The following is a 72,089-nucleotide window of genomic DNA, read 5'->3' on the forward strand; positions in this document are numbered from 1 at the left end:
TAGTCAGCGTCCCTGAGACTACTGCGCAATAGCGTTTTCATGCATCTTGCCACGCAACGCAACTGCATAGTAGTCATGGGCTACTGCACAGTAGGTGTCTCACGTAGATGCAGCCAGTAAGTATAAATAATAACAGAGAAAACAGAGGATGGAAGTCTGTAAGTATTTGGGACCTGATTCTGCATATGCTTAACTGTAAGTACTTAAATCCAAGTGAAATCAATAAGACTTATGTACAAGCTTAAAGTTTAGCAAATCTTAAGAGTCTTAGCTGAATCAGCCTGAAAAATTACAAGTGGATTCAGAGGGAGCCAAGTTCTCCCTCTCACAGTATATAACTCCCCTTGGGTGGTGTACACCTAAGAACAAATGTTGACCCACAGACTCCAGGTTTATAACATATTTAGAGTGAAAATATAATGTTGAAGTGCATTATAGTTCTTCCAATAACTCCCAACTGAGTCAAAGTGATCCCAGACCACCTTGGTTTTTTTCAATGCCACCTTAGGAAAACTTTGAAAGATAATATTCATGGCAGCACTGTCTTTTGGAATATGTCCCACGTGAATCAGCATCTTCCAGAGTATTTTATGCTAGGCTTCGCTTTTGTAAATGAAATCAATGTAAACTTAGATCCATCTTCTGGCAGTTCACATCAGGGTTACTTATTGCAAGCCAAACAAGTTGCTTACAAAATATCATCACATTCTTAGGTAATACATCCAGCCTGGTAGGGAATATCATTTTATCTTAACAATTTAGGAGATGAAGGGGAGAAACTTTAATGCTTTGCATATATTTACTTTTACAACATGCCATAAAGATTAAAAATACATTGTACACAAGTGCAGTATTTAATGTAGCACTTTAATTACATTCAAGTGTGTTACTAAATAGTCTTGAGAAAACCTTAATGACCAGCTGTTCTACCCTCTTCCCATATGTCAGAAATGGTTTCAGAAATCACATTCTGGGACAGTAAGGTTGTATAATTAGACAGCGTATAGTTAACACTTCGAGATTTTCCTCTTAAACTGTGGACCCTTTTCACTAACATATTGTGATTTGGTGCCAGCTTGGCACAATACAATTATGCTATGTGCCAAACTGCAACTGAGATGTACAAACTCTCTGAGACATGTTATGATTGCACCATTATCTTTTTATATCTTTTTCATCATTAGGACTGGATGCTTTTTATGTTATGTAAGATTTGGCCTTTTATGGCTGACAAATAAACTTAGTAAATAGGACAATAAATTTTTAATACTCCTTTCATAATGCAATTTGTCTAATCAGAATTAGATGTTTCTGTAACTTTGCATCACTTTTAACCAAAAAAAGGGCATCTTTCCAACATCATCAAGTGCAGACAAAGGGAGATACTTCTTGTTCCTAATTCAGGACTATGCTTAAATGCACGCCGAAGTTGAAGCATATGAAGAATCAACAAGGCTGTTCCCATGCTTAAGTTTAGACACATGTTGAATTAATCACTTAAAATGCTGATGCAAAGCAAATACAAGAAATTTCAGCATAAGCAAGTGTGTGGACACTTTGTTCCTTCAAACACTTATCATTCTCTTCCTCCTAATACTGAGAAAAGAATGTTTGTCCTTCTAGGATGTTTATAATTTTACTAGACAAAATACATCCACAGTTTCCAAAGGGGATGAGCTTGTGTGAATATATTAAGATCAAACTACAACCAGAGCTGTTAGTATACATGGGCAGCATATTCATTTTAGAAAAGTGGGGGGAGGGTGAAGCTCCACTCTTCTGATAAGAGAGATTTACGACAGTTTTTCTCCTAAGCTTGAATTTCCAATGACTTATTTAGATGTAAGCAATGACAGCTGTAATCATGTTTTAAATCTTGCTTTGTATCCTTAGTTATAATGTTGTTCAATTAATATTCAGAATAATGGAAGTGATGTGCCCCTTTGAAAAAGACTTGAATGCAGGCCAAAGCTTTGGGAAACTGATTCTCAAGAGGATTAATCAGCATTTAAAACTTGCATTAATAAAAATCTGATCTTCTACTGTGTGGCATGCATAATACTTTTCATTTTTAAGCATTTTATTTTAATAGTGTGGTATCCTTTGTCCTGATTTTTAAAGGGATTTAAAAATCTAACTCCTTAAAATCAATCCTGCTTTGACCCCTGTACATTCTTTTGCTAAATATGAAAATGTTAAAGAAAACCTTACTTCTCTATAAAATAGTACCAGTACAAGGGATAAAGAAAGTACACTGTAGGTGTATACTTGGCAATAGACATGATCTATTTGCGTATCGGTTTGACTTTACATGAGGTATTATTTAAAAAAAAAACAAATCTAGACCACTTGTTTTTAAAAATGGGGTTAAAACATATCATGAAAATACATGAAACCATAACTGGAACATTTTTGCCAAGACCTTTTACTATATTATAAGGAATATTATTGAATTCTCTACCCAGCAGGATTGATTCAATTACTGAAAGACAAACCTAATCTATGCTTTGTTTTGTTTTTCTGATCTTATTAATGGGCTAGAGAAACTAAAGGGTTCTGTATGCAGTTTTGCATATAAATTCAATTCCAGTACACCAGCTAATTTATCAAATTTATCATGCTAAAGAGTCAGTTATTAGTCAAATAGTTTTGTTTCATGTCAAATGCAGAAACTAAATGCATTTTTAAACTCTTGAATTTTTTTTTCTTGTAAAGAGCTTTTTTGGGGGGAGGGGATAAGAAAAAGGCTCACTCAAGTCCTCCTATGAGTGGAATAAATCTATTGGAGAAATTCTTGTAGCCCTACTTATTTTATAAAAAAAGCAACAGCTTGTGCTTGGTGTATGCATCACCTGCTTTTACTTTATTCCAGACCCAATCTGATGCTTCACTTCATCATAACAGTGACAAGTTCCCAAAGTGGTGCCAAAAGTTTTTGTAAGACATTTTTAAATCCTCACTGCTTTTTACTAAAATAAATACTTGGATTGTAATAAACAATGACAATGAAATACATATTATCAGCTCAAATGTTGGGAATTTTAACCTTTTATACACAGAACATCCTCAGTTGGAGGTATCTGAAAGAAAAACAAATCACAGAAATATGTATCCTTCACATACATTGAGCATGTACCCAAAATGAGGTCTGAAGCATAACTAATTAGGACCTTATTGTGTGTGTGTACATGCGCGCGTGCGCACGTGTGTGCGCGTGCATGTTTGCACCAGGGTTTAGACCAGATCTCAGCTGTACTGGTTTAAATTGGGAATGGTTTCATTTAACTCAATATATAGTTTATATCAATGTGACTGTTCGCTTGAGTAATGCTTACAGGATGCAGCACCAATTTTCAATGCTCATTAAATAGACGGGAGTAATAATCATTACATCACTATACATGAAACCAAAAAGTGCTTTTGTTGTAAAACCCTTTTGCTAGGGAGACTTATTCTACCATACTTACATAAGGGTAAATTCTCAGCTGGTGTAAATTGTCAGAGGTTCGCTAAAGTCAACAAAATCCACTTATACCTCACCTGAGGAGCTGCTAAGTATTAACACACAGTGAATTGTTGCAGGGAAATTGGTTGGACTGCTCCTTACAGTGTCAAGTGTTACTGCATGGGAGAAATCATGGCTTCATTGACGTCAACAGTGAAAAATGCATTGGCTTCAGTCAAGTGAAGATTTCACCCTTTGTGACCAAAGCTATGGCAAAATAAAGCGTGGAGTTTGTGGAACTCTGCTTTGAAAGCTAAGTCTGGAATGAAACTTAGCAATCAGTAAGCTGGAAGCAATTTTCTTTTATCAAAGTATGAAAAAAGAGTAAGCTCTGTTGCGAGAGACCTGTTTTCAAGCAACTGAAGCAGGTATTTTTTAGACTTTCAGGTTTATAAATATCCCTATAACTCAAAAACTTCTAGCCTTCTAAGATACTTTTTTTGACACTGTAGTTTCTGAGCACTTCACAGTCCTCATTGCCTTTAATGCCCTCACACCAGGCCTCTATGGCCAAAATTTGTCAGGAAGTTTCTGGCACAGCAGGAAATGGAATCCATATCTCTCAAGTCCTAGGTAAGCTCTAGTACCATGGGCTCACCCTCCCCTTCTTTAAGGATCCATGGCCTTTATCATTTTGACAAGGCTTGTTGTCCTGCCTCAATAAATTTTAAACACATGCGTTTTCACAAACCTGGTATGGGTCCAGGGACAGAACAGATTCAGTCCCTCCTCCAGTAATTGAAAGCACCTAAATGAATTGTTGCAATAGTGAGGTTCCATATAGACAAAGCTCTCCTGGGTACTTGCAGGATCCATAGCCTCAGGCCCAAACCTTAGAGGTATTTATGTATCTAACTCCCATCTGTTTCAATTGCTTATTGGATCTCTCAAAACCAGAGAGATTGAGTCCATAGCACAGTGCTTCTTTATACAATGTATATGTCATTTATTGTATACGAAGTGGAGCATCTCCCACATGAGAGACTGAGAACCCAACAGCTGAAATTACTCAATAGCTCAGTGGTTAGCATGCTGCCCTGGAATGAGTATCATCTTCCTGCTGAAGCTAGGCCACTGGGTAGGCAACAGGCAAAGTTTAATGGTGCCAGAGGGATAACAGGCAAGGAGAAGCTTAACTCTAAAGCCCAAGGAGGTGACTGATACCTTGCCAGGAAAGGTACAATCCTTTGTTTCCAACGTTGGCATTTTGTATTACTTAGGCCCCAGGCAGACATTACATTTGGTGTGTGATTCATTAATTACACAATAAATGGCAACATGTCACACATGCAAGATACTTAAGATACAATAACATGCCAAACCAGCCACAAACCTGTTCCACATTTGGTGTGGAACAATTTTGTGGCTGATTTGTACCATGCTTAATTAAGACGTGGCAAGTAGGCTTCCAGAAGTGGAACATGCAGACCAGATGCATGTGTACCTCTTGACTATGCCAGCCTATGGACAACCAGCATGTTCTAAGGGCAGTGGTGCCACTGGGCTGCACCAAGCCCTTTAAAAATCTCAGGCCTACAGAACTTGACACTGGGGGACCTGTCCTTAATGTCTGGATCCTAGTGTCCCAGGACTCTAAAAGCAGGTATGCAGCAGGATGTCAGGTTCACGGTGGAAGCTGTGGCTCACACTTCCCCGGGACCTTAAAAAAGCAAGTGCGCAGTGGAGTGGCACAAACCTGAGATCAGGGAAAGCTTTCCCGATGTCAGAGTCATGGCATCCCAGGACATTAACTGGCCGGGCTTCACCACACTCCTTTCAAGTTGCCAGCAGGTGCAAAGCCTGGCATTGGGGACTGAGTCCTGATACTAGGTTCCCTGTGCCAGCAGTCATGCAATTGGGATAAGAAAAAATATATCCCTGATCCCCAAAATTGCATGTCCTGCTATGCATGACTTTTGGGATTGGGCATACAACAGTTCCTCTGATCCCACTGCATGATGATATTAATGTCTGCCAGGGGGAAAGACTGCATAACAGCTCAAGGAGTAGGAAGCAGGGTGCTCTACCAGTTTGAAACTAATCTCAGTGGAACTGGAAAGGCCTTCTAGTGGGGAACTGCATTGCAAGCACTACTTCTTCCGGCAGGAAAAGCCTATTAGAATACATTACCAAGAATCCTTAGTGGGAAGGGATCCTGATCCACACCTGCTTTGTAAAAGTCCTGGAGTAAAAGTTCCAGGAGTCAGACATCGCGGAGAGGCTCCCCAGATTTATGATCTCCAAGCTTTAGACTTTTAAAAGGCTCTGTGCAGTCCAGTGGCATCACTGCCCTTTGCACATGCTGACAGGAGGAAACCTAAATCCTATTCCAATGTGACTTAGGGTATGTCTACATATTTTAATGAATACAGGTCAAGTAGACACACCCAAGCTAACTTTAAAGTAGGCAGCTCATGTCCTGCTAGCAATATAGCTACAGCAGTATAGAGCTCAGTGTGAGCTGAAAAAACCCACCCACACAGCTAATTAAATATTTGGGTAGTTAACCTGTGCTGAACCCTGCTTGCTGTGCCAAGCGAGCTAGTTTAAATATAGATCATAGATATCTACATTACTAATGGCTGGAGTATAGACTAGTGGCCCCCACGCTATGGCTGATAGGTTACATATTGCCTGGGATAGGTCTATGGTTATAGGAAATTTTGCTTTCCACAAACATATGATCCTTCAGTGTGACAGGTAAAGTAGTATGTGAGGTTTACTGCAGCATGTTGCTTGCTCAGAATTGTTTTGCAGGGACCACCAAAGGTTGAAGACTATTGGTACAAGTAGACTGTTAGTCATGCAGCTAAGTTTTAGTGTCACTTAGGTGTTTCCCCTTACTTAAATGATTTTGAAAATTTGCTTTGTTTTAAAAATACATGCACATCTAATTATATATTATTATTACATATGATTTTAGAAGGCTTTTAGAGAACACAACATACTCAAGACTGGGCTTGGAAAAGGAAAAATAAATAAAACCATTTATTTGAATCCTTCAGCTAGCTGTTGAACATGAATAAAATGAAACCTAAATCTGACCCTCTCCTGCCTTTGGTTTTGCAAAAAAACACCAGCAAAGGGATACAAAACCTAGATCACTTCAGCTTTTACTGGTGTCACTGAGGTGCTTTGGAAAAATGTAGCCCATATAATTCTTAGGTAATGTCCATATTTTTATTAGCAGCAAGCATGATGCATCCAACTATTCATGTTTCACAAACGCATTTCAAACCACTACTCAGGCATTACTGATAAAAATGACAAAGTACAACTACACAATGTATCTCCTCTTAAGCCTAAAGAGAATGTAGTTTTGACAGACAGACTATACAGTCACTACTCATATTTCCACAGTAAAAGCAGCTAATCATCACCTATTGAGTAAAAGATACTCATTATGATTCATTATGTAATGTTAACAATTAAACTGTATGTACGTCTATTCTGTTCTGTTCCAGGTAGGTCTTTATCCATCCACCCACCCACTTACCTATCCAATTTATTTTTGTGGATCTATTTTCAACTTTTCCAAAGATAGACTTCATACAAGTGACTTCCATCTATTTATGTGGAAGACGGTGACTGTGAAAGAGAGTTTTAACAGTTCTGTCAAGGTGTCTTGCTACCAGCTTCAAACATACAAAGTCAGTGCCGAAGGTTGTTCCCAGCAAATGGGTATCTGGTCATTTGGATTAGGGGGCTGAGAGTAGACAGATGTAATGCTAGCCACAATCATACCCTTTTGTGCTATTAGCACAGAATCTAGTGTGCCTGAATTATGCTTGTCTGTTGGGCCAATAGGCTTGGGTGGCTCTCTGGTTAACCCTAGAGGCTGCTGGCAGTCAAAAAAGATTAGAAGCAAGTGCCCACAGGTGTGAAAGAGCACTTGACTACTGACATTTTTAGGCTTAAAAAAAAACTTTTGGATGTTTAATCCTTCCCAAAGCTTCTTGTGCGTGTGATGCAGATATAGCATAGCATTAGTGAACAAGCTATTCTGTTGTATTTGCTCTGGGTTAGTAGGAGCACTGTTACCCTCTTGGTTGCTAGTTCTGCTCTTCCCTGGATTCTATTTTAACCAGACCAAGTCTAGCTTGGCTAGAGCTCATTGAAAGGTTATGATGTAGACCCTTTATCATGTTCTGTAGTGAGACTGTACTTTAAATAAAGGAGATTTGCAAGTAGAGCAACCAATGAAAATAAAAGTTATCAAGAAAGCAGGCATATCTAATCTGGTATTCACAGAGGCTGAGCACCTGTAGCTCCCATTAGAGTTTATGCTGATCAGTGTTTATTAATATTATTTATTTTTTGTATTATAGTAGCACTTAAAGGCCCCACTGGAAATGAGCCATCATTGTGCTAGGCACTGTACAAACAGTCAGAGATAGCTCCTGCTCCAAAGAGCATTTGATTTAGATAGAGAAGAAAAATAAAGCATGAAAGAAAGGAAATATTATTAGCCCCATTTCACAAATTAGAAATGGATTATTAGTCCTGATTCTATATGGTACAGCAGCAGAACTGCTCACAGGCTTACAATTAGGCATATGTTTTCACTATGCTTCCTCTTCTAATATGTCCATCCAGCCAGTGAAGGTGTGACTGTTGTAAACATCCAGTGACAGAAACTTCATCACAGGCCAGCAACCCAAATACTTATCCAAATTTCCTACTAGATTGTTCAACCCATGACATACACCATGTTTTCTTTGCATTATTATTGTCCCTATGTATGTTAGCTAGATTAAAAATGGTTTGGGCCTACCTACCTACACTACAGTCACACCTTCATGAGCTACATAGGCATACCTTAAGAGGATACCTGGCAATTTGTCAGGATTAATAAAAATTGAAAATGTTAGTGGTACCAGGTATTTTCAGCGAGTTAAATTCTGTTTGCTAAATTGAATTCTAAGGCTCCTAATGAACAATATAAAATGGAGATTGTAATAAGTATTAAAAATACCATAAATATTTATTCTTCTGCTTGTTTGGGAACACAGATGACTTTCTTCATAAAGCAGATTGTTAGAATTCAACCCCCACAATACATTTATTGTTAATTCTCTAATTAGTTGGGAACTGATCCTTTTGGGGATGACATGGTACTTTTGTGCTGTACAGCTCTTCATTGTTCCTGGCTGGTTGGCTTCTCTTTAGATTAACACTTTTGACTATATGGTGCTTATATGTGACAAGAAAGAGACTCTATAAATGGATTAACTAAATCAATAAAGAAATCTGACTCAAAACCCCTAAGGTGCCAGTAATATATACTTCACTTATACTCTGTGACTTACTGTATCTCTTAAGAACATCTGTATAGGTTAGATTTGTTGTAGTTACTTTGTCTCTCCCAAGTAACAGACTTTTAACATGTTACAATAATACCTTGAGGTATAGTTTGACATAAACTAGGTAAAATTGATGTCCTATATTTTGGAAACACATTAATTTCATTATTTTCTTCCCCTTAGCATTTTTCTTTTGCTATTTTCAATTATCTTTATGTACGCACTCTAGAAAGAACACATCCACATTGAAATGATTAATCAAAGGAAACTAACAAAAATAATCACTTTCAAGTACTTCAAAATATTCTAATTTTTTAATGGAGAATATGCATTCTTAAATTAAATATGCATAATAAGTAACATCAATAATAAGAATAAAGTGGGATATGTGAGAATGAATGTACTGTTTTAAGCAAAATGCATTTGATTTGCAGGGTATAAAGGCTGGTTTGAATCGGTAAGAATCAGTGCGAAAAAAAAGGAGAGAGAGAAAGCCTCATAATGCTTATAAATTGTCCATAATTGTATGGATTTTAAATATAAAAGTTGGCAGTGGCAAAAGCTAAAAGCCATTAGGAGAGATATTATTGTGCAACGCATCAGTAACAGTAACTCATAATCTTAGAGAAAAAAACCTAACTGGAGTTTTCTAAAATTTTGATAACTATACTTGAGTCTTGTCTTCATGTTTACTACAATGATGGCATTGTTCAAAATGACATGGCCTAATGCATATATGAATCCTGTTTGAAAAGAGCTACTAATTAACATGAATAGTCTTCTTCTCTGAAGGTCGTTTATTACAAAGTTCATTTTTCAGCTGAGCATTGCTAAAGTAGTCACTCTTGGTAACAGCCATTAGATTAAGAGACTTAGGCCCATTCTTTTCCTGACATCAGGCCAGGGTTTTCACAGAAAGAGTCACTTCTATGCCAAGAAGCTCTTAAAAATACTATTTGAAGAGAAAAAGTACTGATGTAATTACACTGTAAATATTTCTGGAGTTATTTATTTAATGAAGATAATTCTATTCATTTAAAAGTAAGTTTTCCTTATCCGATATTGTAGCTCAACTCATCCCTGTGGGATCCTGGATTTCTTCAATCATAATGATTCATTAAAATAGAGAGATACTGACTATTTAGCTTTAGATGTGCTAGTAGGCCGACCTACTGCAAAGTATTAGATATGAAAGGCCATGGCAACATTACTTCCTCCTTCAGTGGCCCCAAGATCACCTTCATCATTTCAAGATCACACACCTTTCAGAGAGCTGTGAAGAAATCTTTCTTAGGGAATAATCCTGCAAGATTCAACAAATCATGTCTGAGTATTAGTACTCATTTGCCCGTATGTTTAAATGCTTTGCCAGACTGGGCTCTGAGTGCATAGCCCTTGCAAAATTAATCCCTTTTACTGACCACATAATTACCTCCCTTTTTGTCACACTGGAATAATAAATCCAATGGTTGCCTGTCCAATAAGAGCCAAAATAAGGAGAAGCTGTGCCTCTGTAGAAGGTCAAGTTACCACATCTGAGCAGGGGATGAGCTCATTTCCTGTCTTGTTGGACACCAACTCAGCTGTGCAGTACTACAATTTTTGGACTTGGAAGGCGATCTTTCCAAGGCAACCTAGAACATGCTGCTAGCATCCACACTATGCAGAATTCACTTAATGAATCTATTTACATTTATACGTATTAGTGGATGAAAAAAATAAGTTAAGACACTTCAAGACAGGACAGGGTCATATCTCCCTCTCTATGGGCACATCTACACAATGATGCTACATCGCCATAGGAATGTGCTATGGTGATGTAGTGTCCACGGGCATCTACACATGACCAGCAGCTATTTCACCATAGCAACCCACTGCTCCAGTACAGTGCACCACTATGGCAAAGTAGCTGCTAAAAATACCGGTGTGCCATGTGTTCAGTGCAGTATGGACTGTTACTATGTCGTGATTTCGTACTTCCAAAAGGAAGTACTAAATCATGGCGGAGTAACAATGTCATCATAGCGACACATATAGACGTGCCCTATATTCACAGGAAATGGAGACTTAGTCTTATTAGGAACTCTGCGTACCATGCTGAAGATAACAACAATAACAAGGATGAGTAGAAGGAGAGTATTCTTTCCTGGGAATTTATTGAATGTGTACAGCTCAATAACAGTGTTTTGGGGAGCAAAATTCAGAACCAATAAATGTATGTGGCTTCTTCGCTAAAAATATATGTTCAACCTTCACAATAGTAAGTTCCTGTGTCAGTGATACTTTAGATTATACCATTTTGTCTGTTTATATCAATCTAATATTAAAAATGCTTTGGAACATTTTATAGGTTGGGACTTTATGGCCAGGTACAGACATTACACTTTTACCAATGCAAGTGATCAGAAACTGGTCTATACCCATAACAGAAGTTCAGTACACAAAACTGGTGTATACCTATAACAGAACAGAAATTCAGCACACAGAGACAGGTTTAAAAATGGCAGATCACAGTCTAAGATTTTCCCCCCACCCCTCTCTTTAAAGGGCAAATGTATATTCTGTTCACTATCAATCTAACCTACAACACTTACAGAAAACAGCATAACTTAGATCAATTCCACCTCAGACTTCTTGAATGTTTCTAACTAGCCTATAATTGCCATTATTCTGGCAGTTACTTGATTCCAGGTGTAGCAAGATCAGTAACAAACATTTTCTTTTATAGTTATGATACCTTTTGCAATATATTTGTTCCACTTTTATTATTTCTGCCTAATGTTCAAGCATCCTAAGGACTGGAGTGTTGCGAGGTAAATAGAATCAAAGAAGTTCCAAAATATTTTCTTCTCTGAGGCCTAATAAATGAAAAAAACATTCTCAAAATGAGTTATGAAACTGAATTAATAGAGTTCCATTCAATTCATTCTGTCTGGAGGCAAAGATTTCCCCTTCTCTGCTGCTCAGTAAGCTTATAGAGAAGCACAAGGAGATCAACCAAAACTGTTGATGTTCTACAAATCTAATCCCATAGATCTTGGGGCACCCACAAAGAACAGGCATGTTTGTAAAGAGGCCCCACCCCTCTGGCAGGGTTAGTCCTTCAGAATCCTGTCCCCATGGGTTTTTTGCCCACTGCTGCCTGGATTTGGGTATATTTAAAAATGCTGAAGGGTTAGGGTTATCTCCTATAAACACATCCTCCAGATCTGAAAAGAAGCTGGGCCCCTAAAAGTACTAATTTTCCTATTTTCCCTTTCCTTCTCCCTTACCCTTTATATCTGCACAATCCAGTCCTAACACACTTGGGCAAGAAGGTTTTCCACCAGGTTATGAAGAATGAGACCATGTGCAGTGGAGCTTCCCCCTCCCTTTGCTGAGTTCCACTGGGTTTTTGCTCCTCTCCTCTTGCGTTAGCAGAGGGGAGCATATGGGCCTTGGAGATTTAACGTTTCATGGCTTGCTTGGCTGTCAAAATGGTTTACATTTTTGTTCGCTGTAACATACATAGTGATCATCTTTAAGAAAAAAAATTGTACGGCAGGTCCCTAGATGCCTTTGCTGGGAGCAGATGTCTGAACAAGAGCATTGTTAAACCCCTCTTGGATTTTCATTTCCCACCCTTTGGTAAATTCTAAATTGTACAACTTCGCATACACTGAACCTTTCTCACTTCCCAGCAGAACTTATTAAGATGGTTTAGGGTGGTGAAAGGTTGAGACAGGGAAACTTAGAGATTTATAGGACACTGAGACGGATTCATAATCTGTATTGATGCCATCATCCCTGACCATGTGACAACCAAAGCAGATAAGCCTATGACTGAACTGAAAAGATTTCTTAAAGCTGGTAATCGATATTGAGCAGCTCAGTCTGTTGAACTATCAAGTTCAGCAATATTCATGTGATGGTGCTGGGGGAGGGGAGATTCAGAAGGGAACCTAGAAAAGCTGACAGAAAGACTTGTAAAACTGGAGACACAAAATCATCAGTCAAGCCTTCAGCTTGCTTATGGCCTTGCGTAGAATGGAGCAGTAGATGACACAGTCCAAGGGGTGGGCAGCCTGAAGCACATGTGCCACAAGAAGCATGGATAGCTTTTGCATGTGGTATGCAGCAAGTCAGTGAGGGGGCAGGCAGCACGGCAGCACATAGGGCAGGAAGAAGAAGGCAGAGCAGCATCAGCCAGGGAGAGCACAGAGGAGGAGGCAGAGCAGCAGGCTGGGCAGAGGGAAGGGATCAGAGCGGCACTTGGGAAGGATGCAGGGTTAATTTGTGACATGCCTGCTAAAAGGTTTGGCCCCCACTGATGTGGTGGGTGGATGGCCTCAGCTGAGGAAAGAACAGGAAAAAACAAAAGGAATGAATTGATTTGGAAAGTATTAGAAGTAAAATGTGGGGGTCCTTATCTTGAAAAGGATGGGTCAGTTTTTGAGCTCGAAGGGCTTGATTTTCAGCAAGTGCTGAGCACTGACCTGTCCTCTGAAAATGAGGTCTGTTTCAGCTGTCTCACAGGGCATCCAAAATCAGTCCTCAGTATTGCAAATTTGCATAGTGAGCTTCTTGTTCAATCCGTCTATTTTCAGTTCAGTTCAGGGTCAAATTCTGAAGTTCTCACTCAATCCCACCTTATCTTCTCTCTCTCCTTTCCCCCAGAGGCAGCCACCTTCTCACTACTGCAGGGCTGAGGATCCTGGTGCAGGGAAAATACAGATCCTGGCTGGGGTTAGAGAGGATGTTTTTCATTCTCCACCAACCTAATAGGTGCTCCATAGCAAAGTTAGTACTGAAAGAGCAAATGTTTGCTTTTTTTGCAGAATCTGTGTGGAACCCCACCCCCACCTATTGTTTATGAATGTCTACAAATCCATGGATTTCATAGGGCAGATTTCGCCTGTGTGTCCCAAACCTCGGTATAATAATACAGCAAAAACTCTGTCAAAAGGACTTTCTGAGTCTTCCTGCTCGTGTGGGCTTCATCCATTAGTTTCCCCATTGATTTCTTTGGAAGAGGGGAGGGGTTTTTAAAAATAAATAATACTGTCAAGCTTTTAGTAAAGGCTTAATGAGCCAAAGAGCTCTATGTAAGGATTTAGACATATAGGACTGGAATAGGACTCTTTGGCTATTAAGTCCAATCCTCTGCATTCACAGGCAATCATTTACTCAAGGGATCCTCAAAATTGCCACTTGACACCTTCACATACAACTAGAAGGTACAAAACCAGAAACTTTAAGACCACACTAAGAACAACATGCCATAGGTAAAAGCAGAAGGAAAAGGCCATTGGCAATGCCCTGCTGGTGCAACAACAGAGAAATAATAGTTAATGTGTGTTCAGAAGACCTTAGGCAGATGGCAATGCCCCATGCTACAGAAGAAGGCAAAAACCCACCACAGTCCTCGCCAATCTGACCTAGGAAAAAAAATTCCTTCTTGACCCCAAATTTAATGATCATTATGAGCTCCAGTTAGAGAATATACTACATAAGTTACTATATTCTGTAGTTCAAAATAGAACAGGTGAGGATAAATTTGCAGTCTGCCAAAGGACACACAGCACAATCCTATGCCCAACCACATTTTTTTTCTGATGATTTTAATGTAGAAAGATTGAAAACTTTTGCTAGTCAAAATAAAGGTTGAAGTGTAATGACAATATTTCTTAAATAGCTGCGTTGCTCAGAAAATGAAGAAACCACTTCCAGAAATAATCAACCAGTATGTTTGTTTCCACACGAGGGCTGTGTTCAATGGAACTAACACTGATCAGATGAAAACCTAATAAAAAGGTGAAAGTTAGGTTATATTTTTTGTCTTAGAGTGTTATGGTTCAAAAAAATTCTGTACTATGAATTTTCTGTTAAAATAGCTTTCCTGCTAAAGAATAGATTGTTTTTTTCTTTTTTAAAAATGTTTAATTAATGGGTTGGGTGTTGTGTCTTCACATCAATAAATTGTTAAAGATTTCTGGGCCACATGTGAATGAATACTTATCTTGAAAGACAGAGCAAAAAGATATTAATAATCATGTTTCCCTTGTCATATTTACTGTTTTGCTTCTAAAGGGAATATTAGTCCACTAAGAGGTTCATAATTAGGAGTATGCCAGATGGGTTATCAATGTGGTTTTAAATTTTTATACGTAGAGTGCTTGTTTTGCAAGAGATGCGTTGGTTCCATGTACAGTAGTTAAATATAAATATCTTTTAGGACAGGGTTACTAACTGCTCTATGATTTTGAATCGGCTGTTTGTTTATTCCTTTTCCTTTTTTTTTTAAACAGGTCTGGAGGGATAGATGAACTGAATGGACATACCAGATGGAAGAATAAAACTTGAAAGCAGAATAGAGATCCAGAACTCTAAGCCTGGAAAGCTGAGAGCTTTAGCTAGTAAAAGGAAAGGAAGGCAAATTAATTATTTTGGGATTTTAGACACCTTTCCTATAACATTATGGAAGATGTGCTCTTGTGCGGAGAAACGATCTAAAAAAGGAAATGTGTGTGTTCTCCAGTCACGTTATAGCCAAACAGTAAAGTTGCCATGTCTTGGATCTCTCTCTGGTACAGATGCAATATGTGAAATTGCTAGACTGAAAGCAGAAATGTTAAAAAAATGCCTAGATCTTTAAAGAGATTGTGGTATAATGCATTTGCAAAAGAGAACAGAAAACTGCCATCGCTGAGTTTTTAAGAGTGCAATTGATTTAAGAGGACAAAGCTCATTGGAGGTCATGTCATTTGTGCTCCTAAGTCACTAAGCGCTTCTGCCTGGTCATCATATCTATATGTGTGTGTGGTCCCCATGATTATATCTGCATGCCTCACACTCTTTTAATGTACTTATCTATACAATGTCCTGTGTGGCAGGGAAATATTGTCTTCATTTTGCAACTGAAACAGATATCTTCAAAGCCAGATGTATAAAAGCATGTAGGTACCTGATTTTAGTGAGCAATACAATCCTAAACAACTTTAAAATATGGGACAAACTGACGGACAAGGCAACAGTGGAGTGTGTGGCAGACTACAGACTTGAGTCTCCAGTGACTATACTGATCAGTTAATCACAGGACCATCATTCTTTTCTGTGTGATGAGTACCTGGCAATATTTAAATGATAATAAGTAGTACAATATCTAAAGAGCAACTTATGAGACTTCATTTAAATAGACTGGAAAAAAGGTCATTTAAGAAAATAGGATAACATTGTTCAAATATTTGAGAGGTACTGGCTTGAAGAAGGGCAAGGGACTAGTTTTTGTAAATGTTTGTACTAATGGTGTAAAATTAAGCATGAAAATATTCATGTTAGCTATAAGAAAACAATGCTCAATGATAAGGGCAATTAGCCAGTGGAATAAACTGCTTACAGTGCTTACTGAGGTAGTTGAGTCATGATAATTAGAGGTGTTTAAAAATAGTTTTGATAAAATGCAAGTGAGAATATGAAGTTCTTGCATGATAGAGAGTTTAGTCCAAGAAAGCTTTTCTGATTTTATGTGGAAAAAAACAGAATTTAACATGAGATATTAATTAGGGCTTTATTTAGCTGAAATTCAAGACCCACAGCTGCTGGTCATATAGCGCCCTATGTCTTGCAACCAACACAACCTGGACTCATATTTTCAAATTTCTCAACAGTGACCTCACAGAATTAGAGTGAGGGCTAATCCTTTATATCTATCGCTTCTTGGGAGAGATAAGAAGATTTTATTTACATCTGTAAAGGTTCTTTTTTTCATCATAATAGATAGAATGTCTGCTTTTGCAGATGTTTGCATTACAAGAAGGGTCATCCCTTTTTTTAAGCCAACTAAGATGTCATGAGAACAAGCACTGGGTGGTTGCTCTAAAAACTCACATTTTTTATCATTTCAGGGGCAATGTTCGAACTGCAGGTGAGGTAAGGTGAGATTGGTATATCAACTAAAAAAAAGGTAGAAACATTAGGTGTAACATCCCCTTTTCATATTCTGAGTGCTGCTTCAGGATGTGTTTTAGTGGTTTCATCAGAGATAATAAAAATAAATAATACCCACCATACTTCTTATATAGCTCTTTACATCTGTAGATTTCAAAGTGGTGGAGATGTGCCCAGCAGCGCAAGTCAATGATGAGTTTTCACCAGACATTTTTCATGAAATGATTCACCCCTCAACTTCTTTTCTAGGTATCCCCCCTCAGATCTTCTGGGAGAGTACCCTCCTAGGGAGAGACCCATGATAAAGTTCAGTATTATCTTGACCTACAATGGCACCAGAACCATGAGGCTTTCAATAATGATGTTGGCAACCTTTGTAAAGAAACGAAGGTTTGTACAATAGAGTCTCATTTAACCTGGTAGAATGTAACATATTGCATTAAGAAACATGAATGGTTTAATGCTACAGAATGGGAAATACAACCAAATGTCAGATAAAGTGAATGCCTGGTTGCTCTAGTTTGTTTTAAGGGCTATGCATCTTAAGCAAGCTCAGGCAGGACCTGTCTGCCTCTAGCCTTTACACCAGAGAAAAAGGAAGCAGTTCACAGTCACACTTGCCTTTCTGTCCCCTCTGGCAGAAGTACCAGAGGACAGGCATATCACACTAGGCAAATCATATGGCTGAGCCTATTGAACAGTCTCATGCATTACAATAATGGATCTATGGCCTTAGTTTTCCTAAGGACTGATTAAAATCATTTTTAGCTTCAGGGTGTGGAAGCAAAAGGAGTACTAGGGGGATATTTATAGCCAAATAGGTATCCTACTGTACTAACATAGTCTAATGTGGTTTTATACTTAACAATGTCAGTCACTTTCGGTTAACCTGCACAGTGAAAAAGTTTTCTGATGCCCCCAGAAGTGAAATACTGTTTCTGTCTTTGTATTCCTACTTGTGCTAATAACATGTTACAGTACTGATAAAAATATTCAGGGTACCGTGTTAAGTCTGTTTCTTAAACTGTGATCATTATGTGACTAATCATAATAATAATACGATATTAGGGGAAAAAATGTTGGATGATATTCCCTAGAGGGAAATGAATTTCTTTTTATCATCTACAGTAGTTTATTTCACATATTCATGACCCTCCTGGTATTTTTTTTATGATGAGCCATAAAAATGACAAAATACATTAGCAAAGTTCTCGGTTTATGCTAAAATGACCATATTCAAAAATAATAACAGAGACTTGTATCAGCAATGCAAAAGATGCATGAAGTAATTGGTGCTTAATTTGTACACAAACTGTCAAGGCAGTTTTCCTCACGGCCTGCATCTTCTGAATTCATTAGTCTCTAATTAAGGCCAGTTGGGACCAGCAGTTAGAAGGTTAAAGAGGTTCTGACAGCCCTAATCATTGCTCAGGAAGCTGAAAATGTATGCAAAGTCTCGGCAGATGGGGTGAGATCTGCCTCTGCCAAGTGATAACTGTTATTCCTTTGCACCTCCAAAGCTGTCATCCTAATAGGCACATTTTAAATTTATTAATGCTCTAGTTACAATGCATACACAGTCTCTAATGGTATGTCATTCAGAGTATATAAACTGAGCAATTAACACATATTACCTGGTAATGGTAAAATTATTTGTTGCCTGTTTGATTTTTTTTTGTTTCCTAATCCAGCAAGAATACTTATAAGCAAAGACTTTTTAATTTGTTCCAAAATAATAAAAAGGGAAAAGAAAGATTCTGAGCCACATGTTTATTTGACTGGCATTAATTCTTTGTTTCTACACATATAAAGCTTGAACTAACTTTACTTTGATTTCTTCCCATAGTCTTAGAACCCAGTGACTTTATTTTTTTTCTAATACAGTTTCTAAAATTGAATATTTTCAAGCATTCCTATAACATGTTGACATGCAAATGTTCCACATTGCCATTATTTTTGTGTATGAATTGATTTGAATTCCTCAGAAAAAATATCCCTCTTTTTTCTTTCCAGTCACTTCAATGGGATACCCATGTCTTGTTCCTCAGTGTGATGGTATCACCCTCTTTAATCCTATTTTGTTTAAAGCTCCCTAACCAACAGAAAGGCATTTTCTCAGGTCTCTCTTGTCTATGCTAAGGCTTCAGCCACAAGAGGTCTTTAATTAAATGTAGCATTTGTGCAACAATTGTTTGTGATACAGGAGCCCACGGAAATAGAATAATATACAATGAATGGCTTCTAAACTGCAGGCTTCATCAGGACTGCAGGATTCAAAACAGTCCTAATAATGTGATATGGTGTTAATCTAAGCAACAGAGCAATTATGTATTCAATGACTTATAGTCAGGCCAGGAACCTATTCCTCTGTTAGAACTAATTGATTTACACTCTGCAAAGCTAACATAAAAAATATGAAAGAGAATTTAGGATAATTAAGCTATGGGCCTGATTCTTTTCTCACTGGTGTAAAACTTACAAGCACATCCATTTAAATTAATGGAATGACACGGGTACAAAATCAGAGAAGGAAAAGACCTTCTGATTACTTTCCTCTGCTAAGATCTCAGTTGGAAACATTTCTTATCTTAGTGTTTCGTAACAAGTCATTTAAGGTCAGAACCAAAACACCCCAGTTGCCTAGTAACCCAGAACTGCTGTCAAAATGTCCCAGGTGAGGGCACAATTTCTTCACCTACAATCTTGTGAATAGTTCCATTGAAGGTAAAGGCGCAGCTTGTCCAAGTAAAACACTGCATGAATGGGCCCCACATTAGGTACCATGATTTGAAGAAGAGCTCAATACATGTCATGTGAGGGTTTGTCAACAAAAGAAGCAGTGCACCCAAAAGAAGTGCCTGAAGGACTTCACTATTGCCATGGCCATTTTACAGATGGGGAAACTGAAGGGCAGAGAGTAAAAATCACTTGCTCAAGGTCAACCAGCAGACCAAAAATGTGGGTGGGGGGATTCTATAACAGAGACAGGAGATTAAAGCAACGAACAGCATCAAGAAATTAAATGAGCTGAGGAACAGGGGTAGAAAGATGAGCGCAACGGCTGACTCAAAATTTTGTTTAAGAGAACATTATTTCAATTACCTTTCCTGGCATTGCATGGATGTACAGTACCACTCCTCAGATATCTACTATAGTGTCATTGAGTCAGTAATTGTCATTCAATGGGCAAATATAAGCAGTGAAGAAAGCCTTAGGTACAGCGTGGGCCAGATGCTTGAATGGGGTAGATGGTTGTCACTTCATTGGAGCTTTGCCAACCTACAGCAGCTCAGGATTCTGCCATATCTACTACTACTACTGTTATCTACTACTCCTTTTTTGTACCAGCCTCCCTACTCATTAGTATGCTCCATCATCAATGTCTCTCACTTGTTCAGAAGTCTGAGGCCTCTTTTACAGAACGTTATTTTATTTGTTTCAGTGTATAAAAATGTACCTTTCCAGTTCTCTAAACACATGTACAATTTTTTTTTTTAAATACCTGTACATTTAAATTGAACCAACCACACACCAACACTGTGATTCTTCCCATTTCCCTCTCACCCAACTCTACTGAGAAAAAAGGAGTTTTGTAACATGTGTGTAAGATCAACCTATATTTGGGCTCTGTCACACCAAGGAGAGTGCACATTCTAAAGGTCTGGTTATTTAGAAAGCCCTGCCATGTATCCTTCATATACATCTTGAGGTTATTCATTGGAGTGCCTCAGCTGATCATAATTGCTATATTATCACACATGGAAAGAGGTTCTTTCACTTGGTAAAACTGGTATCTGAAACCTGCTTGCAGCTTACTACTTCAGTGCAAGATAATCATATTTAATGTATAGTTTGCTTATATAATCAATTGGAGAGAGATAAATTAGTGTGTGTGTGTATATATATATATATATATATATATATATATATATACACACAACAAGGTTGCTATCTGCTGCTTATAAAATGTTATAAGCAAAGTTTCGTGGTTTGGCATTAAGTTATCTTTCCATATATTCAAGTAAGAGTATTAAATGCAGGACTTTGTGTAATGCTAAGCTGTGGTGAAGCTAAGGCTCTGAAAAGGAGCTCCAGAAGAACAGGCCTTACTGACCTTTGAATGGCTTGATTTTTCTTGACTCCTATTACTTCTTTTTCATACCAGTCTCCCGATTCAGTGGCTGTGTCTACATGAGATGCTGACTGCACAGCAGTCAGAAACTACTGACCAGTAGTGTTGTGGGGCAGAAACAGTGATGAAAGACTACTGCACAGTAATCTTGGGCTACTGCGCAGTCAGTGTCACAAAAAAGCTGCTCATCGGTGCTTGGCATTTAGTACTTGCTTACACAGTTAGCATCTCATGTAGATGTGGCCAGTATGTTCCATTTTTCTATGTCTCTCAGTCATTCAGAGATCAGTGAGCCCTGTTCTTTCCAAGCTCCTCTTCAGCTCCTCATCATAACCAAAAGTCCTACAGCATCATGCAATAGGAAATACATGTCTATGTTCTCTAAGGTAGACAGGATGTAGATCAGTTAGAGATGGAGTTAGAAAACCAGAAACCATTTAGTTGTGTTTGTGCTTCCCTTTTCTTTAATGTACTTTCTTCCTAACCAGTCTGGATAGAAGAAACTGGTATCATGTTCTACAGATAGATCGGTGATGGAAAACGTGTAATTAGCCATATTTCTTATGGTGTGACTTTTCTGGTAGTGCTTGCTGGCTACCCACCCAGTCAGCATGTAGACATTTGTGGAGTGAATCATTTCCATGTGCTTTTGCAAAAAGATTAGTCCAACAGTGCAAATGATAATCGTATAATAAAATATAATATATTTATTCACAAGTATGTTCAGAGTTTGAATCAGGGGTACTGGTCCCAGTATAGAACTGTCTGCTATTCCCACCCATGATTCTGAATCCCTTTGACAGAAAATTCGCTGTTGGAAAAAATGGTGCAGACTGTTTGCTTATTTTTATTTGCAGCTACTCTTGAGGCACAACTCAGCAGGTATGCAAAAGGCTATGAGAGTTACAGGTCAGGGGCAAAGCTTGTTTTAGGAACCTAGCTAGGAGCTAGAAAGTTTTGGAGCCAGAACTCTAGTCATCACATTTAAAGACCCCCTGCTGACAGAATTACTCTTCTGCCAAGTATAGTAAAGCTCCTACCAGGCCTGGCATTCAGGTCAAAGCACATGCAGACACTTCTGCACCATCAAATGGTGCCTTCCCAGAGTGACTTCATGTTCTGGTGGCACAGCTTCAGCATGGAGCTGCAGGGAGCTGCCAGAAGTTTGAGGGTGTGCACCCACACCCACACTGGCAGATAGTGGTGGCTGTTGCCTCTCACAAAAACTTCTGGTGACTGAAGCAACTAAATATAGACATTGCCAAGTTAGTCAGAAAATGAATATAAATGACAAAGTAAGGTGACTTGTATGTACAGATGACTTGCAGCAGTAGTAAGGTACCTCTCCATTTGCACAGGGCTGAATTAGAGAGCTAGGAATGATTCAGGGGAAAGTAAAAACAGTGGGAAAGCCTGCTTCCCTTTGTATACTGCCAGTAGGGTTAGGGACAGAAATTACACATCAACTGGTTTAAGAAATCAGAAACTGGCTTAAACCTGTAACAGAACAGAAGTTCAATGCACACAAATCAGTTTCAAAATGGCTAAAACTGGTTTAAGATAAATCTGGTTGAATGTAGTATCAGACTTAACCGATTTGGGTCAAACCAGTTTATGAAACTTCTGTCGCAGCCCCCTTCCTGGTTCAAGTTAAATCACAGTCCCCCAGCATCCCAGAATGCTTTCAAACCATGGGCTGGGCTGTGCCATCTGCTCCAGCAGAGAAGGGCTGGGATAGGGGTAGGGGGGAGAGGCAGCAACTGCCTCTCCACTGGGCAAAACTCAGCTGGGGTCTGGGGCTGGAGGGGGGGGTTAAACCCACCCTTCCCACAGATAAACCCCTTTCCCCTAAGTACAGCGCTTCCCTGCCCTGCTAAACTTACTGAAAGTTACTGCTAGCTTCAACTATGGACTACAAATCCCAGAGGCGCCTGGAAACAGGAAGACAAAGTGATGAGCAACCCTGCAGAGTTCTGCTTCTGTGATTCTGGACTGTAAATCCTAGATATCTCAGGAGCAGCAAGAAGAGGAAGTGAACACACAGCCTATGCTAGCTACATGCCAGAGAGCCATGCTCTAGTGTCCCCCTGGTTTCCGGCATGAGCCACTGCAGGCATGTGGCTATATTTCCTGAATCAAAAGTGAATGTGTGTCCAGTTGTTTCTCAGTTTAATCTTTGCAGTTTAGACTAGTTTGCAAAGATTGAATCGATTCAGCCTTTTTGACTGTCTGTACTTAGACTAGTTGTTTCCCCTGATAAGTTCTCCTTGTCAGGTGGGATGTAGATCTCACCTGTTCTGCATACACTCTGCCCAATGTGATGCGCCTTACCAGTGAGAGATTCTAACCACAAGAAAGGTGTCTCCAGCACTGGGCAGCTTCTGCCCAGGAACAAAAGTATCCCCTTATGTCATAGAATCAAGGCAGAAAGTCTTATATTTCTCTCCAGCTTCCATGTGCCTATACAGGGGTGACTTGACTGGAAAGAAAATGGCTGTTCAAGAGATGGCACCATGCTTTGTTGATTCCTGAGTGCAGCTTTTGTCCATTGGCAGGCAATGTGATTTTGAGCTACCAGGAGTATGCAGAAGCTATAGGTGGTTCTATTACATAGTGCAGCAGTATCTTGATTCATTTCTGTGGGTGCTGACAGATGTGCCATTCCCTGCTGCAACTCCTGGGGCTTCGCAAAAAGTACCATGAGTTACAAGTGACCCCCCTTGATCCAACAGATGTTTGCTGTTTGGTTGAGAGAGTGTGGGGGATGGAAATCAAGTTCCACTTCAGAGACAATCCAGCAGAGAGAGGCTGCCTGTCTGCTTGTTTCTCCCCTAGTCCCACCCAACCTCACCCAGCTCCAGGGTTGTCTTCAGCATGACAGGGAGGTGGGAGGTGCAGACTGTGCTTATTCTGGGTTTTGCCCTGCCAGCACTGGATGGGGGCAGGGGATCAGGTGGATTAGAGTCCCCCATCTTGGGAAATATAAAAGAAAATATAAACAGAGGAAAAAGAAGGTGAAGGAAAAGAAAAAGAATGAACAGCTCTATACTATCTCTTAGGTTGTTGGAGAGCTACAGTGTACTTGTAGTGACATAGTACAGCTTTTTCGTTATCTAGAACATGAAATCATAGAGGTACACAGTAGCACAACAAATTTAAAGAAGTGCATGTGACCTCTCCTCAAAATAATTGAGAACCACTGCTTTTGAATATGTCTACATCAAGAATTTCCAGGGTGAACAAGAGTAATTTTTATGACAGAAAGGATAAAACTCAGGAAACAATGGAAGATTCTCCGCAGAGCAGAAGAGGTTGATGTTATAGCCAAAGGGTTCAAGTGGTCCATCTTGAGAAGTACCAAGGACTTTAAAACATCAGTTGTTTATAAATGACTTCTTCTGAGGGGTCTCAAAATATTTTTGTCTGCTTGTTCAGTTTCAGGATTTAGGAAATATATCAATTTAATATGGGAAGCTGGACTAAGGTATAGCACGCGCAATAAGCTCCTTAGCTCTGCTTGTATCTATAACATGTCTTCTCAGTGTTGTATTTGATACAGCGCAAGAGGAAGAGACAAGCTGTCAGTGCCACAAATGGTAATGTCCAATACTTCGACTGTTTTTTCAGGTCCACCACCACCGATGCCACAGAGCTGTGTTAAAATGGTATTGTTTTCGTAGAGGTTCTACCTTACTCAGGCATAGGCAACATATGCATGGGGCTAAATGGGTGCTGTTATTCCAGAAAGTGCTAAGAGTTGGTGATCAGATTGCAGGATTAAGGTGAATTAATTACTAGATTTACATATGGTGCTCACTGTGAGGTTTGAAGTGAAACACACATATTTTAACTGAACTTGAAGATGTTGCAAAATAAAAGTATGGAGCTGTGATTCTGTAGAAAGCATTTGAAGCATGTTATGGGGATAAGAATGATCTTTTGTGAGCTTGGATCATTCTTATGTGCTCTAGCTAGTTCTTTTCTGACTGGGAGGGTCTGCACTGAAATCTAGTAACATCCTTTAAGGTGTGTACCTCCTTCATCTCACAGTCAACTAGTTTTTATTTCAATATTGCCCTAATCTTTTACAGTTAGGAGAATCTGGGGGAATATGGGTATTATACTAACTTCTCTTTGGTGGTGGACTCTTTCTTAGATCCAGCATGATGCTGAGAATTCCTATGATGCATTGAGCTCTATCCATAGCTATCAATCCCTATATACATTAAATACTTCATTTTAATTGGAGTTTACAGACTATATACCTGCACAGAAAAAATGTGTCCAGCAGATACGAACTGGAAACCGCAGAGAGTATTTTTTCTGAACTTGGGGCTCTTACAATGTTTCTCTCTTTGGCCCTATCACAACATGAAGGCTGATTTATGCATCTAGTTCCAAATGTTTCAGAATTGACAGTGATGCAAAGAATAGCCATTCTTCCTGCTTATATAGTAGTTTTCCCCTGTTGAGCTGAAAGTGCTTTAAAATGATGGCTAGGCACTATTTTTTGCATTTTACAGATCTGAGATTCAGAGAAGCTACAGAAATTGTTCATTGTTTTACAGCAAGTACTGAAAGAACTAGGAATAGAAACTGTGAGTTTGACTAATCCAATATTCATACCAAGATAACTGCATTGGCCGCAACAGTGCATCCTGGTTTGTGTCAGTAAGTGACGTCTCCGTATTATCAATCCCATACCTATTTGCTCACATACAGCTAGGCTTTTTGAAGTACTTACTTGGTTCTCAGTCTAGCTCTGGCCTAGGATATCAGAACTCCAAAAGACCATAAACCATTTGAACACAGTTAAGGGGACAGAAGAGGGCACTGAATTTGACCCATTATTTTGCTATTAGAAGCCCAGATTCTGCACCACTGTTCAAAAAGGGTCTGTTCACACTGCATCCCCAGTGTTTTCTAGGTGTTTTCACCCACTTGCTCCTGCTAGCACAAACTAAATCTGGAAATGTGGTGATGATGCCTTGAAACCAAAAAAGAAATCCTAAGTGTGTTGCCATTGACCTTAGTGGGAGTAGTCCAGATTTTCTGCTGGTTTAAGTGAGGGGAGAATCAGTGTCTTTTCACCTGGGGCAAATCAGTACAAATTAATGGTTTTGCTTAGGGGCACAAGGATTGGTGAGGAAAAATTCTAGCATTTTCACAGCTATAAGCTGTTGTCATTGGACATGACAAAATTTTGCCCTGGGTCAAACGAGTGAATACTCTCAAAAGTCACAAAAGACTTTTTTTTTCTTTTACCTGCAGAGACATTCCTTCTAAGTAACTGTCATGTGTTTGCTACATAAGCCAGAAGTGATGCTCAGCATGAAATGAAAAATCTATGCTTTGGTTCCACAAACAGCTAAATGGACACACACAAAGAATGGAGGTTTTTTGTTGAATAATAATTATAATTAGATTTCTAATCTGCAATCAGGGTGTCAAGCTCATCAGGCACTGAAGGTCAGAGTGTGTGGGGCCAGCCTGCAGGCTGGAAGGGTGATGTCAGGCTGGATCAGGCCCATGGACCACCCTGTGTCCCCATGCACCGTGTGTGGCACACATGCCAGATTCAGCTCTGCATGCCAGACCAAACCCCATGTGCCAAATGCAGCATATAGGACTGGTCACATGGAGTGTGTGGGTACAATCTGAGACCAATGTGCAGCCCCATGGGGCATATGATAGGGTTCTGCAAACTGGATCTGGCCTGCAGGCCCTATCTTGGAAACCCCTGATCTAATGGATAAATGGAAGGCCGGGATCACATTACAAAACTCCTTAGATTATCCAGACAGTTTGGTACACTTTGGGATAGAATTTGTTTCTTTTGGTTCCAAAAATATTTTCTGTCTCCATATCTAAAGGTGAATCTTCTTCAACAGGAGAAGTATTAGAGCTGACATCAAATAGCTGAACGTTCGTCTGATGCTGCGGCATTGCACCTGCCAGTCACATTATGAAAGCCGTTTCATGTATACTGTGGTGTGACTCAGTTGTATTCAGACTGAAAATCAAGATTTTTCCTAAAATTTAAATTTTGAAAAAATGTGAAGAAATCTTCTGAAATATATTAGGGTATCATAAAGACTATCGGGTATATACTGTAAGTTTCTTTGTCTAATTCCAGCACTAGGTTAGTGACCTCTCTGCCTTTGATTCTAATCTGACTTACACACACTATTTTTTAAACAAGTGTGATTCCAGTGAACTTCAGCAGACTTGATTACATGAGAGCAAGTAAAATCAAGAACAAGCTCATCAATCACAATGTCATAGTTCCCTTCTAATCTGTTCTATTCTATTCTAGTCCAGTCTAGTCTGCCTATTCTATTTTATTCAGATTCTTACCCTGTACTCATTACAATAGTATGTGAACTCCTTCAATACATGCTTAACATCTGTCACATGTAGTCTGTTCTTTAAGAACTGTAAGTGCACTGCAGTGAATGCTTTTTCTTTTTGGTAGACTTTTTATATACGAGAATGTTTTCAATGTACATTCAGGTTTTTTATTTATGTTAGAGAAGGCAAGATTGAAGTAAAGAACTTTGTACTTGGCAAAGAAAGTACTGGGGTTTAAAATAATCCTCTGTTCCTGTTGGGGTTTATTCCAGTCTCATATTGGACCCAAGAAAGGTTGGTTTCATGCAGTGACAAGGATTATCCTTGCAGTGGAGTATTCTAATGTGGCAGAGGAATAGACCACTGTCTTCATCCCAAACCGTTACAAGATTTTTCACCTATTCTAGGCTGCTCCCAATAAGTGTTGTGTAGATAAGGATGGAGACCTTGGGAAATGACTTTGCACACAGTAAGGCAAAAATTGAACTTTTTTTGTACAATTTTGAATAACAAAAACCATAGTTGCCCTAATGCTTGGGCTGCTTTTAGCTGTTCTGTGGTACAATGTATCCCAAAATTGGTTAATCAGCCAGTTGAGTATTCCTCCAGATGAGGGACTTCTAGAAATGGTAAAGCTGCTGAGTGGCTCCTAATCCTATTCCTGCTAGTGCACAGGGATTATGCTCAGGGGGAAGGGGACACAGTTGCAACAGTTACATATGCTGGAGATCCTTGAATGCTAAACCAGACATCAAAGGGTAAGTGCATTCCTTTCATCTCTCAGTAGTGGAAGTGATAGAGTTACTGTGGGATAAATCTTCCATTGGAGAAGGCAACTTGTGTTGAGCTCCCCTTTCTTCCCCCATTGAGTGGTTGCATCTGTGGTGTTATACACTGCAAGGAATTCCTCACTTTATTTTCCTATTTCCACTAGAGAGTCCCTGCTTGATTAGTTCTTGTTTCTTTAGCCAAAGACTAGAACAAGCTTAAGAAAACCAAGAGTCCTACACATAAGGGGGGGAGAAAAAAGTGAGCGGTGTTCTTGTGGGCTTCTTATGGCTTTGTCCATTAGCATTTCAGATCATCAAAACTACCAACTTAATGCCCACCTAACTACTGTTGTAGAAGGCAGGGAGAGTCTCAAGACAGAGGAAGAATCATTATGTTTCAGGTGCAGGTTTTGGGAACCCTCACTCTCAAGGCATTTAAACACATAAGTCATGGTTAAGAAATTCAATTATCAGTTAAAATAATTGGTGGGAGCATACAATAAGTGCCTCTAGCAGTGGTAATTACCCATATTGCCATGTCTGAGTGGTCAAAGTCTATTTCTATTTATGCTATAAAACCCTAATTATAATACAAACAGCTTCCCTCTAGCACTGCAAGAGAGACTTGGGCCTGCATCGGTCTTCTCAAGAGAGACTTTTAAAACTTACTACATGTTTGCATAGCTCAAAATACATCTTAATACTTTTTTTTTTTAAATTAGTTTGATAGTTTGACAATTCCCCAGCATCATGCTGGAGATAGTTTATGTTCTCCATATGTAAAATTGCAAAGTGGTGACTGATTAAATACCAATGTCTTTAAAACCATTAAATATATAGTGTTTCACTCTGCTTTTAGTTTACATGAACACAGCTTACCTCTGGCATCAGTTTTTCCTGCTAATATTTCTTCCAGCATTTTAGAAATTCAAAAATACTATTCCTGGAAGGGGAAAAAAAAAAAGCTTAAAAAGAAAACCAACCATACTTGACTTCGGCCTAGTAACTCTTTGCATCTGTGTAAGTGAGCTCAGAACCAGGTCCAGAATTTGTCTTAATAAGCCCAAATGCCAGGTTCTTTGCCCTATACCAGCAAAGTAGCTGCACTGCTCAGGGAACCCTGTAAGAGCGGGGGAATCATTGGTCACCACAGAAATTCCTATATCAACCTCTTTGGTTCCCCAGCCTGGAAGATGTGACCTGAACATCCATGGTTATGTATATAGAATAGGCCTGTGTGAATAGGGAAGTAGTTGATTCAGATTCCAATTCGACCAGTTTGGAGGACAGCGATTCGATCTGGTGATTTGAATCACTGTCCCCATTCAGTTCAGCCTCATCAGAGATTTTGTGCTGATTCGGAGATTTGGATTGACCAGGGAGAAGAAGGCACAGCCGGGTGGCTGCAAGTTCTTCTGTGGCTCCTCCAGGTGTGCCTGCCTCTCCCCGGGTGGGGGGAGCTGCAGGAGAAGCCCCTAGGGCTGTCCTGCCTGGCCCCATTCTCCATCCGGCCCCCACCTCTCGGCACTTAAAAAAAAAAGAAAAAAAAGAGAGAAAGCCCTGCACTCACCGGCTGCAGGAGCGGCAATCAGGGCCTCTGAGGGTTCATGGCAGAGCCCCCCCCCATACAATGTGGGGCAGTGGGGGCAGCGGGGATCACCCCCCTGCCTGGCATCTGCATGGCAGCTGCCCCATGGCGTGGGTTCAGTGTGGCTCAGCAGGGTGCCGTGCACTGTCTGGGAGCAAACATATGCAGCTAGAGAAAAGCAGAAGAGAGAGAGAGAGGAAGAATTGTCCCAGTGTCCGGGAAATTTTCTCTCCTCCTTTTCTGAGGTTTTAAGGAATTAATACTGGGGTGGTGGGTATTGGTTCCTTGGATTGACTGGCTAGGAATTAGGCCCGGCAGTTTTAAACAGGGTTGAAACTTGGGAGTTTCTAATCCTGCCAGCTTTGGGCCAGGGCTGAGGTTTGCAACTTTCTGCTCCCAGTGGAGCTGTGTGACCCAGACTACCTGCAGCCCAGGCCTTGAGGGTAGGCCTGGCTTTTCCCTTTTGTTTCTTTTGATGGTTCTTTGCTTCAGGCAAGCTGTGTAGTTGGGCCAGCTGTAGCCAGTAATCAACCTGGCTCCCTTTTGAGTTCGTCCTGCAATTTTCATTTCAGCAGGCCATATAATCCAGCCCAGAAGTTTTGGGGTGCATACAAGCTGGCTGCAGCTGCAAATCCTTTCCCCCCCCACACACAGCCAGTTGCAGGTCGGCAGGATCGGCCATGGAAGCAGCCTCCCTCCCACCCTGTCCCCAGTGGCTGACTGTCCGCGGGGGGGGGGGGCGGGAAGGGGGCAAGTGCCTCCCTGACTCAGGAGGCACCAGTTACCCATGACTCTACTACTTCTCCAGGAGCAACACAGCCCTTTGCAATGAAGAGGGACCCATGCTCTTGAGCAGCCATACAACTCTCCAGTGTGGGCCCCCTCTCCAGCCCATTGCTGAAGGGCAGGTATAGGTGTGTAGGCCCCCCAAACTACCCATTGGGGACCCCCAAGCTCCAGACTGCCTGAGAGTAGGAGAAGCTTCCCCCAAGAAGTTTCCACCTATAAACTTTGCTTTGTAGTTAACAGCATTTTAAAATTATATTTAGTGTTTTGTTTTTTTATTCTGTGTAATACATTTGGGTGTTCGTGTTTACACTGCTTGTGAGGAGGGGGTTTGCTTATATGGGACGTCCCACAAATTTGGTGTTCCCAGATTTCTGGGTGGGGGCTTGAGCCACTGAAATGTGGCTCAAGTCCTTTGAGCTTGAGCCTGAAGCTCATTATGGGGTACCCTGAAATGTGAACCTGGCCCTTCTTGCTGCCGACCAGAGCCTGACAGAAGGGTTAAATAAAGATGACTTAAAATTAAATTTGTTATTTATCTCATCTGGTCATGCCTCAAGGATAGCTTTATGCAACCAAAAGGGATCTGGTTCCATTGGCTAAAGAAGGATATTGTATAAAATAAACATCCCATGATAAGTAAAATAAAAATAGAATAATATGGCATATTTATTAAAAAATACATATACAGCCAGTGGTGAGATGATTTGCTGAAATTCTTCTGGATGCTGAATGTTCATACAGAGATCCTTGTATATTGATTGCAAGCAGATTATATCAAACAGATGTTTTATGCTACAGGCTCCAACATACACTTATTATAGCTGATGCTGTATGTCATCAAAGCAAGATGTGACTCGTCTACTATGCCATGCAAAGGTGAACAGCTTCATAAAAGAAGACTCAAGCAGCATAATCCATTAGAGTCCATTTACAAACTAACAGATATTTTACAGGCATCCAACAGACGTTCAATCAAATCATAATCTCAGAAACCTGCCAACAATAAAACCCATAAATTAAAATCAAGTTATATAAGCATGACTTGACGAACCTGATGCAATGTGATGGCATGAGTTGCATATCCCACATTAAGTCACAAATTCTCCTTCCTTTCTCTTATCTGTCAATAGTGGGGCAGAAAATGAATAGTGAATGCTTTGTAGGCTACATGTTTATCTACTTACAGCTCAGTAAACTCAAAAACCTGAACATAGTGAAATTATTTTGTCATTAATTTCTTCTTAAAGTGTCATCTTTTTATTAACACATTGGTGGTGGGGCGGACTTCTTACTAATGGCCAGAAAAATGCTTCTAATACAGCACAATGTTCAGTATGTGGCCTGGGTTTAAGGCTCAGTCACACAAACTGATCTGAATGTAATGACCTTAGTTCCTTTATGGAGTCTCTTATGAAGGTTTGTGGACCTGAGTTTTGGGTCCAATATAAGAATTTATTTCTTAATATTTCTTTTGATCCCCAAACTAAAAACTGAGTCTTCTATGTGTAATAATCACCAGGTTCAATAAACACAGACATATGTTTATGAGAAGAACTGAACAATGAACTTTATTGTGGAACAGCAGGCAACCTCTGCAGACCCTTTGTCTGACTCTAACTAACTAGCTGCTTAACTGAGGGACCATCTCCCAATACCCAACTCACTCAGTCTCTTGTTAGTGAACATCTCTAAAGTATAACTTTAATCACTACACACTGTGGGTGCAGACAGAAATTACATTTGTTGCACAATTGGCTCCTTGAAACCACTCTACAGCCATGCCCTTACAGAAGGGCATGCCTGCAGAGCACTTTAAAAGTACCTGATCAGGTAACAACCTGAAACCTCATTAAATGAGGGTTCAGATGAATGCACTCTTAAGTGGAGCACCTTCATTAATGTCTGTCAGCACATGGGAAGCAGGGTGGAGGTGATACGCCCCAGCCCTACTCCCAGTGATGTCTTTAGAATGGGAGGGGGAGAAGGGAGGCAAGGGAGTTTTGTTCTGGAGTTTACCCAGCCTATGCTGGAGTGTGGGGCAGGTGAATTGGAGCCCTCTAAGGTGGAGAGGCTCCAATCTACTTATCCCATCCTCCAGTACATGCTGGGCAAACCCCAAACCAAGCTCCCTGCCTTCCCTTCCTACCTCTCCCATTCTAAAGACAGCACCTGTGCTGGGAGGGGATGGGGCTAGGGGAGAGTGGCTGCAGACATGCAGCTGCTCCAAACTGATGCTGTACCCCCTCAACCCAAGAGCAAAGTCTGTTGGGTCAGGGGGAACACTGTAACTCATGGTGCTTCCTGCAAAGCACAATGAATTACAGAGGGGAGCTGAACATCTGTCAGAACCCTATGTTTTACTCTAGTGGTCCTAGCTCACAGCAAAGCATCTTGCTGATTTTACTGTGACTGCTTACCCTGAATAGAGACATCTCACATGAATCAGAGTTTGCTGGAGCAGGCCCTAAGATATTTTGTGACACAAATAATGTCAGAAAATATAATGTTTTTCATTTATACTTATTACAAAGATATTGTATGATTAGTGCTTTTCTGCATGTTTGGGGAAGTGGGCATTTACTTAAGTCCTTCAGTAAGTCTCTGTGTATACATGCATGTGTCCATGGAGGGGGAATTATGAAAGGAAGAAATCCCTATAAAATTGTGTGAAGGGCAGTTTTGGGACGCATTTGGCTTCATTTAAATTTCTTGCCAATGAAGAAAAGTGAATATAATACAGTGGTCCCAGGCTTATCTCTAGATCTACTTGGATAGACTTTTATATCCATGTGGAGTCTAGAAGAAGTGAAGAATTAATCTACATAGACTTCATTGTAGGGTTGGGGCCTTTGTCATGACCAGACTTTGCTTTGCTGGTCTAGTTTTCTACCACAGATGCAAACTTGAAAAGATCCGCAGAAGTTAATGGAGCCGTGGCTCAAAAGGCTTTATGTCTGAGACTTTCCATGGACTTTAGGTCTGAGACTTTCCATGGAGCGTAAAGGATGTACTGAACACAGAGTGAGTACACGATGCTTCACTACAGTTCTCTCAAGTGGGCCTTTGACGATTCAGATATGATTTTTTTTCATGATACCTTTCCATTACAGAGACTATTTACTAGTGGAAAGATAAGAAATAAATTGAGGAGAGAGATGGAAAAAACCCTCATCATTTTATTTGTATTTAAGGTTAAAATGGTCAGTGTCGAACCTTGGAAGTGGAAGGGTACTTCTATATTTCTTCAGCTCCTGCTCTCACTTTAGAAATGGTAAATTCTCAGGTAAACTATGAGTTGATTTACCTTTGAAGTGAAAGGAAAACTTCAAAGCTGCTTCTAAACCACAGTGGCTGAGGAGAAAGAGAATGTGGGATGACTTATGGACAAAAGAACTGCCTTCTTTCACCTCCCTGAAGCCAGGAGGCTATCTACCCATCTCTCTGGTAAGGACCTGGCTCTATTAATCCATGTTCTGTAACACTGAGACTGAATTACTGCAACATACTTTATCTCAACCTGGCCCAGTAGAGCACTGGCAAGCTTATTTGGTTCAACATGAAGCAGCTGGTCTGCTAAGTGAAGTGGACAAACAAAAGTACATAATAATACCATTACTTTGCCAACTCTGTTGGCTACTACTTAAGGCTCTGGTCCCAGGTCTATCCTTATTTCCAAAGCCTTCTATACTCTCTTTCAAAGATCCTCACTCTGCTTTTCTCCATGACAGTTGAATTCCCCCAGGACCCTATGACAATGTCATAGAGCGTACCTTGTAACTCAAGTGGACAGGCAGCAGGACATTCTTATTAGAAGGCTTTCTAGGCCAGCTGTAGAACTTGCACTTATTAGAGAATGGGCTGAGCCCAACATATGCAACCTTGAGGTTATGGTGAAAGACGTAGTTCTTTCAGCTAGCATTACCAGGACAGCTGTGCTGTATACAGGCATGGCAAAGCATTCTGGGAACAATCCAGTGAATCATAGCTATTGATCATAAATATTATAAAATTGGAAAAAGAAATTAATCCCTGTTCTACAGGATCTTTCTGGCACATTTTCCCAGTGGGTTGCTCTACCTTCCAGCCTCTCCCAAACTGCCTCTGAGCTATCTATAGCACAAAGCTGAACCCCTTCCCCACCTATTTTCTGCTTCTGCTATACTAGGAGAACTACCCTTTAGGTCATTATATACCTCTTACATACCTCATATATGGCCACAGGGACTGGAGCATTGATACAAATCTATCCCATTCACTTGAATTTAATGGGAATGACATGTCTTAGGCAAATATTCTGGTGATGTAGTTTACCTACAGGACAGGTGTGGCATCAGTTTGGTTGTGAAATTTTCCTAATACTAGCTTGCTTCAACCCTAACCCTGGAAAGACCATCACTACATGAGGGGATTTTGTTCTGTCTCCAAGGCAATGTAGTCTTTATCCTAGCATTTCTCAGACCTTTTAGATTCAAGGCACCTTTGTTAGTTTCAAGGTAAGTCTCAACAGACTCAAAGTATAACATGGAAAAAGCCAGTTTTAGTTTATTTGGGAGGAGGGGTTGGGGGGGTTGACTATAGAAAAATACTAGAGCAATTCTTCTGTTGCAAAAACTCAGGAAGACCACGGAAGGTCAGAATACTATGGATTTCTATATGAAATCTCTGGGTTTATCCTGTGAATCATGTTTGCACACCTGACAGTGCTAATATTGTCACACTGTGACAACCTTAAAAGGATCTTAAAGCACCCCAGGGTACTGTGGCACCCTAGTTGAGAATCACTGCTTTAGCTTCTCACTGTTGACATGCAAACTATTTTGATGTATGTGGAATGAAAAATGGTCCAGTGAAGGTAAACAAGATGCTCCAGCACACCCACATTTATAGACCTTCTTTGCACAGATACATTTTATTAATCTATGGATCCTGTAGCCCTTATGCCATTTAACTGGAATAGACCCTCATATTTGTAGCTAATTCTTTTTTTTAAAGACAAACAAAATAACAGGTGTTTTTATCATGCCCTGATGGACACTGTAAATTTCTCTAAATATATATATATAAAAGCTCCTATCAGTCCCTATGGTCTTCTGTATTTGGTAGCAGCCTCTGGAAATTTTCAAAGGGCTGTATGCTGAAGGGCTCTTAGCTTAGGATTGGGAATTAAGAGTGCCTGGACATGAGCCTGAAGGCTGCTCCACACTGTAATTACAGCGTGTCAGAGCAGACTCAATTAATTGAGTCTGCTAGGGAGTGGTAATTAGCATGCTTCAGCTAGCCTCTGCACCTCATGTATCAGTGTCCCCATGCTTCAAAATGGTGGTGGGGGCGTTTTATCTAAAACTTGTTCAGTGAGCTTTAGATAAAGTGCCTCCATTGCCATTTTAAAGCACGGGGATGCTGATGCACAAGATGCTCTGGGCGATTTAATTAGAGTGGCTCTCAGAGCTACTCCAGTTAAAGTGCCCTCCCCGTCCTCTGCACATGTAAAATTGCCCTAAGAGCACTCAAGCTCTAGCTTTGGTTCTGGCTCCCTTGTTACATCAGGGATGTCACTTAGGCCAATTTAAAAATGCCCCTGAACTCAGTGCTTCAAAATCTTGGGTACCCGTTTCAGGCACTTGCAACCTTTTCATTCAATAATGTGGATCATCTACAGCTGCAAATGAATACAGTGCAAGCTACAGGTGTTCCATACCTGTGAAAATGAGTTTTGATGTGTAACAATTAAGGTATATAAACCCTGAAGCAATCATTATCTTAGAACATCTTGAAAAATCTGGTTACAATTTTTGCCTCAGTTTCCATTAAAAAGGTGGGTGATAATACTGGCTTTCATCACTGGGATGTCATGGAGAATAATTAGCTATAAATAAGTCAATTTATAACGTGCTTTCAAGCTAAAAAGTGTCATGCATATGTTGAAGGTAAAACTTATTAAATATTTTTAAAAGCTGGTTTTCCCTGGGCACCTCTTGTTAAAAAACTACCCCCTTTTTAAAATGAGCTGCCTCTATAGGATAGAGCGAGACTGGCTTCTTCATTTTAAGGCCAAAACTAAACAAAAGTGAGGGCTTGGTCTGGTGAAGTAATGAATGCCTTTAGCTTCCACACTATCTCACAGTGTATGACCTTATGCTGGTTACGCATGAAGAAGATAATTTTGGTTCATAGCCTCTAAATGTGCCTGGCTGCAGTAATGTGGTGAAAGAAGATGTCTTCCAAGAAGTTCACATTACTAGCTACAGTAAAATAAAATAGCTATATTGTTTCAGCAGCCAGTTTCTTCCCATTGTCTTCATTTTTAAAACCATGGACACTCAAAGGCAAAGGGATGTGTTTCACTACAATTTGAGAACTGTACTGTAACCAAATATTATCTTCATTTTACTTCTTGTTTCATGTTACTTTTAGGTCCTTGAGTTCTCCAAAGTTCATCATTGCCCGTGACATTACCGTGACTTGCTAACTTTCTCATTATTTCTACAATCAATAGGAGAACAATATATTGTGTTATTCTGTATTTCAGTTACCTGTCACTCAGTGTTTTATCTCCATTGATACTCCAGGTACCATGCATAGAAACTAAAGTAGGCTGTCTTGCCTTCCGCTAATCTTGAATGCCTTTTGTTCAAGAGGTGTTTTGTATTCATCAGTCAACTAAGGACTCATCCCGAAGAAGCCCTCAGTCAGCACATAGATCTCAGTGAAAAAAGGATATGCAGCTAGTAAAATATTCATAGCAAAAGGTACCTCAATCATTTTCACCTTTTGACCCTTCAAGCCTGAAAGGATTATCAACAGTAAGTGGCAAATCTTATGATTGTGAAATGTTCATAGATGAAATACCTTGCCATCTCTGTTATCCACTTTTGATATTAAACCTATTCTGAAGGTACATTTATCTTCCCACTCTATCTGCCACTACAGTTCTGTTAAATTCAAAACGGTTTTAATAAGATTCCAAAGTTGGAATGATAGTGATCAAAGTCTGGAGTTAACTACACTCTTTTTTAAAAAAAAAGAAAAGTGCAGTGGTTGTTTTTCCCCAGATGCCAAATAATAAACCTTTGGAATAGCTGTAATAAATACAATTAAATTCCTTCTCTAACTAAAATTGTAGTTCTGTGGAATCAAGTGACCGATAATCTCCATTTGTGAAGGTTAAAGTCCATAGCAATCACAGAGATTTCACAACATGCAGTAAGTTAGAAGAAAATGATGGATGTTGACTATATGCAAGCAGTTATTTCACTACATATTAAATGATACTCCTTAGTGTAAAATATAATACATTACGGAGTATAATACCCTATCATATTTTTCTATAGGGAATATAATATCCTAAATTAATTTCATATATATTAGTAAAAGAAATCTAGCTATGGGACCAAGTCAGGAAGTGAGATCCACAAACTACATACATGAATTGCAGACTGTGCATTCAGGCAGCTGAGGAACAGGAACTCTGCTGCAAACTGTAGACTTTCTCCATCCAGATTTGAGGATGTGCAGAATCACCAGTACTGTGCACCAGCGAATGTGGGCATGCTGCAAAAGGAAGGCATATTCAGGCAGATAATGGGATGTCAAATGGAATCCAGACACATTCCATGGTACCTCAGACAGAAGTTAAATATGGATGTGGAATAATCAACAGAACTTGACATTTCAAGGCACTATTACATCTGACAGGGCCACTGCTGTGTGCACAGTGTGTCCCCTGGAACCAAAGATGTTGGATGACCCTAATATTCTTACCAAAACTGAGGTTGCTTGGCAACCTACCAACTGCACTGGTGGCTGCCTCCATTTGCATGTGTCAGCAATTAAAGTTTTAATGAGATGAATACTCATTTCTCAATAATGAAACATTGAGATACCGAGTGTAAAGAAAAATGGCATGGTAGCCAAAACTAAGGGCTATATTTCTAAGAAAGCTCTGGATCATTTTTAAAGGGCTAGGCAGCTACAATTGGAACTACATTTTCAGAAGATCTTAAGCACCCATATAAGCATTTCAGTAAAGGCGAGATTTTACAAGCAATCTGACTAGCTCCCATTGTGACAGTTTTGGCCGGCTTTTCGAAAGGACCCATCTCACCAAATTCTTCTGAAAATATAGCTAGTTATTTTGGTGTCTAACTGAGAGTTGAGCTTCCAGAAATATCATTTTAGTTACGGCTGTTGAGGTTTTAACAAATTCTGAACTTAGTAGAAGGGAATTTTCATGAGACTTAACCTGCTAAACCACTTAAATGCTTCACGTCAGTACATATGGGATTGAATCATAATCTATTAGAATTTGTTAGAATAGGAGGGCACAGAAGGTAATGTATCAATATATCCAAGTGAATTTACTACTTATTCCTGAGAAGTATTTACTACCGAGATGAGTGAGGTATAAATACCTAGCGAGACAGAATTGGATGGACTATACACACCGTTATGCCCCCAGGCCAATATAGTTCCATCAGCCACCATGATACATTTAATGTTGCTGGTTTTTTCCACCCCTCTCTCAAGAAAACTATCATCCATTTTTTCCACTACATGGCACAATTTCAGCCTCAGGTTATGTTTACCCATGGAGCTTTCCCCAATATTTAATGTGAGAAAACCATTGCCCTAGTTATCATACAATAGGAATATAGTTTCATCCTGGATCAAAGAATTCCAAACAATTGATGTAGTATGCTTGAAAAGAATACAGACCGATAAAGCAAATTAAAGGATGAAGGCTGGGCAGATCCTCAAGGACAGGATTGGGACATATCCATCTATCAGGAAAAGGTTAGGCAGATTTATGAATGAATTAAGGGAAAGTTGGCATACTCACTCTGTAACTGCTAAACAAGTTATCTTAGGTACAGAAAGCAATATAACCATGTTAGTGCAGCACTCCATTCAAGCACATATTCCTACTTTGCCTCCACAAAGCTCATTAGCCAAGGTGAAGAAGCATGTTCATGTAGCTAGAGTACCAGAAACAGTAAAGCTATCTCATTCAGAGGTAACTCTGGTGTTGCTACACAGCACTGCATATGCCACTGAGGCACAGCACTCCAGGAAATGACATTTATTCACTTTGTAAAGTGCTTACTTCATTTCACCAGTATGTGGCCAGATTTACACATGTGACACTTAATAGAATTGGGCCCAAAGTGCTGATCCATATATATTCTAAAATTAAGAAAACATATGGCAATGGTTCTGTCTCAAATCTGTTACATCTAAGAGTCATAACCCTGGACCATGGGCAGACAGACGTGTGCTATTTAAGTTGGTGGTGTCCTAAAAATGAGGAGACAACAATGATTCATACAGAAAGCCCCTAGTCATTATTCTTTACATTTACATATAAGTATATGTATGTATGTTCCCCCCCGCCCCCCAAAAAAACCCAGTTATTTATTATTTAGGAATGTTGTTTTCCTGTACTGTTAAAAAACTCAGGTGTAGATTTTCAAAAGCACGAAGACAGATTTTCCAAGCTATTTAGGCAGAGCTGGCTAATTAGTTCTGAAGTAAACATCTCAGCAACTACACGTGCAGCCCTATTAGGCTGCAGTAAAATAATGAACTCCACAGTAGGATAGTATTTGTAAATGCAAGTACTACCATGCTGCAGAGTTTTTTACTGTGCAGAAATGCACATGTAGACACTGGCCCAGCTGGCTTCGGCACAAGGATGCTTCAGTGCAGGGACTGCCTGCTGGCTAGCCCTGTGTTGAAGCTCCCTGTGCCCCAGCCAGCCACTTAGCAGCAAGTTGAGCTTGTGGGGAGCAACCCCAGGCTGGCAGGCTGACCTCCAGGACTCCCTGCCAGCCAGGGCTGCTCCAACCCAGCTCAGTGTGTTGCAGTCTCGGGCATATGTTCAAATGGCACATCTGGGAGCAATAAACTCCAGTGCAATAAGTGCCAGAGTTGATTGCTTTGAATTAATTTCACATGTGGACAAACCCAATATGAACATTTATGTTCCTGTGGGTACTTAGGAGAAATCATACACTGTATTATGTAGCAGATTTTCTAACACAGAAGGGAGAGAAGTACCCAGGTTGGTTTTTCAAAGTGAATGGGTGTGCGGTACCAAACTCCCTTAGGCAGACAAGGTTCTTTGAGTGAATCTGATATCTTTAATTAGACCAACTTAATAGTTGGGAAAAAAATTTCTTAGCAAGCTTTTGGGTTTAAAAGAACCCTTCATCAGGCTGAGGAAGCATCTGCAGTTGGTGTGTGCTCTTCCTGGATGGAATGAATAGTAATTTTTATTATTATATAGTAAATCTTTACTATTCATTCCATCCAGGAAGAGCACACACCAGCTGCAGATGCTTCCTCAGTCTGACGAAGGGTTTTTAAACCCAAAACCTTGCTAAGACAATTTTTTCCCAACTATTTAAGTTGGTCTAATAAAAGATATCAGATTCACCCAAAGAAGTTTGTCTGCCCATGTCCTTAGACCAACACGGCTACAACCTACAGCCCTGTAACTCCCTTAGGCACTTTTGAAAATTTGTGCCCTGACTTTCAGTGAGAATTGGGCAGCCATGTTAGTAAAGTGCAGTATTAGGTAGACTGACTTATTTCTGAAGTACACTTTGATAACATGCATAGAGAAACCTTTAGCAGCAAATGGATATTTTCCCAAGATGGATTGTAGGGATAAAGTCTGCATAAAATATCAAACACCACTTGGAACACAACCTAGAACTGCTTACTTAATGAAATAATCAGGCTTTTGCAATAGCAAATCTAGCTGCATTTCCCTCCCTTGCCTCTCAAAATATTCAACAAATAATTATGAAGCCTATAAAAACACGGACGTGGAGCTACATCCTGCCATTAACTTCAAAAGAAAATTAATAAGCAAGTGTGTTTGGAGGGGAACTCCAGGGCTCAGGGGATTGGTAATGCGATCTGGAGCCTTTCACTGCTAGATTGTTGGTGCAAAGCCAGCCAGGTTGGTAGGAATTGGCAGTCTTTATCATCTCATGGCTGCTTGTGGCCTATGCAAAATGCATTGGTAGTCTCAGTCCAGTTTCTAATGGACGCTTGGCTGCAAAACAATTGCCACTAATTAGTAACCTTACACAGAGAGTCAGCCAAGGATTTATATCGGTTTGAAAACTGAACCTCCTTGCCACACTTCCTAACAATGTACCCACAGTTCATAGATGTCCAGCTCCACAAAGGGACTTCGGTGCTGTTATGTTGCAGAAAAATCCACAGTTCTGAGTTAGGTGCCTTGGCTGCCCATACAATGCATGGGCAGGATTAGGCACTTCAGACTGTGATTCAAGACACTGAGCAGGAGCTACCTAAGCTAGATGGCAGGGAACACAGAAGACAGAGGCATATCTCAAATAGTGTCCTTGTCTAGAGCTGACGCTCCTCCCTCCACTCACATTTCACAGCCATGAACTGTTATCTCTTCTTTCAAAACCCAAAACCTGGGAACAGGATGTGCCCCCTGACCTTTTATTCAGTCTCCTCAGAGGTAGAACAGTCACTCACCTTGTGAGACAACTGGGCCTAACGCCTTACCTCATTTGAGGGGATCCAAATGAATATCTCCTACTAGAGATGACCACTAGTCTATAGCCTACTTTGTGGTGTGCAGGCTGTTGAAGCTCTTTTTTTCCCATGGGATGGATACTTAAAGACTCATTGGGCCAGAGAAAGCAAAACAAGAGAAAGAAAGGGAATAATAGCCGACATGACTATCGTAATGCCTCTCTACCCCAGGGTATTCAGTGAGGGGCATCTGGGTTCCAGGCTCTGCTTGCAGCAGTGCCTTTCAACATTTGTATTACACGGTCACTCAATAAAATACAAGTGACCAGAATACGGGTATCTCCTTCCCCTCATAAGTGCCCTAGCTACTAAGGTAGGGTATCATGTTTAGTCTGTGCTCCCTTTTGGCCCACTCTTGCTAAGGCTTCACAAAAGCTCAACAGGCCTCATCTTCCAGGAGTCCTCCTTCCACCTTCACTCCTCTTCCCCTTTGCTTAATGAGGTCTCAGCTTTCAACCCAGTTTCCCTTCTTTTCTCTCCCTTCCTGGAAGCTGCTACCAGACTCAATTAGGCTGCTAAAAATGTAATGAGCAAGTATATTTAAGGGACCTAGCAGGTCATGCCCGGAAGGTGATAAGTCAACGACTTGGCAGGAGTTCAGCAATGGGGGGACAACTACTTGGTGCATATACCAAAGTAGGGTACACCTGCACAGGTGTCTATGACATTGCTAGGGATTGCTTTTCCTATATAATCATGAGACCTGATAGGTTTATTTAGTTATTCAATGCATAACAAAGGTTTAAAAGATGTATCTGTTCCATCATACTGGGGACATATAACCCTTGTGCACATCCCTTTTGTCAGTCAATCTAATCAGTTGGCCAACAGTGATTAAAAAACTGTTGGCCCTCTAGTTACACTCACTGCATTCATCTACACATGCAATTAGCATGCATCAATAAATTCAGTGCAGTTTGCCCAGAAGCCACTGACAACAGCGCACAGTGTATACACGTTCACCCAGGACTACAGCAGTTAGAGCTGGGGCAGAGCAGCCCTGAGCTGGCAGCAGGCATTTGGAGGGGTGGGGGGTGTCAGTCCTCGGCTCCAGGTGATGATGTCAGGCAGTGGAGAAGCTGACTGAGGCACGAGGGTGCTGCAGCGCTGGCTTAACCGGTGGGCAGTCTCCACATTGTAGTACCCTCATGCCCAAGCCAGCCCCAGTCACCTTCTACATGTCCATTGAGGTGGCATAAATTATTCTGCTATAGGATAGTACTTATCCCAGACATACTATCCTATGGCAGAGTTAATTAGTTTACTGCAGCCTAATAGTGCTACATATGTAGACGGTGACACTTTACTGCAGAGCTAATTAGTCAATTCTGCAGTAATGTACACGTGTAGATGCTCCCACTATATCATTTCTTTACGCCATTCAAAATGGAACTATTTCATCAGGAAGGAAGGGTACCATTTCCCACCAGCTCCATCCCTCAAGTAGGATGTAGCTTGGTGGTTAGCTCTTCTCTAGGGAAACAGGAGCTGTAGATTTGAATACCCTCAGGTCTCTTAAATACTGCTGCAACAGTAAACCTAGCAGATAAAGTGTTGGGTCCACCTCTGGCTTCTCTTTTGCAGCACCTGAACTTTGCAGCACTACACTTTGCATGTAACCCAACCTGGTAGGCACTGCAGCAGACATGGTCTGAGATCTCTTCCCAGCTTCAGCCACTCAGACAAGACAGGCAGGAGATGCCCTAAACCAAACCCAGCTGTTATGGTCTGGTGCAAATGGAAGGATTTAGGGCTCATTCCTGCTCCTATTTCAGGTCAGTGAGAGTCTGGCCATTGATGTAGTTGTAGAAGCCTCATAATCTATAACTTTTAGAAACAGGCCCACTAGCTCAGAGTGGGGAAGGCCATGTCACTGCTCTCTGTGCTTTATCTCTTTGATGGAGAAACAGGTTATTGGCCTTGTGGTGGACCAGTCAGGGGCCCTCCTGCGCTGAGCCACCCACCTCACTGCACCCAACCACCTACCAGGCACCGAGTGCTTCCCTAGGGGCGCCTCACATCTGGCTGACCCCCTTCCTGGAGCACACCCACAAGCCTGGTGTAACTGCCACCACCACCCACGGGTCTGGTCTGGATTTGGGCCCTTTGCCGAATACAGACCAGCTTAAAGGCTTGCCCCAATCCCTCTCCCAGCAGGAGAGCTTTATTGGTTAAAGAAGGTAGGCTTGGGAAAGGATACAGGATAAAGAAGTATCAAAGAATAACCCAGAGCAAACGGTGGCAGATTAGTAGCTGGTTGACACACTTCTACATTACAGTAAATTATACATCTAGGTAAATTCCAGGTAGTTAACTCACTTCAGCATCCTGAGAGAGAGACAGTTGCAGATATCCCAGTTGATGTATGTAACTTAACACAGCTGCTGCCCCACCTCCTGGAGGGTCTTAGCTTATATCACCCTTTTGACATCACCTTTGAGACCCAATCAAGGCCAGGTGTTGTTTGATGTGGACCAATCAATTTAAAAAGCATCACCGGTCACCTAACAGAGTGACGTGGGCTCAAGCCCCTGCCCCCATGCCATGAGGTCCGGGCTAACACAATAGAGAGGTGAAGTTCCCACCCTCTACCTGAAGTTCCTCATGTCCACAGTAACCAGGAGCAACCAAATTGACAGACAGGTGAGAAAACAATGGCAAGGAAAAGACCTAATAGTAGTGACTGGGAAGAAACTGGGATGGAATTCTTCCACAGGCCTTTATCCTATCAACACTTACAAAGATACTTAACTTTATGTATATAACCAACCTCATTCATATAATTGGGAACAGTGCTATATGTAAAGTTACTCACGTGTATATGTTCTACAGAACTGCAGGTTTATTCTGTAGATTGGGAACCTGTCATCACCAAGGTAATTTGAAATAATTTCAATCTGAAAATTTAAAACAAGAACTGTAATTAATATAAACAGTGAAGATACTGGCTGCTGGCAGGTGCAGAGAGAAGGTGTGGAAATGAAAATCAAGGCATTCTGTCTGCAAATTTCAGGTGCTTCAGGACTGAAGAGGACAGTCATACAAATGAAGGACAGAATTCTCTAACCAAAACAGCTCTTACAGTGTGCAGAACGATCATTCTTAGAAACTGTAACTATCACATATAAAAATAAAAATAAAAGCAACACTTCTCCATCATGCATAGACCTTTATTAAAGCACAGTATTACCTAGAAACAAATCACTGATATTCCAAGTCTCCCTTTGCAAATGGGCTGAATGTTTTCATTTTACATGCAAATCCATTTGTATCATTCCATCATGAAGGAAGGAGCACTGAGATTTTAATTTCATATAGTAGATCCGCACCCCAGAATTTATTTACCAAGAATCACATTTATTTAATGTAATTTAGTTCTAAATATTTAAAAGCTCACTTTGTTTAATATGTTTTCATGCACAAGATGTTAAATAATTATGCATGATGGTGGTTGTCTTTTATTAGATAGTTAATGACCATCTGGGAATTCAGGCCCTGAAGCACTGCTGAGGGCTTCCTAAGTACTAGCTGGCTATTAACATATATTGGTAATGCACTCTTACACTATATATGATTACAATTATAAACTAAACATAAAAATTACATTAAAACAATATTACAACTAGGAAATTCAGTTTTAAGTCTGCCCCAACACCCTTTGTTCAATCTGGTCATTTCACTACATGTGGTCCTCTATCAGGTAACCCACCCAATCACAGCTGGAAGACAATGGGTCCTTTTGCCTATTAGCTCAGTTACTATAAGTCACCCTATGCCATCTGTCGGATATCTAAGTGGTAGGCCAGATCTACCTATTTGGCACATAAGCAGACGTAGGTCCTTAGGTGCAATTCTGCTCACGTCCTTGAAAAACAGTTAATTCAAAAGCCAGGTAGATGACCCTCCTCACCACCACTATTTATGACTTAATCTTGAAGCCAAGGTAGATAAAAGTCAGCACTTTATTTTTTTCAGGGCCTTGAGCAGGGTGGGATATGATTACTTTGAAATGTCTAGACACCTATGTACCACATATCTTAGTAGAAATAATATGATTTGGCCTCCAATAGCTAGAGCACTCACCTCAGACATGGAAGGTCCAGATTCAATTTTTGCTTTTGCCTGAAAGGTACTGAACCCATCTCTCCTGTAATTATCAGTTTCCCACACTCAGAGCCATAACAGGTAAGTGCCCTAAGCACTATGTTTACTGTCCCTGCTTTTTTGGGCCAGTGAATGTTTAAATATGCCTTACAAATGGCCAGCTTCAGCAAGAATGACTAAATCAGTCCACCTAGGTGGGTATAGCACTTTCAGTGGAAATGTAGGTTCTGATTCCAAATCTTTCTGGCTTTGAAATAATGGTCCCAGTTATTTAGAGAAAAGACTTAGACATGTAACTCCAACAGAGGGTTAGGGCTTGTTAATCCTAATCAAAGAGAGACAGGTTCTGATAACCTGGAGTTAGGTGCCTAAATCCCTGACAATGGCGGGAATTAAGACATACCCTTCTCCTTGGCATTGCCTGCTGTCTACCTTAGGCAACTCACAGTTCAGGCTGCTGGCTGCTATGGATCCTGCTTTTAGGTCTGTAACACTCCTCATGCATTGTTTAGGGGTCTTAGGTGTTTCACTTGGTTGTCATATCTTCTGGTAGCACTGCAGTATCTTCGTGTCTTGATGTGAATCTAGCCCAAAGAGCTTGCAACTGTTGGGCATTGAGAGATAAAGTGACATATCCAAATAAAAAAATTCAGCGTAGTTACAGTAATTACAGAGCAGAGTTGAAGAGTAAGGTTATGTTAAATTTTTGTGGTACTTTCTATAATAATGTCATTTCCATGTTGACTGTCTATTTCAACTTTACAGTCAATGCATTTTCTTGTGTTCTGTTTGCTTTGCTGCTTTAATAACATAGGTAATTATATTAGAAGGCAAAAATATTCCTGGAAAAAAATATATGATAAAAAAACACATGGCATATTAATATGCCCATGCAGTATTACAGTTCATCTACAAAATCTTTAGAGAGAAGGTAGCAGAACATACACTGATATAATTTTGCTGTTGCTTCAGTGTTGTACTTTTGTTCACGTATGCAGGTATCAACATTGCTTTCATAGAAGTTAGAGACAGAAAAAGACTTATTAGGTTTTACCATTCTTTTGACATGATAATGTGCTCTGCATAGACTTGTATTGAGTTTGTTTTGCCATCATTTGTCATATAGTCTCTACAGACTTGAATTGCCATCATTTTGCCATCAGAATGACATCTTAATAGGGTCTTGTTCTCCACAGAGTTGCCATGACATTGTCATGAGATCATTAGACTATGCTAAGTCCCATTCATGGGGAAAAAATTGGCGTTGTTATAAAAATGACTATTGGGATTTGGTAATTTTGTTTCTATTTCTTTGTACACAGCTAGCCAGTAAAGGATGGGCATGAAGAAAAGCAGCAGATTTACGGGGAGTTCACTGGACCTTACTAGCTGGGCAGTTCTAAAAGCTTTTTCAGGAGTCTGATTAAAGCTCAATGTAAATCCATTTAAATGGATTTTTTTTAACATTAAAAACTAGGGGCATCCATGCCAAATGGCTTTTCTTCATGCAACCAAGAAATGGCAATGTGTCTAAGATTTAGTTCTAGACATAGGGCCAGGTTCCATTCTAAATATTAGGAGTGGAAGTGGATTTAGGCAGTAATTAGGATTCTAGTTCAATGTGCTGGAGTACCTGAAAAATGATTAACACAAAAGGTGAATGGGCCCTCCTCCTCCCCCTCCACATGGCTTCTTTTTTTTTTTTTTTTGACTAAATCTTAAAGGAAAGGTGATGGTGTGTTACAAAGGCAGATGCATTAATGGATTTTGGCAACTTCAGCAGGGTGGAATTGAATCACACTTAGGCACCCAAGTCCACTTAGAGGCCTAACAGGTGAAATGCAATTTAGCCCATATGGAATAACATAACTAGGATAGGATGACCATGGCAACCACCCGATGCACTGAGTTGAGGGTGAGGGGCAAAAACATAGCAGCTGCTGCCACATAGGACTGGCACAGTGGCAGCTGGAAGTTGCTGCTGCCTCCATATGTCACTGCTGCCCTGGGCTCCCAGTTGTCTTGTTACACCTCTGACAATACTGTACATATTTTGTAAGGAACACAGGAGGTTTAGGTAATAATACCATACATTTACACAGCACATTTCAGTCCAAAAGAACCCAATGAACTTTGCAAGGTTAACCACCCATATATCCAATAATATATGGAATAACTGTATTCCATAATGAATGCAGCCACCTCTGGGCTATAAAGCAACAACTGTTTAACAGCACATAGAAACTCCATACAATAGTTTTTGACAGGAGGTGGAGAAAAATAATTTATCCAATATATGTATATTCAGTTAATGCACAACATTTGCACAGACATATTTCTACAACCCACAAGATCCTTGTCAAATAAACTTTCAGAGGTTAAAAAGAGACAACTAAGCAAACAACAGAGCAGTGCCAAGTGAAAGTTCACAAGACAAATTAAAAACACATCAAATAGTTCACCCATTGATCTGTTCTAACAGCAAATGGACCCAGGATCAAAATACTCACCGCTGGCATAACCCACCAAAGAACTCATGAAAATATTTCCTTCCTGAATTAATTAAGCTTTATGGTTAGCTGGGAAGTTTTAATCAGAGCTTCTAAATACCCTAAGAAAACACTTCAGTTTGCATCATTTCTCCTTAGAGAAGACAAATCTTATTTTCCAGTAATACAAGGAAGGTATATTTCTTGATGCCAACACCCTAATTTCACCCTGTATGCTCACAGACATTGCCTAAACCCGAAAATGATCTTGTCTTAAGTTTAATGTCCATTTTCCTTAATCACTTCACTCCACTGTGCAAAGGGGAACAAGAAGATAAAGATTTAATGGGGAATTTGGAGGCAAAGGGAGCATACTTTATAACAGCCCATACTGTGCTCATCTAGAGCAATTATTATTGCTCATTACATTTCTATGTAGGAATCATTACATTTTATATCACAATACACATTTTTATAAGTAAGCTTTCAGTGAATTAGAATACTTAATATGTTTTTTGAACTTTTGCCAGCCACAGGCGCCAAAGCCAGTTTCTTCTATTTACAGTGTAGCATTTATCCATTTCCAAATATTAGAAGATTTATCTATCAGATTCTGTGTAAATTCAGTACACAGATAATTTGTAAAAAGCTTCCTTTTTAAAAAATGTTCTGTGGTTCTTCTAATCTCATCTCTTTTCTAATTTCCTAATCATATAACCTTGAAGTCTAAAGACACAGCCTGTGATAATCTGTGTAAACTGTCTTTATTGTTATCACAGACATTTATAAAAAAAAATACACACACACGCACACATACATTCAAAGCTGCCTTTTAAGTAATACTTTAGTCACAGTTCAATCAGATCCACATTACTCCTCCTCATCAGATAGAAAATGTTCACAAGCAGAAGGGGGATATTGACTTTAAAAATTCACTGGCGAGGCGTACAGAGCCTGCAGGAATGTCAAAACTCCAACCTGCATTTTGATGTTTTCGCCTCAGGTTAGTCTTGACTGACATGCTTGGAGCACTCTTGTTTGTGCTCCAGCATCCATTAACTGTCCTTGACTCAATGTTATAAAGGCCTTTACGGTCAGCTCAGTGCCTAATGGTTACAGCAGATTAGGTGCCACGAGGTGTAAGAAAAGCATACACCTCACTTTAAGGGTTCACATTGGTTGTTCTCTGCTTCATTAGGGGGTATTGTTTGATCCCAAATTAATGAGAGCCTGTTAATTATTATTCTGATAATTGTGCCTCATGTGGGAGCATGCCAGGCAAGTGGTGTTTTAAAGAAATGGAGTTTTGCAAAGGAAAACAAAATGTCAAGGTTGAGATGTCTTTGAGTAGGCTTGGTTTATATGCAAGGCATTTCACACAAGTGTGCAAGTATAGGCTTTTTAAGATGTAAAAAAGAAAAAGGAAAAAAGAGAAAAGAATGTCTTACTACATGAACTTCAGCTTTTATACAGGGCTAAATAAGACCTTTGTACAACCAGCTCAAAGAAAGCTTTTCTCAATCCCATATAAGCACACAAGCGTGTGCACACACACACACCGGTATTGTTGAGCCTTTGGTTCTCTCTGGACTTTGTCCTTCCCATGTCTCCACTGGAATTTTTGAAGTCTTATCGAAATATGATCCAATTCCCACTTGCACCTGGGTTCAAGGAAAGGCTCCATTTTAAATAGGGAAAAAATGGGTACTAAAGTGGTATTAACATGAACAATCATTTTAATCATTTTGATGTCACTCACATTAATATATGAGAGAGAAGTCTAAAGCAAATGCTGACAAGTACAAATATGCCCATAGAAATGTTTTCTTTCCCTTTTACATCAAGCTTAGATAAGCTTCTGTGGTGCCTATATTCATTTAACAGGAAGTATTGAGATTAGACAGATGTCTCAATTTAAAAGGAAAGAGAGTCTCATGTAGATTTGACATCATTTCACCTGTGTTTTTCTGCCAGCCTATATAATGCTATCAGAACATAACTACAGTTTTGATTCATACATCCTCTTTGACATTGACTGACAGTTCTGCAAAGAACAAATGCAAAGATATGGTAATTTTAAAACATGGAGATATTACTAAGCCAAAATAGGGAAAAATCATTTTGCTCTACTTCTAGTAAAATCAAGTATGGGCTAAAATGCCCAATCCCAGCATCACTGAACTCACAAATTTAGAATTGAACCTGGGGTGAGGCTTATAACATACAGGTGACTCTGATTTCTGTTACAGATCAAACCAAGGACCTAAATCTGAAATCTCCTAACTTTTGAGATTGAAAGGATTTGAAATTTTGGTCTGAATTTGACAGTTCTAAACCATCTCTGCTTTAAAAAAAAAAAGAAAAAAAAAATCAATCATCTCTAATTAGCCTAGACATTTTCCCAAAAGCTGTAGCTGTTCCTATATGCTCTGAATCCTGCAGTTTCTTACCTGCAGTGCCAGAGAGCTGAAGGTCCAGCTGCTCTACATTTCTTTCAGTCAGGTTAGATACTGTGGCTTTGGCTAGGCATATTCAAGTCTGCAAATGTTTGTCTTGGTTTTATAAAAGATAAACATCTCAATGTGAAATGGTCATTTGTCATGAAAACACCTCCTACTGGTAAAAGCCAGAAGGAATAAAACCAGCTGATTTAACTCGTAACAATTTAGTGATTTTTATAATGGAACGATCCAAAGCAGAATGACTTTGCTGGGGTTTTTTGTGTAAGGGAAAGCCTAAATAAGTATGCTGCAAACCTGAGACCCTGTAGGTATAAAAATAAAGAGCAATTGTATCCCTATAAACAGTATTAGAATTTTGGTCATAACAATTCTTTAGGTCACGTAGCTGCCTACTTTACACAAGGCCCTGAACCTGATAGCCCCAGAATAAGTAACAAGATTGTTTTGTTTGTTTGTTTGTTTTGTTTTTAACAGAGAAGTTTACTTGAAATAAAAGGCAATAAAAAACAGTAAGGGTGAAAACTCACATATTCTCACTTGTGTGTCCTGCATTGCCTAATTCACTTGAGATATCTTCCATTCTTCCATTTATTTTCTTTTAAAGTTAATTTTAGTCCTTGTGAATGGTGCTCAACCAACAGCTCTTGAAACTAAAAGCTTACTTCCCAGCTGGAGGACAAGTGCAATAACAGGTAGTGGTATCATCTGGAGCTTCCTCACAATGCAACCCTGACAAAGGTAAGTGGGTAATTTATGCTCTGGGTATTCCACCCAAGGTGTCTGTTGTCCAGCTAGCCAATTTGTGGTCACAGTTGTGGTATCAATTCACCTTGCCATTTAAATCCCTATCATCTGTGAGCTGGTTGCACTAAGTTACCTGTTTTGTTTTTTCGTTGCAAACTGAAAGCACAACCCAGGCATGTCAGCACTGCTATGCATCGTGTGAATTTCAGACCAGTTTCAGGTGAACCCTGGCTGGCTGATGAGTTTCCGGCTGCACCACTGGAAATGCCTGAGTTTTACAGCTGCTGGAGCTCAAAACAAAACCAATTGAAACGTGTGCTCAGCACCAAGAACATGTGGGATGTTCAAACATTTGGAATAGCAATTTATTACAGTCAGCATCCTAAACTGGGGGAGGGGATACACCCATGCTAAACAATAAGGATTATTGAAGGGTGTGCATGTCTGAACATCTACGTTTCTCCCTGGAGACCCAATTTAAGTGCTTTTATTACTTTGGGATTCACAGCCTGAAACCCTTGCTTTGACTTAACTACTGAAGTCATGAGGTAAAGCGGCTCACCTTTGAGAGTAAGAAGGTAGCTGCCTTTTATTCAGTCACTTTGTTCAGGATTGAGGAGGCTTGGCTTCTAGGTCCTCTTCAAGCTAGAAATCCCAGTCCCCAAGAAAGTGCCCTAACCACAGGATGAGTTGAGGGCACTCTCCATCCTTCCTCTTGAAGCTGTGTCAGTGATCCATGATAATAGAAGAACACTTCCAGAATGGAGGGAGTCCTAGGTCCTGATTCCTGCTCTTGAGACTGCTGAAGACATTTTAAAGGCATATTAAGGGCACATGTCTACACATGCATGTCCTTAATGTGCTTTAAAAATGGTGATTTAAGTCTATGTGAACCTAAATTCGATACCTGCATAAAGCCTAATTAGGCATAAAGCAGGTATCGAATTTAGGTTCAAATACCTAAGTCACATTAGCGCACATGTACATGCGCTAATACACATAAGCGTGGTATCTGCCAATGGATACATACCATGTTAATGCACATCAGTGCATCTGCACATTACGGGTGTGTGAAACAGGCCCTATTCGATTCAGATTCAGCCTGAATCAGGGACACTGATTCGATTAATTGATTTGGATCACTGTCCCCAATTCAATTCAGCTGAATCTGAATCTGAACATTCGATGCTGATTTGGAGAATCAGTGACTCAGCCATAGACACAGCTTTAAAGTTTTTTTTTACATACCTTGAGATACCAGGTACGGCTCATGAATGCTGTGATGACGGGGCAGATGGAGCATCGCCCTGGAGCATAGCAGGGCCCTCTGCATGCTCGGCAGTGAACCCAGAAGTGGACCAGAAGTACCGTATTTTCCCACATATAGCCCACACCCATGTATAACCCACACCCATGTATAACCCATGGAAAATTGTGTTTTTGTCAAATACTCCGTGTATTCCCCGCACCCATGTATTTCCCATACCCCAAGACATGGCCACAAGTGCGGGCTCTGCTGGCGGCAGGGAGCGGGGCTCGCAGCTCGCAGCTCCTCATTCCTCCCCTCCCCACCCCTCCCCTCCCCTCCCCTGCAGAGCCCTGCTCCCCGCTGCCAGCTGCACTCTGCTGGGGATGGCTGCCAGAGCTGGAGCTGGAGCCTGCAGCTGGGGATGGGCTTGCAGGCTCTGCAGGGGAGGGGAGGGAAGGGGAGGAGATGGGAGGGGAGGAATGAGGAGCTGTGAGCTGCAGGCTCCAGCTCCAGTGGCCATGCCCAGCAGAGCGTGGCTGGTGGCGGCAGCGGGGAGTGGGGCTTTGCTGGGGGGAGGGGAGGGGAGGGATGAGGAGCTGCGAGCTGCGAGCCCCGCTCGCCACTGCTGCCACCAGCCGCACTCTGCTGGACACAGCTGCTGGAGCTGGATACAACTATGTGCCACGGCTATTTGTCCCCAGGGAAACATATGTTCCCATTTGTCTGGATGCACCCACTAGGCATGTATAGATGTGTATTTATGCACACCTAAACTTAATGCTCCTTTACTTAAGGTGCATTAAGGTGATTTAGGCACATATCTACATGTAGATGCACTAATATGCATTCAGGTACATTAGATTTATGTGTGAATAGCTAATTTGCATTAGCACATGTGCAGTAGAGCTGTGCGAAGCTTCAGTCGCTGATTCTATTTGGCAGAGATTCAGCCCAATTCAATGGTCAAATCTCCAAATTTGAATCGAATCAGGAGACCTTTTAATCTCACTGAATTGAATTGGAACCCTCCAAATCGATTCAGAGAGATTTGGAAAGGTTCGGCGATTCAGACATAAACACAGCTTTAAATGTTTTTTCTATATATTTCAAGGTACCAGTCAGCTTCTGAATGCCGAGATGCTGGGGTGGATCAAGCATCCCACAGGAGTGTGGGGGGCCCCAGCGTGCTTGGCAGTGTGCTTGGAATCACTTCTGGTCCACTTCTAGGTCTGCTGGACAGCGTGTGGGGGACCCCCACACTATGCCCCCTGACTTGGTTGTTGGTACCTCCTGGGTTGGGGGGAAGAACCTAGGGTCCCTCCATGTCCAATTGCTGAGTTGGAGGGGTATGGGGGGGGATGGACCAGCATGCTCCCTGGCAGACCTGGGAGTGGACTGGAAGTACCGTATTTTCACGCATATAGCCTGTGGGCTATACATGTTTTTACAAACTTGACGGGTGGGTGCGGGCTATACAAGGGTGCAGGCTATGCAGAGTCTTTAGAACAGCATAGCCCATCCCCGCCTGTCCCCAGCTGTATGCATGCTCTGGTACTCAGCAAATTGTCCCATGTAGGGTAGGGGTTACCTGGGAGTCCTAGGGGCCTACTGGGGATGCAACAGCTCTAACTGGCCAGGCTCTGGTTTTGGGCATGCTTTTTTTTAGGCCTTTTTTTAGATATTTATATCTAATTTTGGCTCCATGCTACACATATGCAGAACAGGGAATCTTTTCACATGCGCTATGACCATTTTGTACTGCCTCAAAAGCCTTTGAGGTGCCACAAAGCATATGTTCCCTCTCCTCTGGACATGCCCAGTGATGGCAGAAAGCTGGCCACCACTGCTGCTGCCACCTATATATTTATGGCAAGCTTCTAGTCGTGGGCATGTCTGATTTGTGAAGCTGAGATGGTCTTAGGTAGGGCTCAATTTATTGAATACAACTGAACTTCCAGACATGCACGGTGGCTATCAGTGGCTAGGGGGTGGGTGGGGGTGTACGTACACCCCCTGAGAGTGCTGTGTGCACCCCCTGACCGACTGCGCTCACCACTTAGGCAATGGGCAGGGGGAGCAGGCGGGAGTGCCCCCCTCCCCCCCGATCAGCGAGATTGGCTGAGTGGGAACACCTCCTGCAGTCAGCAAGATCAGCCAAAGGGGGACCCCCCTGGTCACTGACTGGTCGCTGGGCGATGGGGGGCATGTGTTTCCTCTGACAAAGGCAGCACCAGTCACCCAAGGTGGCTATAACTTAGCTATCTAAATTGTTTTCTGAAACTGGGTCTTCCCAAGTGATCCCACTGACTTCCCTTGGAAACACCCATGAAGCAAGGCTCTACCTAATCTAAGAAAGGACTGAGATCCCCTTAACTCAGTTCCATCTATTGCTCTGGTCAGGATAGCAATATGGTATAATTAAAAAAGCCCCTCAAAATCCCATCTTGGTACAGACATTTAAAAAGCATGAACCAGAACTGATCTTCTTTATATGGTTCTCTGTAAGTGGTGTAGTTTAGATAAGTAGCAAACAAAACATACATTTGCCCCGGGTGGGTGGTTGGGGGGGTAATCTTAGATTGCATTTTGCCATTTTTAAACCAGTCTTTCTGTGCTGAACTTTGGTTCTGTTACAGGTATAGACCTAGTTTCCAATTACTTATACCAGTAAAAGTGTAATGTTACCTGACCTGCAAGATCTAGTGGTAGCATTTTCTGTTGTACTCTCTTCTGTTGTAGAGAGAAGGTATATATATGAAGACTTTAGATACTTAAATCAAATTTTTTTAATATCAGTCCTGGAGGCACATACCTGAATTTTAGTCAAAATAATTCTCTGCATTGCCTCACTACCTTGGTTTTCTGATTGTGTCCCTAAGTCTCTTCAATTAGAAAACTGGTAGTGGATTTTGGCTCTAAATAAATAGGATAAAGTACTGATCAAACATGTTCCTGCTAGAGACAATGTGTGGCAAATTAATACTGTAAATTGTTAAATCTTTACAAGTATTTATCTGTTTCAGGAAACAAAAGCACTACACCTAATTCTAGCAGAGAGCCAAATTCTGTACTCTGTTACCTTACTGCAACCCCATGATGAAGAATATGGAATGTTTTATTTTGTAAGCTGACACACGTTTATCGCTTTGATTTAGAGAGGGCCAGTGTAATAGGCAATGAGTCAGTTTGATTAGTGAAAGGAATGTAGGCAGGGTTTTGTTTTGTAGTAGAAGGTTCTTGACATTTGCTATGTGCCAGTCAAGTGACAGGAACCGGGATCTCCAGAGCTTTGCATGCATTCGTCACTACCCTATTTATTTTGCTATGAAATTTCCTGTAGTTTTCACGTCTGTCAGAACTACTGTATTTGTCAGATAAGTGCATTTGGCAGAGGGTGGAGCTGAACTGAAAGGAGAATGGAATATTTGAGGTTTTGTTTGGAGTTATTTTTAACTCTAAGAGCAAACTCTGTACAAAAGGGTATTATACTGATGAAACACCACATTGGAGAGTATTATAAATTTTACCTAGACATAATCTTAGTTATATGTAGTCTGTATTAACAAGCAAGAGGCATCATTAAGTTTTGGATCTAGCTATTGAAACTAGTTCTCCTAAGGAGCCTAACTAGATGCCATTGAAGTTAGTAAGAATTTAATCAATCTATACTTTAACTAAGCCAAAAAAATGAGATGTAAAAATGATTTTAAAATGAGATACCTGTAGTAGGTCAGTCATACTTATGCTATGGAAAAGGACAGGTTCGTTTTGGTACAATTATTAAATAATGTCCATTGAAAAAATGCTTGTGAAATAATATTCATTCCATCTAGGAAAAGCACACACCAACAATCCTTCCTCAGCCGACAAAGGATTTTTAAACCCAAAAGCTTGCTAAGGAAAAAAATTTCCAACTATTTAGATATTAAAAGATATCAGATTTACCCAAAGAACCTTGTCTGCCTGTGAAATAATATTGACTTTTTCCTACATATAATATGTACTGTACACTGTACACTGTACACTGTACACTGAAATATACAAGAAATTGCAATACAGTAGTAGAAACCATGGACAGAATCCTGTTTCACATTATACCTCCAGATGTGTAACTCCCATTTCTGGCACTTCTGCACAGTTTACAGCCCGGTTCTATACGCAATGTTGACATGTGTGTCCACAAAGCTACTGTGTTTATGTACTAGGCTGCTCTCTGGCTATGCAGATATTCAATACCTTTTGAAACTGGGCCCTGGGCAGCCAAGAGAGACAGATGTTGAGCCAGGAGCAAAAGCATAACAGGTAGAAGGTGTATGGTTCAATGAGATGGATGTTGCCCTGAAAGAGAGGGAATCTTGGGTCCTCCTTAGACACTTGTTCTTAATGAAGGAGAAGCTTCCCCATTGCTCTCTATCTCTTTTATCCAAAAACTGCAAAGTGCAGGCGACTGAGCTTTCTAAGGTGTGCTGGAGACTCCAGATAGTTAGATCATTGTATTAAGAAGTCAAGGAGATTTAGAGTCAAATCCCTTCTGGCAAGGGGATCTAGAACCTGGATCTTTTTCTTCCTACCCACTCATCTCTTGGACAGGCCACTTCCCCTTCTTTCTGATTTTTGCTGGGCCATGGTTTCCAGATTTAGGCTCAGGTATATGCACATGGAGATATGTATCTCCCTGGCTAGAGAGCAGCCTAGTGTGATTGTTTAAACTTCAATCATGCATGTGCAATAGGATCACAAACTATATGTAAGGACCAAAAATAGCAGTCACACAGCTGGGTGACTGACATTTGGGTGAGTAAAGTGAAATAGGAGTCTGTAAAGTGAAACAGGCACTGTATTTAATGTAAGCACTTATACAAAAGTCCATAAATATAGAATAACACAACAAAAGCTGATAGGCCGTATCCAGAGGAGCGCAGCCACACAGTATGTGGTGCCACAGATATCCAAGAGTCAAAAAAACCCTCAGAAAAAACAGTGGAGCAGCACACGTGGTGGCAGCATGCACCACCCAAAGCTGGAGCCTGGCCGGCTGAAGTCACGCTCAGCTGCCGGCCAGGCTCTAAGCTGCAGGATTGCTGCTGCTGCGGCCCCAGGAGATGCCCAGGACCTCAAGTACAGCTGCTGGGGCCAACTCAGTGCTGATCCCGGCCTCCCCGACTCCACCCAGGTAACTTGCCATGAGCCAGAGCACATGTGGCACAAGCATCCCCAGGAGACAACTAGCAGTGGCAGAAGGTGCGCTGCTGCTAGTTGTCCCCAGGGAATCAAACATCCACACAAGTCTGGATGCGGCCATAATGTGCATCAGAAGTGAATGCATCCACATTTCTAACCCAGTTGGATTTAGTAGTTATTTATAACAGAATCCTGCAAATACTTTTCAGTGGTGTATGCAGTCAATTAATAAGTGTGAATAAGACAGATCCCAAGCCCCAATCCATCAGTGACTGCCATGTGGTGTAGTACTCAAATGGATCATGGATCTCAGTGGTTCTCTGTGAATGCAGGGGTTAAGAGATTTCTTTGATTTCTTCTTTATAAGATAAATCCTAAGGCCATGGTCTAGAGACCTAACATTTTCAGTTTTTCAATACATTTTTGTGTGTGTAGAGTCCTGTGTGTTTATTGTGCTATTTAATTAATCACTAAAAATAAAATGTTGATTTTTATAGCTATTATTCTGTATTTATATTATGTATTAACACACTAATGAATAATACCTATTATATATGTAACTAGTATAACAATATTGCATACATATAAGTAATTTTGTGGGTATATATATGCATATGTGTATATATAGATATGCATGTATGTATTCATTTATACCAGGGGTTGGCAACTTATGACTTGTGGGGCAGGCCTGGCCTGTGGAATTATTTTATCCAGTCTGCAGAGCTGGGGAGCTTTGATGGCATTTCTGCAGAAGAAGGCTTGTAGTAGCATCCAGGAAAGCCAGTTCACAAACTTAGGACCAGTGCTGTGCAGTTCATGGTCTGTCACTTGTTCCTTCCCTAGCACTACATTCAAAGAGATTGATCTGGCCTGATTCAGGCTTCTACTTGTAAGTCACTCTCAAAGTGGCTGACTATATCCTTAATTAACCCACTTTTGATAATGAATCCTAACCTTGCTGTTAGACATCTTGGCCTTCTGCAGCTACCCGCCCAGGAATCTCTGGCGCCGAAGTGTTTAAGAGGTTCAGCAGTCTCCCTATGCCATATGATAACATATTTCTTTAAAGTTTCAGAAATAAATGAGCGCTCAAATACAACCACTGGTTAAATCCTCTTTACCTTCCAAAGATAAGAGAGGCTCCCTACATTGAAGATGTCAAGGAGATAAGAGCAAAGAAACTTCTTTTCTCTGTTCAAGCAATCATTCAAATCTTCTTTAGTGCTGCTGGATCTGCCCTCAGATCTACCATTTTGTTTCTTACACCTTCTATTTACAGATGTTGCTGAAAGGAATATGTGAAGCTTCTAGGCTAGGAACATACCAGATGCTCAGGTACCCCATAGATAGTGAAGGAGTTTGACACCTTGAGGTTCCTCAGTCAATAAGGTTTTAGACATGGTCCTCTTTTCTTTCTCTTGGAAGCTTTTGCCCTGAACTGTGATTTTTAAGATTGTAAAAGAATAACTATTTAATCTTTCTCATTCCAAAACCCATGAATGAAAAGATGGGCTAGAGATCAAAACCTAATCCTTCCTCTCCTGTGTATGTCCTAAACCTGAGGTTACACTAGATCCATTGTACTGAGAATTTCCAGTCTATTATACAGGTCTTTTCTTTGGACATTTTATCTTCTATGTGGATAAAGGAGAGAAATAGTTTCATATCACTGTCCATCTGATACATCATTGCCTGCATTTCTGTTTGAGGAACACTTTTGAGAAGACAGGATCAAAACTACAAGTGACCCAATACAAGGACCACACTCCTGATTTTGTTTCAGAGAGAATGTAGTTTTCTGATATGCTGTGGAAAATCCTTTCTGGTTCCTTTTTGTAATATCTTCCACCTTTGATTTTAAGTGGAATGCACTTTATATTACCAGCAAATACTATTTACAAAACCAGTTTATTCAAATAGGTGAATTAGCTAACAAACATGCTAATTCACATGGCTATAAAATGTATATTGCCTAAGGTTAAACAGGGTAAGACCCAGTGCTTGTGTCATGGAATAAATGCCTTTGTGATATCTTGAATTAGCAGTCGTGTTAGTTGATGTGTTTTAAATAACATGCATTAAAATACATCAAAAAAACTGATTATTGCCACAGGAAGAGACTTTGTATGATCATGCTATGGCACTCTCACACTGGAAGATAGCAATTATTTTTAACAATCCCATATCATCTCCATACAAGATTTTTCACATCCCAAAGATAAGTCTACTCAGGGTTCTCAAAGTCTCATTTGTTAATAGAACAGAACACAGACATTTTTGCATCATTCAGGGCTCAAGCATAGGTAATTTTGTCACTAGTTTTTTTGTTCTGGTGGGAGGCAGGGGGTGCGTGGTTTTGGCAATGCAAGGATTTAGCAGCAGTTGTTCATGTTGCCTGCCTTTGAACAATACTTTCCCCAAAACCTCAGATCTTTCCCTCATTTTTAAATAAGTGTTCAGTTTATGTCCATTTAAAATTAGTACAGATGACTGCTGTCAAAATTTCAAAATTAATAGATTATACAGACATAGAGGGCCCAGTTCTCCACTGCTTTATATCTTACATGTATAAGATTATAAATTGAAGTAAAATGTTACTATTTAGATAAGTCATTGGAAAATTCTAATCTACTGGAACTTTGCACTTGTGAAATAACTATAAAAGTGTAAGGCTGTGGGAATTCAAGCCTAAGTAAACTTGATGTCACTGTAGATAAGAATATGAGTTCATTGTATTATTAAAATGGAATTCAGGAATCTTTGGCTTTCTTTAGTTAATTCTATTTGTTTATAAGGCAAATAAGTCATCTAAAATAAACTTTGATGATGAGATTCCTGATTGGAGGAGAGAAGATTGCAATATGCATATAAATGTCACAAGTCTGTTTTAATTATTTTCAATGGGCTCTGAAAAGTTGCAGTGGGTAACCTGGATGCTTACTTACAGGTGTAAGAGGCATTTTAGTTGTTTCTGTGTTGTTAGCTGAAGGGCAGTTTGAGTGCAATACAAGAAACTTGTATCCCAGTACAATGAGGAAAATGTTCTGAAGGAAACCAGTTGAGCAGCTTTGAGACTAGTGATCTTGTCCTAGTTACATTTGTGTTTAGGTCTCCCTCTAGTTCTCAGTGTGAATTTGTACCCTGAAGTGCTCTGCTAGAATGTCAGTGAAATGAGACTGGTAATTATCACTGTATGTTTTACAAGTAGAGAACTCATGGTGTTCATGTGATACCAGCATTCATTGTGTGCAGAGCAGTTTAATGGAAGCCTTGGTTTTGTTTTGTTTTTCTTTAGTCCTGAGAACAAAAAGAAATGTCTCAAGGAAAGTGCAAAATGGAATTCAAAAAGAACAATGGAATTGGGTTTGATTTGTTTAATTCTGAAATCAAGGTCACTTAAAAGTACTACAGCTTTTATTTGTTTTATTTTCTTTTAGGGTTTTTTTTTTCTTTTGGCAACATCTTTCTTTTCATTTGATGGTCCTGTCATCCCCAGAACTGTATATGTTACTGATCCTGCCTGTATTCAAAGCTGTTATTAAGTGGAGTCTTTTAGATTTTAGAGAAATGATAATGGTTCCAAAGATGACAGAAAGTGGCAGCTGGTGACAAAAAACCCCCTTGATAAGACGACAACAGTAAATCAAACTACCGCCACTTTTTCGTTTCATGTTTGTTAATACCACCTCGCCTTTTGAAGTTTAAAGCAAGGTTCAAAAGAGCCAGGTGCTGAATCATAATATTAAAGCAAGTAAGGAGCTCCATGAAAGAGAGGAGATCTGAGAGGGGAAAGCAACAAACACGGCTTTCAACTGCCTTTTGTCGGCCTTTCTGCAGATGTCACCAGTTGTTATCCCCAGCAGAGGCTTCAAGCTTGTAGCAGTGCCTCTGGCTGATTCCAACTCAACGTTTCAAGTGTCAATCAAAAAGGAAGGACGCAGCTTAGGTCCTGGTCATTGTCCTGTGAAAAGAGCCAAGCATTTAACATTGATTTAGCTCCCTCAATATACAAAGATAGAGCCAGCTTTGTGCAGCAAAAGGGCCTTTGGCAAGGTTGCTTGTAGAGCAATTCCATTGCATCCGATGCTCCTTGGTTTAGCTGTCACACTGCGGTGTCTGGAGTCCATGAAAAGTTATTCAGGAATGAGTGATCAAATTAAAAAGAAATAACATGCTTTCCTAAATAGCAATGCAAGCTATAGAAAATGCTTTTAGCGTCATTTAGTCTTGAAAGCTTTTTAAAATAAAACTATTTAAAGTAGCATTTAACAAGGAGAATTAGATGTTTTAGGACAAGACGGGGCCCTTGTGAAACCTGTCTTCATCAGCCTTTAAGAGCAGTTGTATCCAAAATAATTTTTTGGTCAAGTTTTGCTTAGTTTGTGTTAAAATTACTTATATTTTACTGCTGTCCATGCACTTCATTACCCTTTTCAGTAGGAAAAAAATCTCCTGCATGAATTCCACTACTGTCTCTCTCAGCTTCCTGGCATATGACTCTGTGCCTTTTTCTTGTGTCAGATTGTCGCCTGCCTCTGTCTCACAATTTTTTTCAAAATCCCTCCGTAATTTTATTGCCAGCCAGTGCATTTCTAGTTTGGCTTTTACTCTGAATTCGAGGTGAGCAAAGCAAGTCACTTGGCATTATCATGGATATAGCAGGTTGTGGTACCTCTTGAAACATTTAGCAGTCTCTCTTGTGGAGGGGAATAACTCTGTGAATGTAGCAAGAAACCACACCTTTGCTGCACACACACACACACAAAAGAAAATAAACTAAGTCAGTGTAAAGCAATTTCATCATCTGCTTTAAATCATGTGGAATTCATACAAATGAAGAGAAGCAAGTTATTTCATTATAGGATTTTCCCTTAAAACTCTGTGCTATGAGAGAAGGGACATGGGACTACATAGACTCTGGTATGATGGTTATTATTACGGTCTTTATTCACCAAAGTATTTATGAGTGTACCTAACTTGAAGCCTACAAATAAGTCTGGTAGAGATATAGGAAAAGGCTTTGTTGAAGAATCTTGATATTTTGAACACATTTCTATTTTGCATGGTGGCATGCATTTTCTGTGTCACCACCATTGTATTGACATCTTTATTCAAATCTTGTTTGGAAATACTGGTAAAATAGTGGTTAAAAAAGAGCATAGACAATATTATTTGGAATGGAAAATTTCAATAATGTCAATGGGTTTTCATTTAAAGAATTCACTTTAAGAAACACGGTCATTTTTCATTAAAATCATTTTCTGTAAAATACACTGACCAACCCATTCATGAGCAGTCCCTTTGAAGACAGGGGGAATACTAAAGCTAGGCATGTGCCTACGTGCCTTGGTGAATCAAGGGCTAAATTGCTTTTCTCCCTTTTCCTGCCGCAAATATTGCATGGATCCTCTAGAGTGAGTTCTGTACCAACAATCTGCATCACAGGCTTAGGCACTTTATATTACCAACAAATACTGTTAAAAAAACCACAGTTTATTCAAATAAGTAATTAATGCAAGTTCTGCTTTATTTTTAAATGTCCCTATGTTGGCATGCACATATACTTAGATAATCCCAGCTGGTACTCATTATACTTTGTTGTAGTCAGTTAACAAATAAATTGATTAATTGAGAAGAGCATTTCTGTTTTTCACTTGGATTTCTAAGTATACTTGCATTGTCTGAGTTTGTGCATTCACTTTCCATCGAACATTCAGGCAATCAACCTTCACTTGCAGAAAACAAGACCGAAACGTGCATATTCTAATACTTGCAGATAGACAATAGCACCAGAAACATGGTCATGAGAGTTGGGGTCCTCAAGAGAAAGAATGTAGCTCATTCTTCATGTTGACTTAGGAGAGTATATGGGCATACAGCCTCAAATTTCTGCTTTGTGCTAGTACGCAGCACCACTACTATGTGGGGAAGAGCCGGCTTCAAAGAGCTCCTGTGTAGCCACAACACCCACATGGGTAGAAGTTTGGCCCTGCCATCCCCAGTGCACCTGGTGGGATAGCAACGCCAGCACTGTGCCAGGTGTCCACCTAACTCAGTGTCCTCCTTGCCCAGATCAGCAGGGAGGCCAGCAGATAAAGTGGTTGCCCATGTGACAATCTGATTCCCAGCCTGCTCCCTGGGCAACACAAGAATCCACTGCACTTCCACTGGGGGATTTGGAACTTGACAGCCAAGCCCTAAGTTGTGAATGGAAATAATACGTTCCCACTCACACTCATACAAAATTTAGCCCAGTGAGAAAGTTGCTATTCATCACTTGTTATTGATTTATACCCTACTTTAAAAGTATTGATTATTTAATCAAGGAGGAGAAGCAACCCCACATCACCAAGGCAACTAGTCATCAGGGATCTGGGTTTTCTGTCTGCCACAGAAAAATATGGTAAAACACAAATTTTCTCATTTTAATGAGAAATACCAAGATTTTCTCATTTTGAGGGGAAAAACCCCCCAGATTTCCTCCTTTAAAGAAGAAAAACACAGGAAAGAGTGGATTTCCCCTTGCAGGCTGGCAGAGTTCCAGCCTGCAAGGGGCTGGGGGGAGCAAAAAGAGGGCGGTCAGGAAGGGGACGCCATGTGCAATTACACACTCACATGTGCCCATGGCCACCAGGCAGCCTGGAGAGCAGCTTCCACAGGTAAGTCTGGCTGTAGGGGTGGGGATTGAGGTCCCCATAGCAAGGGAAGGAGTTGGGCAGGGCTGAGGCTGGGGCTGCTGCTCAGCTGGGGCAGTGTGGGGGGTTTGGGGCCCGAGGCTGGAATGCGCGGCTGCAGGGCCTGGGTAGGGAGTGGCATGGGGCTGCAGGCAGCTTGTCTGTGGGGCAGCAGGCTGGCTCCCTGCCGCTGCGTGCATTCTCAGGGCAGCATGGGGGGGCACATGCCTCCCAGATCTGTGCACATAGTGGGTGGAGGTGTGGAGTGTAGGCTGCCCTCTGTGGGCTCAGGGCTGCCCACCCTGCTCCCCTCCTTCTGAAGCCTCTGTGGCCCAGCAGGTGGGACTCAGTTCGGCAAGGCAGAGTAGGGCAGGGAAGCTCAGTGCTGCTGCCTCACACCCCATACTGCCTGTCCAGCAGCAGCACAGAGTTGTACCCCTTGCTGCTTCTTGGAGGACAAGAGGCGCCTTGCCATGGTAGCACAGAGCTCCCAGCAGTGGCAAGAAGCTTCCCCACCCGTCCCCACTCTGCCCTGCTGCACCAGGTCCCATCTCTGCTGGGCCGCTGAGGCCTCGGGGGAGGGCAGAAGGGCAGGGAGCCCTAAGCCCACAGCTGGCAGCCTGAATTTGCCCCCACCGTGGGCTCCACTTCAGCCATGCCTCCCATAGGCAGCAGCCCGGGATCAAGCACTGCTGCAGGGGGCAGGAGGCTGTGGATCCAGGTCCCTGGCCCCATAGCCCTGGCAGCGGGTGGTCCCCGCCAGCAGGGCTGGCAGGGGCGGAGGGCTATAGGTACACCTGTGAGGAGCACCAGCAGGGCCCAGAGGGCTTTAGGTCAAGAGTGACAGGCAATGGTATGGGCAGGGCACTGGCATATCAGGGCTGCTCAGCACCACAAAGCAGCTGTGGGGAACAGCCACAACTGGACCCACGTCAAACACCAACATTTATAGGTATATATTAGAATTAATTTTATTATAGTGATTGAGGCACTGGTAGGCTTTCAAATTGCTTTAAAATTGTAAATATAGCAATAAAATATTATTGCTCAACTGATACCCATATATCTATAGAGAGAGAGAGAGGGAAAGAGAGAGAGAGAGTTTAGTATATATAGTATAATGTGTGTGTGTGTGTGTGTGTGTATACACACACATACTATACACACACACACACACACATACATATATATATAGTATATACCTATAGTATGGCATTTCATTTTAATCACAGAAAAACACAGATTTGGGGGGGTTTAATCACAGAATTTGCAAAAAATATATTTTATCAGAGAATTTGAGGTTTTTAAACAGAGAAAACTAGGATCCCAGGTAGTCATACTTCATGAACAACTAACGTGAACAGTTTATGAAAAGACCATAGGCAGAAAATTATTCCTGCCAACTATTTGGTGAATACTTATGACAATGATAATGAGACCAGGAGGTTGACAAAGCAATTCACAAACAAAATTTAAAATTGAATGAAGTTATCAGATAATTTATTCTGAGCAAATAATTCTACCACCTCTGCCACTGGGTAATTGAATTCAAAAACCAGGAAAAATTCAATGGAAAAAAATCATTAGATAATTTGGAATAATTAATATATTTGCAAGAACCACAATCCATTTGCTATGAAAGAGAAGCAAAATTTCTCTGAAGACCTGCTTCTTGTATACTCTTTTGCCATTTCTGTTAAATCAGATAAATATCCCTAAAGGCAAATCGTACCCATTTTGCAGATGGAGAAACTTTGGCACTGGGAAACTGAATTATTTGCCTATTGCATAGTAAATTTGGCCCCTTGTCCTTTCAAGTCCCCAGTCAACAGACTTCTCAAGTACTCTCAATCCCTTTCTCCCTTCTCTTTCCTCTTTTCCATCTACCCCACACTCTTTAAGTTACTTGTTTCTTTCTCCCTCAAACTTGGCTTACCTTCATTGCCCACATCTTTGATCCTGCTGTTGCATTGCTAAGCTCTTCTGTAGAAAGTCCTGCCACCACCTGGATTCCCATCACAACAGATTTATTCTTCTCTTCTTCAGTTGTACCATCTCCCTTGCTGAGTAGTGTGACATCACTGACTCCCATACAGACAATCCAAACCACACATTTACCTTTTCTGAGCTCTTGGTAAATGCACTAACCCAAGCTCTTTTAAGTGCTTCAAAGATATGTAAAAATTTGCCATTATCCTTCCTTTCTCCACTCCTTTCTGCTCCCCCTTTCCACTCCCTTTTTTTATACCAGTCCTGATATGTTTTGCTCTTACTTTTAACCAGTCCATCTAGCCCAGCAAACCCAGCCCCTCATACCTCCTGACCTCTCCTGTCTCCACTCTCACTGCCTCCTTCACCTTTCTTTGCAGACTCTCAGTTTTTCCAGCTTCCTTTGACTCACAATACAATCACACTATGGTTGTCACTGTTATAAAAATCTAATTCTTGCCTTTACCTGCCTCTTCAGTTACAGCCTTCTGAATTCTATCTCACTGAATACACCTTCTACAACTGTTACCATACGTTCCCCTCCTCAGAGTGCACCCTGGACTCTTTCCAATCCATCTTCCACTAGGCTCTCTCTTACTTCAGGCTCTCATTAAAGTCTCTGATGGCCCCTCTTAAGCCCTATAACTTTTAGGCCATCTTCACTTGCCTTCACTTCCTGTCTTCCTTCAGCACCATCAATTGTATGCCGCTGCTTGAAATCATGGCATCCTTTACCTTCTGGGCAGGGCATAATATGCATCCATCATCCTTTGGTTCTCCTTTTACCTTTCTGATTGTTCTTGCAGCACCTCATCCAGGGATTCTTTTCCCATTTTCTACCCATTTCAGATCCATTCTTTGTCATCTCTTCCACTGACCGCCCATCTCTCCGTCCTTTTATCTACTTCCATTGCTTCAGCTATCACCTTTGCGTTGGTAGCAAACACATTAATCTTTCTAGCCTGGCCTGTCTCCATCCAATTTGGTCTGTCTTTCTGTCAGTTTTCCCTAGATGTACTATCATGTATTTAAATGGAACCTTAACTCACCTCCCAACTCCTGCTTTCCTTTCTCTGTCACCACTGCTCTCTCAAACCTATAATTTACACATCATATTTTAACTCAGCCCCCCTCCTTCTTTAGCTCCACATGTGTAGGCCGTACCCACATCCCTGCTGCTTCTTCCTCAACAACATCCAAAATCCAATCTTTTCCTCTGTCCACACTGATAATGATTTCCCTCCTTATCTACTACAACCTCCTCTCTGACTTTTTTGTGCTGACCTTGCCTCATTCAAGTCCAATCAAAACCCTGCTGCTAAGATCCTCTCCCTGGCAGATTGTTTAATTAGGTCTCCCACAAAACAGACCCTGGTTTACTTTAGGAATTGTATGAGCAAGAACTCTAAGAATTTAATTTAATTCCATAGTTCTGATCATGTCACACTTCTGATTTGATTAAGAAGCTGATGCAGGATGGAGAGATTTCAACCGAGGATTGTTCATTCACCACTGTGGATGGAAAGAATACAGCACAACAAAGAGTTACTGGTTTGTCCCTTGATTAAAAACTATTATTTGTTATTAACAGGCTTTCCAGTGATTACCCGGTATAAAATTCTCATCTTTTGGATAGTGCTATAGCAAAACCCAATTGCACTTTGATTTCAAAATTTCTTACAGTCTGTATACAGTACCAAATCTGTATTATTCCATTTAATGGTTGATTTATTTAGGAGTGGACAGAAGTAAAACACCTAGGACCATCTTATTAGGACTGTCTGGATTTCTTACCACTTCTTGTGATGTTATCTGGATTTTCCTGAAGAATCTGGCTGGTAAGAATAGTGTTTATCTTCCTCTATACTGTGCTGCATTGTGGTAATGATACAATACTTAGTCTTCCTTCTTAGGCTCTATCTGTCTACCATCTTCTGTTCAGTAAGTACACAGTTGTTGGAAGGCTTAAAATGGACATCCTAATTCTCTAAACTCAGGCATTCTCTGCAGACTGTACTGTTTAAGAACCTCACTTTTCAGGCTTGCAAAGAACCTTTCTCTCTGAAACTCTGCTCATTTCTGTATTTCAGTGGGTGCTAGTGTATTTGCTCAGATAATACAGAAGACAATGAAGAGATGTCCTTCAGCAAGCACTGAGGAAAATAGAGAGCATACAGTGAGAACAAATGCAAAATGTGATAATTTGGAAAGACTAACTGAGACTCCTTGATGTGAGTTGCAATCTGCATTTTTAGCAGGGAACCAGCTGCTTTATTTTGCGTATCCTATCCAAGCTTACTATGCTTACTCCTCGAGTTGAGAATGAACTTTCTGAGAATTTGCAAGTAAAGCTGTTAATTAATTTAAGAATTAAAATTAATTCCAAATCAGGATATATAAGAAATCTATATCTGTGTTTTCTTTGTCCCACATAACCTTATGAACAGAACAACACAAACATCTCAGACCTTTCACATACTTCAAATGAAGTGAAAGTCTATGCACTGAAAATTTTTGCAAAAATTGATCTGTAATTAAACCAAGTTTATATAGATTGCTGTGATTATATATATTACAGAGAGTTTCAAGTCAACTGCTCAGAAAACTCATAAGAGTTGTCATATCAGTGACAACGCAGCCAATCACCTCCCTATTTCTACAACTAATTTGCCTGCAACACTTCTTTGGTTGCAATGACTCATAGTACAAGGTCATATATGGCAGAATTCTCTTTGGCAAAATTGTTGCTATTCTTGAAATATTGTGTGACTGCCAGCTAGGCTACACTTTAGTACATGCATAGGTCCCAGTGGCTCTCCTGCCACATCTACATTGCTGTTGGAGCACAGAAGAAAACCCTTAAAACACATTGATTATAGGACTCAGAGATTGGACTGTCCTGCTATTTTTCCCTGCTATTCTTCAGATAACATCTCTCTCATTATTATTAGTTAACTCTTTTCGGGGGGGGCAGTAAAAACAGAAACCCTCTAATCAATAAATCAGTTACAAATTTAGGGCCAGATTCACCTATATGTCTGCCATTTTGTTTGGTAAATGCACCTTAATTTCCACTCTATCTTGAGTAGTTTAATACTTTGTGCCAAAAGTTTGTGTTTAAAGAAATACACATGGCAAATCTTTCAGCATTGGGGGTCATCCTTCATGGTCGAGGTTGATCACTCCCATGGGTCAAGTGAAGGGCTGTAAATGAGTTTGTTGATGGCTAAGAAGGCTGATTCTAGAGTCACAGACTCTCTGACAAATGCCACAGGTGGTGGTTACAGAAAGGGTCCGACCACGAATTTCTCAATCTTGTTTCCTTTCCTTCTGTTTCTGTCATTTTTCCACCTCTAGGGCAAGTTGATTTTTCGTACAAGTTGTCACCATGTAGATGAGTCCCAAAGTTGTGGTGTCAGTGCTACACTTAATGTATGCCTTGAGGGTATCCTTGAAGCATTTCCTTTGACCCCCATGTGCTCTTTGTTCTTGACTAAGTTGGGAGTATAGCAGTTGTTTTGGTAAACAGACATCAGACATGCACACACAATGCCCTATCCACTGCAACTGATGATGAATAATTAATGTTTTCATAGAGGTGGTGTTAATGTCAGTGAAGACATTGGCATTTATGCTACGATCCTCCTACTTTATGCTAATGATCTTCCAGAGGTAGACTAGTGATGGCATTCAAGGCTTTTCAGGTGGTTCCTGTAGGCCACCCAAGCTTCACAGCCATATAGAAGAGCTGGGATTACCACAGCCTTATATAGTAGGAGCTTTGTTTGAATCCTGATGTCATGATCATCGAACACACAATGCCTCAGTCTTCTGAAGGCAGAACTGGTACATCGCATCCTGTACTGAATCTCCTTGTCAATGTTGGCCTTCTTTGAGAGATGGCTGCCAAGGTATGCAAAGTATTCAACATTCTCCAGCTCCTGTCCATCAATGAGGATCTTTGCTAGGGGCAGGGGTGAGGGGGAATGATTGACCCAGAGCAGGATGTTTTTCCAATATTAGGGATCAGTCCTAAGCACTGGTATTCTTGAGAGAAGCAGTTAAGAGCCATTTGTCCTCCTCAGTATGTGCAGTCACAGCACAATCATCAGCATGCTGAAGTTCCACAATTGAGGCCTGTCAGGATATCACCATGTATGGGCACAGACTTCTGCGTCCCATTGACATTCACTTGTTGTTCCTATGCCGGACAGATGCCAGTCAGTCGATTAGGTCAGTGCTCCTCTCAGTTCTCTCCTGCCACAACTTGATGAATTAATTAAATTAGGGAGGGGTGATGACTTCCCCAACCTGGTACTGACCGTCGCCCATAAAATGCAAGGCCAGGCAAATGAAAAGAAAAACTTCTTGCAACAAAAAAACCATATAGGGACCTGAAGTATCTGCTTGCTCAATTTTCCCCACAGTGCCAGGGTTTTTAGTGGCTGTTGTCCCTCCTGCTCCCACTCAGTCCACAAATTCTGATCACTGCAGCCACAATTGAATTTTTTTTTCTTGCTTTAAAATTGGCATCTTGCTGGCTTAATTAGCCACCTGTTAGGGCAAATTAATGTGGAAACACATTTACAAGCTCCCCCCAAGCTCTATAGACCCTGTGGATCTGCTGCCCTGTTCCCAGAGACTTCAGTCCAGACCGGCAGTGGATCAATTGCCCTGTCTGCTGGCCCTGTCTTCTCCTTCTCACCTCCTGTTTCCCGTGTGGCACATAGTGCTGGAAATAGCTCCTGGAGCTTGGGTAGAGCCAATCTGGCTCAGCTGGTGAGTTGGTAAGGCTGACCCTGGGTGGACTGGAAGCTCCCTCCTGAGCATGGCCACACTGCTACTGCAGAATTCCCCTGGGCAGGTATCATTGATCTTCCCACAAGGCCAAAGTAACTCTAGTTTTGACACAAAAGTGGGAGAGACTGAAAAGGTTTCCATCCATCCTGTCCTACACTCAGTGCCGATGCCATGTGGCAAACAGTCACAGATCAGCATCTTGATGACCTCAAGAAAGGTGGAAAACAAAATTGGTGCAATCATGCAGTCCTGTGTGACGCCAGTTTGAATAACAAAGAACTCCATAGCAGAGCCACTGCATAGGACGGAGTAGTCATGTAGTCATGAAGGAGTCTTAGATTGGTGATAAATTTCCCTGGGCAGCCAAACTTTAATAAGATCTTCCATAGGTCATCATGGTTAACAGAGTCAAAGGCTTTGGTCAAATCAAAAAAAGCCATATACAGTTCTTGG

The 72,089-nt window shown here is 40.7% G+C and overlaps 2 long non-coding RNA genes across 2 annotated transcripts; both read right to left on the reverse strand.

Annotated features, from left to right (window-relative positions):
* Window positions 1-31,006: 31,006 nt before the first annotated feature.
* Window positions 31,007-37,707, reverse strand: LOC149873664 (uncharacterized). The gene is made up of 2 exons (XR_016439876.1): window positions 36,898-37,707; window positions 31,007-31,484 (listed from the first exon to the last, which is right to left on the reverse strand). It is a non-coding gene; the product is annotated as an uncharacterized LOC149873664 (long non-coding RNA).
* A 73-nt stretch (window positions 37,708-37,780) lies between these two features.
* Window positions 37,781-51,070, reverse strand: LOC149873665 (uncharacterized). Its single transcript, XR_016439877.1, has 5 exons — window positions 50,988-51,070; window positions 50,097-50,198; window positions 46,495-46,652; window positions 44,760-44,841; window positions 37,781-37,915 (listed from the first exon to the last, which is right to left on the reverse strand). It is a non-coding gene; the product is annotated as an uncharacterized LOC149873665 (long non-coding RNA).
* Between the last annotated feature and the right edge of the window lie 21,019 nt (window positions 51,071-72,089).

Source organism: Crocodylus siamensis, chromosome 1 (genome assembly GCF_052110815.1).
Source record: "Crocodylus siamensis isolate JL-2025a chromosome 1, ASM5211081v1, whole genome shotgun sequence".
Lineage (NCBI taxonomy): Eukaryota > Metazoa > Chordata > Crocodylia > Crocodylidae > Crocodylus > Crocodylus siamensis.